Here is a 72089-nt window from a genome sequence, read left to right on the forward strand (position 1 = left end):
ACTTTCACACTTTGTTGCTGCCGTACACACAAAAATATCCGTTTCACTTTTCAGTCATTCACGTGATCGTTATTTTTCCTATCAGAAACATTTTTCAGTAAATCAGCCTAATTATATAAGAAAGCTAATATGTGAGAAGAAATTTTTTGTTATATTAGAATAATTATCAGTTAAAAACAAATATGAATAGCCAGCTGAAAGCAGCACGCCTTCATGTTAATTTTCATGAAAAATTTGGAAATGAATTTTAAAGTAAAATATTGTGAGATGAACAAATTAAGTAATTTATATATTGCAATCGGCACTTACAATCCATGGAAATTACCAAAGAGTGGTCAACATATGCAAAAACAGCCCTTACTGCGTTAGTAACGCAATAGAAATAGGGTGATAAAATACTGAAAAATATTTCTAAAACCGCACATACATTCTTAATATAACTTGGATCTTCAGTTTGTACATTGCAAGAAATTACGTCACCAGGCAGTATTAATTGTGTTATCGGAATATTAGAGCTCAGGTTTTTGGTGTGTTAGTTTTATTAATGCATGTTTATTATTAAAAAATAGACAATTAAAAAAACTCGAATTTTGTCCGGAAACTGGTTCATGCCCAGTAAATTAGAAAAATATAATAAAGTTAATGTTATATGAAAAATGATTAACGAATTTTAATTGCTTAATTTCATACTTTTGTATAATGAAGAAAGAAGTTAAATACACAAGTTTGTGTGTTAAGTTTGCTGTCAGAGATAATTGAGGTGTTTATTAATTCAGTACTCAAGAATCAAGGTGTTGATTAGATTTAAATTGCTATGGAAAGGTGTTGGTTTATGAATAAGTATTTTGTTTAGTTATTTGGTATTGCATGATGTGTATATTGGTTCATGTTAATGATACATGTTCTTGAACCAATTTTGTATAAAACTAAACATGAAATGTGATTGCATGCCATTGATACCAGTTGTTGCTTATTTATTTTCTAGAACATACTTTATGTATACTATTTACCAAATGAATGAATATCACTAGACCTTAACATAATTTCAGGTGTATATCAATTAATGTCCAAAAATCTTTAACTAAGTCTTTCACAATGACACTTTTCAGATAAACATAAAACATAAAAAGCACTTAATATCAAACACATTCATTGAATAATCTTTAATTAAGAAATATCTTTAGTTTAAGTCAAGCCTAAAATAATAACTTATAAATAATGGGGGAGAACTGTCTGCATATTTCAAATTTGGGAGAGAACCGTCGGGGGTTGAAACAATTTGGGAGAGAACCATCAGGGGCAGGAACTGGTAAGGAAGAGAATAGTCTGTCATTCGTCGCATTGATTTGACACAAAATATTTTTAATCTTGTTATTCAAGAAGACTAATAATATAATATCAATTTATTAAAAAAAAAAAAAAAAAAAAAAAAAACAGAATTTTTTTGTGCCCCCACTTTATGGGCGGGCATTTAGATTTACCCTTGTCCGTCTGTCCTTCCGTCCGTCCTTCCGTCTGTCCGTCCGTCCGTTCACTTTTGTGTCGCACGTAACTCAAAATGTATTTGACCTAGAGTCATGAAAGTTTACAGGAATGTTGATCAGCATCTGTAGTTGTGCACCTGGGTATTTTCGTCTGGATATTTTTAGTATTTTCAGAGTTATTGCCCTTCACTTAGTAAACATTTGCAATTTTCAACTTGTGTCGCATGTAACTCAAAAAGTATTTGACCTTGAGTCATGAAACTTTACAAGAATGTTGATCAGCATGTGTAGTTGTGTACCCGGGTATTTTCATGTGGATATTTTTAGTTTTTTTCAGAGTTATTGCCCTTGACTTAGCAAAATTTTGCAATTTTCAACTTGTGTCGCACGTAACTCAAAAAGTATTTGACCTTGAGTCATGAAACTTTACAGGAATATTAATCAGCATGTGTAGTTGTGCACCTGGGTATTTTCGTCTGGATATTATTAGTATTTTCAGAGTTATTGCCCTTGACTTAGTAAAATTTGCCAATTTTCAACATGTGTCGCACGTAACTCAAAAAGTATTTGACATAGTCATTAAACCTTATGGGCAGGTTACTCAGCATATTTAGATTTGCACCTGGGGTTTCGCTTGTGGATTTATCCAGTATTTGTAGAGTTATTTCCCTTGACTTAAAAAGATTGACCGAACAGTGGCGCGGTGGGGGCACCCGTGTCCTATGGACACATTTCTAGTTTTATATTAGACTGTTTACATATATCAAATTAGATTTGTATATTGCATAACCTTTTTCTACTTACATTTATATTCTTTCCTGGGTAATTTATATATTTAGTGCTTTGTATGTATTTATATATACGCAAAAAAATACCGTTCTACGGTCACCACAGTTTATGTATGGAAAATTCCGATGGTAGGTGAAATGTGGAAAAATTCCGTTGATCTCCATAACAGAGTTCTCGCCCCTTAACAGTTCACAATCGCTAGATATTGTTTAAATTGTTTATACATATTGAAAGATGATCAAACATAATCCACAAAGCATCAGACACCAAGCTTTATTTAGGTTAAACACTGAATAATGGAAATAAGCGAAAGCTAAAAGTAATCACGCCATTCGAGCGATAAATCATATTAAAGTATCAATCGTGTAATTTTAGGTGTACAAAGGAAGAAGGGAATAAAAATAGTCGATTTTAAATGACTTCTACATCAAAGTAATACAAAAAAAAAACTAAACCGTAAATAGTTTGTATTCATGAAGATCATGAAGAAAGGTAGCTTATACACAAAGGTATATGACGTTAACATTTTTTATATTCCAAAACAGTATGGTAAATGGCTTGTGCAAGTTTAATAGTTATAGATAAATACAGAATCCCTAAAGAAAGCCCAACACGGCAAAATTGAAAATGTTGCAGGCTCGGTTTGATTGAGCCTGTTCATGGACAGTACTGGAAAGTGCAAGTAACTGTCCACGCCCCCTAGCACCGGCTTAAGCAGAATTCAACATTTAAACATGAAATAGTAAAATTTTGAATTTAGAAACATCCGCAGATGTGTTCATACGGCGGTTATCATGGAATCTTCAATGTGACACTTCTGTGCCATTCCATGAAAAGCGGCGTATGGTCCCCAAGTAATAAAAAGCATGTGCCCTAAACGAGAAAACAATGGGCGGAACTAAATAAAATGGAATTTTGAAAGGGGATCAGAGGTTCAATGAAAGAATGAGTCACTACGAAAGTTTGAATGAAATAATGAATGGAATGCAGCTTAATGCAAAGTTTAAATATCATAAAGCAAGATGGAATCGAGCATAATGCAAGTTCAAATGTTATCAAGCAAGATGGAATCAAGCATAATGCAAGTTCAAATGTCATCAAGCAAGTTAGAATAAATGCATTAATTCTGTTCCATATTTTCGTCACCGCAAAATTAACTTTTCGTCCACTCTTGGTTTTTGACAAATTTTATTGATATGCATGTTTTTTTATAAATATTTTCAAATCAAACGCTAACTAATCGACGGTCTCCCGTCTTGGAAGGTGCCTGGTCTTCAAAGACCAGCGAAGTAAAATCAATTATATGTTGATTTGTTTAATAACCTACTCGTGTCGATGGTTTTAACATAATGGCAGAGACTGTTATTGTGCAGAGACCGTCAATACTTAGGTCCCAGTTCAGTGTTTCTTTCCTCTGCTTTGGGAAGGACAGATTGGGGAAAAAATCCATTTTTACATAATTTTACATAAGATGCAAGATATTCATTTGGAATTTCTTTTATCCAGGGAGACATGAAAGTTATGCATAATATACACTTTGAAACCATGTATCATTAACTTTACGTAATGAACCTAAAAATATGATAAACAAGTATTGTGGTACTTATTGCACTTAAATATTGTAATAAATATCAAAACTAATTTCTTTCTGCAATATGTATGAGCATTGCTCATAGTTACATTATATCTTATGTGTATTCTGTCTTTTGCTATTTACCTTAGAAATGTTTGTGTTATTTCAAGTCACAATGTAAATAAAGATTGTGTAGCACAAATTCAAATACCCCACCTACAGTTAAGATAACACCAAACTGTTAAAAAGGATGCACAGAAATCACCTAAAGGAATGTGAATAATCCTTAGCTTTCTTTCTAAAAATAGCATAAAATCTTAGAATTAGATATTACATTTAAATCTTCGAAATACCATATTATAATATATAAGTATTTCTGTTAAAATATTAAGACTCCGGCAAATCTTCACTAGCTTATTTCTAGAAATTTTCATCGAGGTTTTCATTTTGAATATGCACAAATTTCAATACTTTTAAAATGTGCAATTAAATTTGAAATTTAAAAAAAGATTATACAGTCAAACATATTTAAAACATGCAAAGTTTACTTTATGTTTTATAATGTGCATGTAAATGCAAAATGTTGCATTCTTGAAAAATCCTCTATTTAGCAATTTTGTGGATTCAAAGAGAAGTTCGCTTAATTACGAACATTATACAAAGTGATATCTTGTCGACCTGGGTGATTTTTAACTTTCACTCTATATCAAGGCAACTTGTGCGAAAATCTCGAGCTGTTAATTGTCAGCAGTGATAGAATACTATATATTTTGATTTGATTTAATGCAATAATTGGTTGTTAGCATTGATATAATACTATATATTTTGATTTGATTTCATGCAATAATCGGTTGTTAGCATTGATATAATACTATATATTTTGATTTGATTTCATGCAATAATCGGTTGTTAGCATTGATAGAATACTATATATTTTGATTTGATTTCATGCAATAATCAGTTGTTAGCATTGATAGAATACTATATATTTTGATTTGATTTCATGTAATAATCGGTTGTTAGCATTGATAGAATATTATATATTTTGATTTGATTTCATGCAATAATCGGTTGTTAGCATTGATAGAATACTATATATTTTGATTTGATTTCATGCAATAATCGGTTGTTAGCATTGATGGAATACTATATATTTTGATTTGATTTCATGCAATAATCAGTTGTTAGCATTGATAGAATACTATATATTTTGATTTGATTTCATGCAATAATTGGTTGTTATAACTTGCCAAGGGAAATTTTTGACGCTTAAAAGAATGTACCCTTAATTTTCCTACTCTGATGTTGCAGACCTTGTCTTTAACAATGTATCAAAAAATCAAAAAAAAAAAAAAGATTAGTTTTTCTTTATTCTATAAATATTTTATTACATTATTAAACATATATAAGGCTGTTTTTTTCACATTGATGGCCTTCATTTTGCAGAAACATAAACATTGTTGATATTATCACTGCTAATTTTTACTCTATGGATGTAACCATGAGTATGATAGTTCAGTCTCCTTTGTATCAGACATGTGTGATCTAGTAATATTTAATTTAATTTAATTTAATTTAGATTTAATACCTTAAGTATTATATTTCAGTAACATTCGATAAAGAATCATATATATATTCAATCTTGTTTTCATTTATACCGCCATTTTTAGACAAAAGCTTGGGATGATTAGTAACAGTAACTAAGTAGGGGGAGCTTGTACATTTACCACTGATCAGTGACGAAGCTCTTGTTTTATAATTGTTAAACAGTAATTAAACATACATTGAGAATATATTTCGAATTTTAAACTGCAAGTGGATAAATGATAAATATTTTTTAGGACAATGAAGCCAAGACGACGAAAACCTAAGGTAGATATGAAGTCTGCAGAAGAAAGGGAAATTTATAAGAATAGGTTTATTGATATATTAATTTGTAATTATTTGTCTCACAAATAATATATCCTTATAAGGAACACCATGTAGGATTAACGTGAAAAATGCCTGACGGTAAACAATTTTGCTATGTGGTCGTTTTAAATAATTTATATTGATGTAATGAAATATTTTAAATTTGAGGAATTTGAAGCATTTTCATTGGCTATAATAGATGACTAAGATAAAATCAATGTAGAAATCAGGTAGTGATGTGAAGTTACATACTTAATTCTCACAAAACTGCAAATGGAGCATATCTAGCTACTGGAATTATTATGATAAAAGCTAAGCAAATTTTCTTGTAGGTCATGGTGTCATTGCTGATGACATAATAGAACATAACCAACTTCTTTGCTATTATAATGGAGAGTTGATATCGAATAAGGAGGGGGAGAAGAGGATGAATGACAACAGTGATAAAGGCAGTTTCCTGTTTTTTTTTCAACCATAATAAAGAAAAACTTTGGTAAGATATATTTAAAATCATCACCAAAGTCTTTAAAAAAAACATATATTTTCCCTATTTTAGTAATGATACAATTGTATCCATACAATATTTATTTTATGATAATAACCATGTTTTAAGTGTGAGTTATACTGGGTTCATTGTAGTGCTAGCACTGCTGGGTGTATATAATCTTAAGTCAGCACAGTGTGCCTAATATTATACTTGTACTTTCAGTTTGATATGTTTAAGACCTTTGATCTTTTTCCACTTGAAAGTATTACTGCATTAATTATTGAAGTGTTCTTCTTTAGATTTAATTCAAAATCATATTAATGAATGAATTTACAGACTGCCACCATTGTCTAGTGTTAGAGTGTCTGACTTCTGGGTTTAAATCCCAGGAAAAGCATTTGATAGTTTGGCACAGAGGAAAGGTGTTCAGTACTGGTGTAACTCTCCAGGAACGATGGTTAGGAAACTACCCGTCTTTATAACTGAAATACTGCTGAAAAGGGGTAAAAAAAAGAAAAAAGAAAATGGATGGTTCAAGAATTGGTAATTGTTGAAATTTTGAAATAAAGCAATATAACTTTTTTTTTTTTGATCTTATGAGGCTTTTTTGCTAAAATGCAATTTTCCTTTACAGAAAAGCATCTTAAACCGAGGAAACATGTTATAATACGAATTCTTTTGAATGATTATTTTGACTTTCAAAATTCTTGCATGAGGCTTTTAAATCATGACCAGTTGAAGCCAGGATTTCCATGTTTAAAGCCATATTGCAAATACTATCCTCTTTTTGTCAGGAATATTTGTTTGAAATATTTACTGAATTCTGTATCATCTTTTAACCAACAGTATTGATGGTACTAAGTCATCAGGATGTGGTCGGATGATTAACGACGATCATCGTGAACCAAATTGTAAAGTCCAATTACAAGTGGTGGACGGAGTTCCAAAATTAGCCTTTACAGCCATCAAAAAAATTGAACCTGGAACAGAACTCCGGTTTAATTATGGAGACAAGTCTGTTCATTGGAGGAAGGTAAGCTTATAAATATATTTTATGATTTATAGTGAATTTGTTTTAAAGGGGCAGACAACCAGTTTGTTTGTGATTTATCTATTAAGATGTAAATACCCATTGCTTTGATGGAACAAAAGATAAACATACAAGATACTATATGTATGTTATATTAAGACTTAATTGATCATTGTTCCTTTACCTTGATAAATACTTATTTTTCACTCTCTGAGGGGTTGTCTTACCTACAAATAGTAAACACATCTTGGAGTGAAATAATGAAAAAATGGTGTTTACTGATTTTCCTTGCATTTTGGTCAAATGGGACAAAAAAAAGATCCTAATAAACATTATAAGCGTGTTCACTGTAAAAATGTTAAAAGGGATAAAACTGGCCAAAATATTTTGTTCTAATATAACCATTATTCACTATAAAGGTGTTAGCTATGTGTGAAGTTAACTGTAATTCTATTTATTATGATAAGGTTACAAAATAATTCAGGTATTTTTAGCATTTGCCTATTTTTTTCTTATTTTTTTTGCAACCTCACTGGCTTTTGCTAACACGCTGGTTGCCAGCCCCAGTAATGCTGTGAAAACTTAAATGTCTTGTTTCGTGTGTAGATAAATATCTGTTAAATATACACCTCATGGTCAACAGTTTTTACCTTACAATATCATGTGGCATTGTCTAACCCCTGTAAGTCAATATATTGTCCATGAAGTTATGTAGCTTACACTGACATAAATGGATTTAGATACCTAGAATTAGACTATGATACCCTAACTCTTTGCTAGTACTAGTAGACTTCCTAGCTCTTTAATATGCACCGTGTAAAGCCCTTATGTGAAGATAGTTTAGGAAAATCTGTAAAGCAAATTTGACCCTGGGTTGAACCTTGCCTGCATTTTGCCTTTAAACCATCGGTCCATACCACAACAGCACAAACAATCGTGAATGTTAACATTTAAAAGATATTACAGACTTAATGCTCCTAATGTAGACATAGAGTTAATGTTGAAAACCACAATAAGTAATACCTTTTTATCATGGTATAGAAAAATCTAGAAAGGCTGGTGCTTTATGATGAACCAGGTGAATATTTATGGGTGAAAATAGAAAATAAATGAAGCCTGAGTACAAGTGTTTGTAGTTTTAGTAAAAAAGGTAACAAACTTAAAAGTTGTGGCCATACTTTGATGTTAAATTTGTGTATTAAAACTTGTATGAACAACATTTCATCAAAGAGCCAAAGTCAAATGTAAGTTTTTATTATACTCTTTTACAGCTCTGCACAGTGATTTATTGTACCTGTTCAAAAAGATTTATCTGAGGATGTTTAATAGGATTTTAATCATGTTTATGTGATTTGATTGCTCATTTCCACAGGCTTTTTGATACCCAGAGGTTTGAACGGGTCTTATAAGCAATATCCCAAACCCTATTGAGATTTAATAATATCTGTAAATTGCAATTATAGATTTGTTTCCAGGTGATTTTTTTTTTGCTGCATAATTATTAGACCTTCACTGGGTAGAAATGGCTTGTGTCAAATTTCATATTACAATCAACAAGGGTCAAACATAACTGACTAATTGGCAACATATTGTTGATGTTTTCTATCAACTTCGTATGTATTGGTTAAGCATATTATGTATTGGTAAAGCATCTCAAAGATATTGCAAGAAACATATCATTTGAAAATTTGGATAATAAATATCGAATTGTAGTTGTTTCCTCACAAATAACAGTAAATTGGCTCATCCGAGGTCAAAATTTTTAACATATCTAACATGGAAATTATTAAAAGGCTTCATTTTATTTTTATTTTCACCCAAATAAAAAGTGAAATTGCTTCATATGATACAATATTTATTTGGTTTGACCTTTTCAGTCTTCTCTGTTAAGAATTTATCTGTTTTGTTTAGTTAAATAACAGAGGAGGAAACTTTAATATCAGTTAAGCAGTCATTTTGAAAATCAAATAGAATAAAAGCTTTATCATTGATCTCAACAATGAAAATAATGTATATCTTGTTACTGCATCTCAACACTTAACATGAAAAATATATACATATAAATGTAAAAGCAATTGATAAAGAATGAAAAAAACTCCTCTATTTTAAGTAGTTATTAGTCACAACATACTGTTTGATTGTTACAGTTGTTAATCAGTTGTTACAGTTGATTACCTATGTCTGGAATTATATGCATTTGCTACCTTGTTGGAAAACATGCATGCTAAAATGTCATTATTTTATACATTGTAATGAATTGTTGATATTCAAAATTACATAGAGAATATTTGTTTAGTGCAGTGTAAAATGGGAATATATTTCACAATGTGAGCATCAAAAGGTATATTTCAAGAGTGGCGCAGCACTAAATTAAACAAATTTTCTTATTATTATATGCAAAGAAACGTTTGAAAAAGACATTAAACCTAATACTGAATGAAAAGCCGCTAAATAATAATACAACGTGACGTCATTTTCGACATCACGTCATTAAGTTGGTTCCCAGTACTGTGCACGCTTGTATTTCAACGTAAGGGGCTTAAATTCAAAACAGTGAAATTACCAAATTGATAATTTCACTGTTTAAAACAGTGAAATTACCAGTTTTATATCACTGATATATTTCTATAAACTACTGAAAGGCATGTAATAAAATATTTCAAACATTGTTTCATTGCAATTATTTATTGAAGGAGATTTTTTTAGTGTAAGAAAATATAACTCCAGTTTTAAAAATTATACTGACGTGATTTTTCTACAGCATATTGGAACTGATGCATTTATCATTTGAGCATCTGCCATGCTTGCTGGGCTAGTTACCTAATAATCATAATTTTGATTAAAAAATTAGATTTTCTATGTACATGTGCTTTGCATTTAAATTTTAATGTATTCTAGTGAAAGCTCACTATTAATGTCATTACTATAACAATTGAGTTGTTCTTTCCAAGTGACATAGTAAAGAGTTTTTAGTGATTTTGTTTGTTGTAGAGTTTCTTCATCAAACTGCAGCAGTTCAAGTAGTATGGAGGAATGGAGAGCGCCAAAATTCCCTTTGAAAAACCACTACTGTTTAATTGGAAGGTAAGAATATTTATTTTTTTCAGTGTTTGCCCTGAAAGAAATTCACAAATGGTTCAATGAGCTTGTATTGTGTCTGTCTTAGATGTTTGAGTCAGGCTAATGAAACTTAATAGGAATGTAGAACACTATTATACATCATATCCTGCTTTGTGACAAGGGCTGGAAGTGAGAGCAATTGTGCCCTGTAAACATATTTCTAGTTTAGTTCAAATTGTTCAAACATTGTTGCACATGAGAGTTTTTCTGAGTGAAAGTATAGATATATCCTAACAAGATATACTTTAGGTATGTCAAATTATTCAAGGCATCTTGTAAGACACTGGCTTATAAATACAAGACTGACTTGAAAGTTGCCTAAAAAAAAGCATCACTTAAAAGGTATTCTAAAACCAGGTGTGGTAAAACGATTAAGAATTAATTCTTGCAAGTAAATAAAAAAAATCATAACATGGTGTTGGTAAGGAATCGAACCAGAGACCTTCAGATCGGTAGTCCAACATCTTTACCAATACACCACATCTCACTGACGATTGAAGTTAGCAAATACAAAGATATATTCGATAGATACTGGTCAGTGTTTATTCAAATGACCTTCACGAAAGATAATGAAGAGCCAGGTCAATATTGTTGAACAATACATGAATACTAACTATTTAACAAAGCAAAGCAGAATAATGGTGTGTGTTTTTAAACTAGGTGTATATGAACATGATTAATTGAATATTTGCAAATTTCTTATTGGTATAAGATTTGTAGATTATTGCTGTTTTCTTTGCACAAATGCAATAAAACATATACTTAATGCTCGTGTCTTCTGATCCTCATACCTAGATGCATCTGGCACTCCCTTGATTTCCTGTTTGAATTTATATTCGCAAACTTTGCAGTGACAATATTGTAGTGGGAGTGAGAGATGAGCTTGGTGTTTTGTGACCTAGATTTGTACTTAACCATTATTGAAAAAAATATATGTCATGGCAGGTTTAGAATGAACACACAGTTTTCATCTGTGGTTTTCTAATTCTAGTCTGTGTTCTTAGTTCCAGATCATGTGACATTATTGTCTCGAAGGCCGAAGTACTGCCAGTACAAATCCAGATAGAAGTGGCAAGAGGAGAAGTATGTAATAATTATTTTGTAATTTTATAGGCATATCTATGAATATGAGGATAAGGCCTACTGGTTTCCTAGCACTTTCCGTCCCTAGCAGTTTTCCGGCCGTTTATCATTTTTGTCCAGAACAGTCAATTTTTACCAGTAAGGCATCCACATTACTTCATCAATCAGAGAGAAATTTGTTCTCTATGCTAAACAGCATTTGAAATAGTACAACAATTTATATGTTTTGAAGTTTTGCCTCTTATTAAAAGTTACGTAAGAGAACTTGCGACTTTCAAAAGTAAGCAACACCTGGGGAATTTTAGCTTGAATATCCATGCACAATAACTCAGACCCCATTTTAGGTAAATCAATACTTCGGAAAATATTTTTGCAGACGACACGGAAAAGGTTGGGAATCTCTGTTTGTCTGATAAAACCATTTTAACATTGCTTCTTGGTACTGAATTATATTGAAAATAAAACAGGTCCAGAAAAATGTTATGAATTTTTGAAAAAGGTGAGAAAAAGGGTGTTACATTCCAGGCCTATATTCAAATTAAAAAATAAAATGAAAGTGCAACATAAACACATGGCAATGCTGGACAGGTACCTAACTTTGTCCTGTCAAAGTTTTGTATCCCTCCGTAGACTGTTTTTTATTTCATTTGTTAAAAAGTGCGATTTGTGGCCGGAAACTGCTAGGAAACCAGTATGTTACTTATTTTTCTATAAAGAAAACTTTATGAATACAAATAACTATACCTTGGACCTTTTGAGACAAAAGAAAATAGTAATGCATCCAACTCTCCATTTGGAGAAATCAAATGTATGTTGTCACCTTCAGCTGTCAACATAGAAATCACTATATAAGTATATTGTCCATTTGAATTTCTTATTGGCTGGGTTGCATAGGTGCAAACCGGAGTTAAAATATGGTGAATGTCAGGTGGCGGGCCGTGAAAAAATGTTCAAAACGGTTTTTTTTCTCAGCAGCTACTTATTACAGCTTCTCTTGTTATTTGTATACAGCATTAACACATGGTCCCATACAGTGGGATTCGATTTAAGATCTGTAACTCATCCACTTCCTGTTTACCGACTTAGTTAAATTTTTTGACATTGATGGTCAATGGTAGGAATTTTTTGTAACATTTTTCTAAGCAACTACTTATTCTTGATATTTGGTATAGAGCATTAACACATGGTCCTATACTGTTGAATTCGATTTTAGGTTTTTCGCTCATACATTTCCTGGTTACAAACTTAGTTGAATTTTTGACATTAATAAGGGTCAATGGTTGGAAATTTTCGTAACAGTTTTCTCAGTAACTACTTAACATTTGGTATACAGCATTAACACATGGTCCCATACTTAGGGATTCAATATAAGGTCTGTCGCTTATTCAGTAACTGTTTACCGACTTAGTTAAATTTTTGACATTAATGGTCAATGGTAAGAAATTTTCACAGCCTCATGATATTTGGTATACAAATGCACCCCGACAATTTCTGTCTTTGACCTTTTTTTAAAAATAAAATCTTGTAACCCACCCTGGCATGAAATTAAATGTTCTGAGGAAACAAGCACCAGTTTAGAATGTATTAACAATTCACTATTCTAGGTGTTTCTAACAAACTATCACAATTCCAACCAAGAGAAACGTCTACAATGTGGAGATGAGTTTTCCATATTTGACAGATCATTTAAGATAGTGTGTTATAACATAAATGTAAGTTGAAATTTTATTATGAGATTTTGATGAGGCAAAAACTAGTTTTAAGATTATATTTTTAACATGAGGCACATTGGCATGAACATTGATTCCTTCACAGTATGTAAATACTTATCAAACAGCAAGCATCAGAATTAAGTACCTTATAGTTTCTTGGAATTTGTCGGCATCACGGTTGCAGAGGTCTGATCAAATGTATTGTTAAACATTATCACTTGATAACCAGTTTACACTTTCTGCTCAATATCTTCAAATAACTTTATAAATCCAAACAAGCTTGGTATGTAGCAAGCCTAGACTATAGCATAGCTTTTTAATTGTATTAGCAGAATGTTGGTTTAAATCCTATATGTATATTTTCATGCTGTTTATGTATATCCAGGACTTAAAAGCTGTGCCATTTACTAATGAAGTGACTGTTGGTGGTGTTTCCTCAGAAGAAGGTACGTCCTGTATGTTCTAAATAAGCGTTATTTTGGGCTGGTAAAATGAAGCAATCGCTAATTATTTAAAGTCTTGCAATTAACAACAATTGTGATTGTTCAATGCTTTAGTGTGACATACCAGTATTTTAATCCTGATACCCCCCTTATGATGATAAATGTTAAAAAAGTAGCTACCTTTACAAATTTTGTCTCAGAAAATATATGCCTCTGCCCAGATTTGAGCTTGCTACATTCTTATCATCAGTCCTATAATCAACTGTGTCCACAACTGACATTCTTAATTCTTTGTGTGTCCTCAGTTGATAATGAGTGTGTCCTGATTTGAAGCTTTATTGTTCTCACCCTTGTGTATTTTCTATTTCAGAGGTTGATAGTGATTTTGTTCCTACCCAGAAGGAAAATTTGCAGTTTGGGGAAATAGGTGAGTAGTTCTAGAGAAGTATGTTACCTATGAAAAAAGAAGCCCTGATGTTGCCGAGTGTTAAACAATGGAGCTCCCTGTATAAATTATAAATGTATTGATATGACATGGCCAGGACTTGAACTTCAGACTGTATGCACTAACTCACAGCTGACACTATGTCACTTAGCTGTATATGCTGTCCTCCATTAGAAGTGAGTATTGCTTCAATTGTGATTCAGAACATTTTTAGGGGTCCCTGTGGTTAAGTTTTTGCGTGCAAGCTGGTATCTCCATAACTACTGAAGGGAATGGATTGAAACTTCACACCTTGTTCTCTGTGATTATCTAATATGATTTGCTTAAATCCCATAACTTTGATTTGCATTTTTGCATAATTTTGCCCCTTTTTCGACTTAGAAATTCTTGGTTAAGATTTTGCGTGCAAGCTGGTATCTCCATAACTACTGAAGGGAATGGATTGAAACTTCACACACTTGTTTTCTGTAATTATCTTATATGATTGACACAAGTCCAGTAACTCTGATTTGCTTTTTTACATAATTATGCCCCTTTTTCGACTTAGAAATTCTTGGTTAAGTTTTTGCTTGCAAGCTGGTATCTTCATAACTACTGAAGGGAATGGCTTGAAACTTCACACTCTTGTTTTCTGTGATTATCTTACATGATTGGCACAAGTCCCATAACTCTGATTTGCATTTTTGCATAATTATGCCCCTTTTCTGACTTTGAATTTTTTGATTAAGCAAACATCTCCATAACTACTGAAGGGTTTGTGCCTTTTTTTAACAATTTTATGCATTTTATAATAATAAAGCAGTGATTAACTCGATAAAGCATCTTAAATACAAGCCTTTGTACCTTTTTGGACAATTTTATGTTTTCATATAGGTAAGCATTATTATACTCAATGAAACACACTTGAGACAACTTTTCAAATAGTCAAACGTTACTGTTTTCCGACGTTCTTGTTTATTTGTTTGAATTTAGTTTCCCCCAATTTATAGTGGGTGTGTCCTCAGTTCGAGTTAACTATGCCAAGTTTTTACACATTTGGATTGATAATGCTGTTTTCCCAACTGGAAATGTGTGTTGTTTTCAATTTTAAGTTCTATTTGGGGAAGGCTATTTTCTTAAGCCATTTCCTTGGTTTTTTTAGGCTCTAAGCAGAACAAAGCTTGATCATCTACTGGCTGCTGCTTAAATACTCAACTTGATTGCCACTTTTTGGTTGAGGACAAATTTTGTCTCAGGGAATATATGCTTCTTTCCAGATTTGAACTAAGTTCATTCAAATCTTTAGTCCCATAATCAACTGTGTCCACAATAGACATTCATGATGCTGGGTGTGTCCTCAGTTGATAATGAGTGTGTCCTCATTTTGAACCTTTAATTAATGTTCTCATCCTTGTGTATTTTCTATTTCAGAGGTTGATAGTGATTTTGTTCCTACCCAGAAGGAAAATTTGCAGTTTGAGGAAATAGGTGAGTAGTTCTAGAGAATTATGTTACCTATGAAAAAAGAAGCCCTGATGTTGCTGAGTGTTAAACACAGGAGCTCCCTGTATAAATTATAAATGTATTGATATGACATGGCCAGGACTTGAACTTAAGACTGTCTGCACTAACTCACAGCTGACACTTTGTCACTTAGCTGTATAGGCTGTCCTCCATTAGAGGGGACTATTTCCTCCTCAATTGTGATTCAGTATGTTTTTGATTAGTTGAAATTAGGATGATTTAGTTTCCCCCAATTTATAGTGGGTGTGTCCTCAGTTGGAGTTGATTATGAAAAGTTTTTACACATTTGGATTTGATAAAATGCTGTTTCCCCACCTGGAAATGTGTGTTGCCTCAATTTTCAGTTGTATTTGGGGAAGGCTATTTTCTTAAGCCATTTCCTTGGGTTTTTTTTGGCTCTAAGCAGAACAAACCTTCACCATCTACTGGCTGCTGCCTAGCTACTCTACTTGATTCATTTCTTGGTGGAGGACCAATTTTGTCTCAGGGAATATATTCCTTTGCCCAGATGATTTGAGCTTGCTACATTATTGTCATCAGTTCCATAATCAACTGTGTCCACAATAGACATTCATTATGCTGAATGTGTCCTAAGTTGATAATGAGTGTGTCCTCATTTTGAACCTTTATTTCACTCACCCATGTGTTTTTTCTATTTCAGAAGTTGCTAGTGATTTTGTTCCTACCCAGAAGGAAAATTTGCAGTTTGAGGAAATAGGTGAGTAGTTCTAGAGAATTATGTTACCTATGAAAAAAGAAGCCCTGATGTTGCTGAGTGTTAAACAATGGAGCTCCCTGTATAAATTATAAATGTATTGATATGACATGGCCAGGACTTGAACTTAAGACTGTCTGCACTCACTCACAGCTGACACTTTGTCACTTAGCTGTATAGGCTGTCCTCAATTAGAAGTGAGTATTTCCTCCTCATTTGTGATTCTGTATGTTTTTGATTAGTTGAAATTAGGATGATTTAGTTTCCCCCAAATTATAGTGGGTGTGTCCTCAGTTGGAGTTGATTATGCCAAGTTTTTACACATTTGAATTGGTAAAATGTTGTTTTCCCCAACTGGAAATGTGTGTTGCCTCAATTTTCAGTTGTATTTGGGGAAGGCTATTTTCTTAAGCCATTTTCTTGGTTTATTTAGGCTCTAAGCAGAACAAAACTTGATCATCTACTGCTTGCTGCCTTGCTACTCTACTTGATTCATTTCTTGGTGGAGGACAAATTTTGTCTCAAGGAATATATTCCTCTGCCCAGATTTGAGCTTGCTACATTCTTCTCATCAGTCCTATAATCAATTGTGTCCACAATTGACATTCATTATGCTGGGTGTGTCCTCATTTTGAACCTTTAATTAATGTTTCTCACCCTTGTGTATTTTCTATTTCAGAGGTTGAAAGTGATTTTGTTCCTACCCAGAAGGAAAATGTGCAGTTTGGGGAAATAGGTGAGTAGTTCTAGAGAAGTATGTTACCTATGAAAAAAGAAGCCCTGATGTTGCTGAGTGTTAAACAATGGAGCTCCCTGTATGAATTATAAATGTATTGATATGACATGGCCAGGACTTGAACTTAAGACTGTCTGCACTCACTCACAGCTGACACTTTGTCACTTAGCTGTATAGGCTGTCCTCAATTAGAAGTGAGTATTTCCTCCTCATTTGTGATTCTGTATGTTTTTGATTAGTTTAAATAAGGATGATTTAGTTTCCCCGAATTTTATAGTGGGTGTGTCCTCAGTTGGAGTTGATTATGCCAAGTTTTTACACATTTGGATTGGTAAAATGCTGTTTCCACCCCTGGAAATGTGTGTTGCCTCAATTTTCAGTTGTATTTGGGGAAGGTTATTTTCTTAAGCCATTTTCTTGGTTGATTTAGGCTCTAAGCAGAACAAAACTTGATCATCTACTGCTTGCTGCCTTGCTACTCTACTTGATTCATTTCTTGGTGGAGGACAAATTTTGTCTCAGGGAATATATTCCTCTGCCCAGATTTGAGCTTGCTACATTCTTGTCATCAGTCCTATAATCAATTGTGTCCACAATTGACATTCATTATGCTGGGTGTGTCCTCATTTTGAACCTTTAATTAATGTTTCTCACCCTTGTGTATTTTCTATTTCAGAGGTTGATAGTGATTTTGTTCCTACCCAGAAGGAAAATTTGCAGTTTGGGGAAATAGGTGAGTAGTTCTAGAGAAGTATGTTACCTATGAAAAAAGAAGCCCTGATGTTGCTGAGTGTTAAACACAGGAGCTCCCTGTATAAATTATAAATGTATTGATATGACATGGCCAGGACTTGAACTTCAGACTGTCTGCACTCACTCACAGCTGACACTTTGTCACTTAGCTGTATAGGCTGTCCTCAATTAGAAGTGAGTATTTCCTCCTCATTTGTGATTCTGTATGTTTTTGATTAGTTTAAATTAGGATGATTTAGTTTCCCCGAATTTTATAGTGGATGTGTCCTCAGTAAGAGTTGATTATTCCAGTACTTCTACACATTTGGATTGATAATGCTTTTTCTCCAACTTGAAATGTGTGTTGTCTTCAATTTTAAGTTCTATTTGGGAAAGGCTATTTTCTTAAGCCATTTCCTTGGTTTTTTAGGCTCTAAGCAGACCAAACCTTGATCATCAACTGGCTGCTGCCTAGCTTCTCCACTTGATTGTCATTTTTTGGTTGAGGACAAATTTTGTCTCAAAGAATATATGCTTCTTTCCAGATTTGAACTTAGTTCATTCAAATCTTTAGTCCCATAATCAACTGTGTCCACAATAGACATTCATGATGCTGGGTGTGTCCTCAGTTGATAATGAGTGTGTCCTCATTTTGAACCTTTAATTAATGTTCTCATCCTTGTGTATTTTCTATTTCAGAGGTTGATAGTGATTTTGTTCCTATCCAGAAGGAAAATTTGCAGTTTGAGGAAATAGGTGAGTAGTTCTAGAGAAGTATGTTACCTATGAAAAAAGAAGCCCTGATGTTGCTGAGTGTTAAACACAGGAGCTCCCTGTATAAATTATAAATGTATTGATATGACATGGCCAGGACTTGAACTTCAGACTGTATGCACTCACTCACAGCTGACACTTTGTCACTTAGCTGTATAGGCTGTCCTCAATTAGAGGGGAGTATTTCCTCCTCAGTTGTGATTCAGTATGTTTTTGATTAGTTGAAATTAGGATGATTTAGTTTCCCCAAAATTATAGTGGGTGTGTCCTCAGTTCGAGTTGATTATGCCAAGTTTTTACACATTCGGATTGGTAAATTGCTGTTTCCCAAACTGGAAATGTGTGTTGCCTCAATTTTCAGTTGTATTTGGGGAAGGCTATTTTCTTAAGCCATTTCCTTGGTTTATTTAGGCTCTAAGCAGAACAAAACTTGATCATCTACTGGCTGCTGCCTAGCTACTCTACTTGATTGCCATTTCTTGGTGAAGGACAGATTTTGTCTCAGGGAATATATTTCTCTGCCCAAATTTGAGCTTGCTGCATTCTTGTCATCAGTCCCATAATCAATTGTGTCCACAATAGACATTCATTATGCTGAATGTGTCCTAAGTTGATAATGAGTGTGTCCTCATTTTGAACCTTTATTTCACTCACCCTTGTGTATTTTCTATTTCAGAGGTTGATAGTGATTTTGTTCCTACCCAGAAGGAAAATTTGCAGTTTGAGGAAATAGGTAAGTAGTTCTAGAGAATTATGTTACCTATGAAAAAAGAAGCCCTGATGTTGCTGAGTGTTAAACAATGGAGCTCCCTGTATAAATTATAAATGTATTGATATGACATGGCCAGGAGTTGAACTTCAGACTGTATGCACTATTCTCGTTTTTCTACACATTTGGATTGATAATGCTGTTTCCCAAACTGGAAATGTGTATTGTCTTCAATTTTCAGTTGTATTTGGGGAAGGCTATTTTCTTAAGCCATTTCCTTGGTTTTTTAGGCTCTAAGCAGAACAAACCTTGATCATCTACTGGCTGCTGCCTAGCTACTCCACTTGATTGCCACTTTTTGGTTGAGGACAAATTTTGTCTCAAAGAATACATGCTTCTTTCCAGATTTGAACTAAGTTCATTCAAATCTTTAGTCCCATAATCAACTGTGTCCACAATAGACATTCATGATGCTGGGTGTGTCCTCAGTTGATAATGAGTGTGTCCTCATTTTGAACCTTTAATTAATGTTCTCATCCTTGTGTATTTTCTATTTCAGAGGTTGATAGTGATTTTGTTCCTACCCAGAAGGAAAATTTGCAGTTTGAGGAAATAGGTGAGTAGTTCTAGAGAAGTATGTTACCTATGAAATTGGAAGCCCTGATTTTGCTGAGTGTTAAACACAGGAGCTCCCTGTATAAATTATAAATGTATTGATATGACATGGCCAGGACTTGAACTTCAGACTGTATGCACTAACTCACAGCTGACACTATGTCACTTAGCTGTATAGGCTATCCTCCATTAGAGGGGAGTATTTCCTCCTCAATTGTGATTCAGTATGTTTTTGATTAGTTGAAATTAGGATGATTTAGTTGCCCCCAATTTATAGTGGGTGTGTCCTCAGTTCGAGTTGATTATGCCAAGTTTTTACACATTTGGATTGGTAAATTGCTGTTTTCCCCAACTGGAAATGTGTGTTGACTCAATCTTCAGTGTATTTGGGGAAGGCTATTTTCTTAAGCCATTTCCTTGGTTTATTTAGGCTCTAAGCAGAACAAAACTTGATCATCTACTGGCTGCTGCCTAGCTACTCTACTTGATTCATTTCTTGGTGAAGTACAAATTTTGTCTCAGGGCATATATTTCTCCCAGATTTGAGCTTGCTACATTCTTGTCATCAGTCCCATTATCAATTGTGTCCACAATAGACATTCATTATGCTGAATTTGTCCTCAGTTGATAATTAGTGTGTCCTCATTTTGAACCTTTATTTCACTCACCCTTGTGTATTTTCTATTTCAGAGGTTGATAGTGATTTTGTTCCTACCCAGAAGGAAAATTTGCAGTTTGAGGAAATAGGTGAGTAGTTCTAGAGAAGTATGTTACCTATGAAATTGGAAGCCCTGATTTTGCTGAGTGTTAAACACAGGAGCTCTCTGTATAAATTATAAATGTATTGATATGACATGGCCAGGACTTGAACTTCAGACTGTATGCACTAACTCACAGCTGACACTATGTCACTTAGCTGTATAGGCTGTCCTCCATTAGAGGGGAGTATTTCCTCCTCAATTGTGATTCAGTATGTTTTTGATTAGTTGAAATTAGGATGATTTAGTTTCCCCCAATTTATAGTGGGTGTGTCCTCAGTTGGAGTTGATTATGCCAAGTTTTTACACATTTGGATTTGATAAAATGCTGTTTCCCCACCTGGAAATGTGTGTTGCCTCAATTTTCAGTTGTATTTGGGGAAGGCTATTTTCTTAAGCCATTTCCTTGGTTTTTTTTTTTTTGGCTCTAAGCAGAACAAACCTTGATCATCTACTGGCTGCTGTTTAGCTACTCCACTTGATTGACATTTCTTGGTGGAGGTCAAATTTTGTCTCAAAGAATATATGCCTCTGTCTAGATTTGAACTTAGTACATTGACATTCATTATGTTGAGTGTGTCCTCAGTTGATAATGAGTGTGTCCTCATTTTGAACCTTTATTTCACTCACCCTTGTGTATTTTCTATTTCAGAGGTTGATAGTGATTTTGTTCCTACCCAGAAGGAAAATTTGCAGTTTGAGGAAATAGGTAAGTAGTTCTAGAGAAATATATGTTACCTATGGAAAAAGTAGCTGCATGTCTTGTAAATCACATATAAATTGCACAAGATAGCTGAGGCGATACAAAGGATTAAGAGAAAAATTTGAAAAAGTTAATGCGAGTACTTACTTTTTAAAAGCATTTTGTTAGAACTTTGCTTTTTCTTTACGGCTTAAGTTTGCAGTTGAAGAAGAAAGCAAATCACACACAGAATGTGATCATTATGTTTGTAGGGCTAAACAAGAATACAGTCAGGATACATACATAGTGTTAAGTAATGTTCTCAGCCCAAATTTGGGATCCATCAACCTTGCCTACAATTGACATTCATTATGCTGGGTTTGTCCTCAGTTGTAAATGTGTGTGTCCTCATTATGATTAAATAATGTAACACCATTGTATATTTTCTATTTCAGAGGTTGACAGTGATTGTTTTTCTACTCAAAAGGAAAATTTGGTCTCCCAGGAAATAGGTTAGTAGGCGAAAAGCCAAACATTGATAAAAAGTGGCTGCAGTTCTTGTTATGCTATGGGTTTTTAAAGTTCTGTATGTAATTTGCTCTGGACAGCTGAGCTGGTGTGTAAGATTAAGCAACTATAATTCAAAGAAAGAAATTTCTCACAATACAAATACATGTACTTTTTTTAGCATTGTATAAGACTTTGGGTTCTTCCATATTGCATATGTGCTTAATTGCTGAGAGGGAAAACATCAGCTTGTAATTGTAATGTTTAAAGAGATAAACAAGAAAACATTGTGACAGCATGCATTGTTTTTAGTAAAGTCCTCTCCCCAGATTCAAACTCACTACCTTCCGATCATCAGTCCCATGCTTTATTATCCTGTGTGCCTCTTTTTATATGCCTGAAAGAAATGTAGGGCATATTATTTATATTATACCCCTTTGGCTTTCGTCTGTCTAATAGCAATTTGGTTTCCGCAGCATAATTTAAGTTACATTTGGCCCACAGTCTTTAAACTTCATAGGATGATTGATCTTATTGAGTAGAAGACCCCTATCGATTTTGGGGTTAAAAGGTAAGGAAACAATTACCTTAAGACTGAAAATGGTTTATGCTTAATAACATAAGTTTTAATCAACCTACAGCTTTCTAACGTCGTAGGATACTTAGCCATATTCAATATATGACCCCTATTGATTTTGAGGTCAAATGTCAGGGTCACAATGTCTCTTAGAATTTTGGTTTCCAGAGTATAACAGTACTATTTGTCCGACAGTCTTCAAAGGTCATAGGATGATTGCCTATATTGAATAAAATAGTCGTATCTATTTTGGGGTAACTTCAGTCAAATGACCTTAACAGAAAACGGTTTCCGCTCAATAACTTCAGTATTATTCAACCTACAACTGTCAAACTTCATAGGATACGTTTTCCAAATGAGTTCATAATATGGTATTCATATGAGATATTCATATGTCACACAAATGCTTAAACCTTACAAAGAAAAATTTTTTTGGGGGCATATAATGCTCCACCTAGCATTGCTCTTGTTATCATTGTGTTAGATTTCGGAGTCTTCCTTATTGTTGATGTTTTCAGTTTCAGAGATAGGCAAAACCACGCAGAATGTGAACGTTATGTTTGTAGGGATGAACAAGAATACAGTAAGTATATATAGTTTTAATAATGTCTTAAACAAATGTTACTTTGATGATGTCATGATTTTTTCCAAATTTTCTTACCACCAGACATTCTTAGGTAGTGGTCTACAAAAATGTGATTGTTAATGATTAGGAAAGGTTGACTGGTCATTGTGTGTTTTAATGGATATATTTTCTTGATAATTAACATTATTAGACTCCAAATATTTTGTTACAATTTCTGCCTTTTCTTCTGCAGGGATTTTTAAAGTTATTTCCAGACATGGTATTGACAAATGATGTGAAGGAAGCTCAAGTGATAATTGCACCATCAGGTATATATTGCATATTTGTTTTTTAAAAAGGTGACGTCAATAATTGGCGTCTTCCGGATTGCCATTTTCTAGGGGTGAAATAGATTCAATCGTTATTGTGTATCAACAATCTTTATAATTGATTTGATATTTCAATATCGATTCCATTTTTTAAACATTGGGTGTCGAATGCCAACAGTTTTCAAACAATTTTTCCAAACGGAAATCAAATCCAAATTATCTCCCAGTGTATCTAACAAATGCTGCTCAATTTAGTTGTAATCTCGTAAGTCTACTAAGGGATTATTAAGACCATTGATAAAAGGGAAAATGCCAAGAAAATTTTCCTCAGTGTTTCTTTGTAAAAATCATGATTACAAAATGATAACTTTAATAATTTAATTTGCCAATTAATTCCCTGCTTACTTGGAATGTTAAGGACGGCATATAGCCTAATTTTTTTACAAGGTATTAGCAACAAATACCAACTGGTCAGATATAAATTATATACATGTAATATGTTGCATACATAACGTATCGAAAAATTAGTATCTTGTTTTAGTAGGTTTAATGATGTTAAAACCATCACACAGAACAAAATTTGTCAACGAGTTTGTTTGTAAACTTAGACAATCTGATGTTGCATGGCCATCTTCTTCAATCGTAGAAGTGATCTGAATGAGACTATTACGTTTTTCACAAAGGGCGACTTCACTTGCTAAACCAGATCAGAACAGAGTGCTAGGAGTAACAACTCCAGTGACTTAATTTAACCTTTGACATCAAATCTTCTGCAGCCCAACATCAAGACAGGGTCACTGTACTTTTATATATGGGATTATTTTACTTACTGTGGAGTAGCTTCTCTGGTACCAAATGGAAGTCATTAATTTGTCCTAGTGGCTTGATATATGTAACAGTGATTCAGATCACTGATTGCTCATATATATATATATAATATATATATATATATATATATATATATATATATATACCAGAAAAGAAACTTTCGCAAAGTATGTGCCAGTTGTTCAAGGGTACCACTTAGATGTACACACTAATATACATGTAGTAGCTTGTAAAACTCGTTTTGTTTGCAACATCGGTCAGCTTATCCCCGTATAAAAGCCCGATATGTTTATTCAACGTAAAAATCGAGTTAAAACTGTACTAACATGTCTACATTCAAACTTGGAGAGAGTTTCTTTTTTGTTTCAGTATATATATGAGAGTATTTCTGTTCATTTTACAAGCTTCAAATTTCCATAAACTACAAATGTTTTCAGATGAACAATTGATGACATCTGTTCATCACAAGGGTGTTTATTTGGCACTTGTTGGTAGAACAAAAATGATAGTAAGCAGCAGATGGGTTCATGAATCAATTGAGAAAGGACTCTTGCAAAACAAGGTACATTTTACATACTGTAGCATTGATATATTTATGTGTGACAGTAAAACTTTATAAAGAATTATGTTTTATATTACATATTTCTTCCGTTTATATATTCATTCTATTCCTGTCTGTTCTATACCTTATGAACTTGTCACCAAGACATTACATTGGTCTGCTGTATCAGAATAAAATTCATATGGATTATTTTCAGCCTTGATCTACCACTTTTGCTCTCATTCCTTTTTTTTATATTATGACTAGTTTTAAAGATGTTTTAAAAGTTTAATTAATAAATTGGAGTTAACAAGTGTTACAAATTGCATTGTTAATGAAATTTTGTTAGATAAGTGCACTGATCTTGATGTTGAGATAAACAGTTAAATTGAACTCTTGAGAAATAATGGAAATATTATAGTGGAGGTTGTTTTACAATTTATTATGGTTCCGTTTACCTTATTGGTAATTAGAAGTGTCCAGTAAAATATATTATTTATTTATTTGTAATGCTATTTGTCATAGTTAAATGATTTATTCTATAAGGCTAACTACATCATCAGAGGCTCTAATCTTGGACAATGGAATAAGACAGAAAAATACAGACATTTTAAATATCAAATCGGTGATGGACTTTTCAAGGATATGACAATTGGTGAGTATTACTAAGTCTTATCCAGATAAATATTCTGATATTTAGTTTCAGTTTATGTCATTCCCATAGGGACATTTTTTTGATTTTGATTAATAAAAAAACATAACTTGAAAGTTTACTTTTATGTGGCCTTGCTTTGAGCAAGTCTACGTTGGTGCTTTTGAATCTTTGCAAATATATTGAAAATACTTAAGCATGTAATTAAGTACACTTAATAGCTTTGAAGTTTTCCTTTAAAATACATATTGAAACTAGACCCTGCAATAAACAAAACATCAGTGCATTTTTTCTTGAAACATTAAAACTTAAGGAGAAGTTGTTAGAGAAATTTAAAGTGCATTGGCCCTTTTTGCTTGACCTTGTATTTTCATTAAGAGGTCAGAGATAATTTCATTTGTTCTAAGAAATTATGCAAGGCTTTCAGGCAAGCAGTTAAATGCGTTTTTTCAGTGATGGCTCTAGTGATAACAGAATATTTTGAGTTTGTTTCTGTTTTTTTCTTTTTTTAGAAGAGGTTAGAGAGCTTCTAACAGCCATTGGTGGAGAGGAGAGTCTTTCAGGCTGTGATGCCATAAAAATTTGTGCTGACAATGAGGTTCTGAGTTCAGGTAAATGTTTGTTTCACTGCATCTACTATGTCTTGTCGAGTGACTCATTTTTATAGAAAAGCATATAATAATCAGGAAATGCAAGCTTAAAACAGTAATAAGTGCTGAAAACTGTTGATTCTTGAAACACGGGCTTGATCAAAGAGTGCTCAAACAATACTTCATGAAGCATGGATCCATGAAGGAATCAAGAGATGTTATCTACATTAAGATAAACTTCTCTTTGCCTTTCATGGATGGATTATTTAATATCATACTAAAAATGAAGATATGTTAGATGTAATATCCATGTCAAAAGATCAGGGTCATACTCAATGTTTCTTTGTCTCTGTTCCAGAAAACAAGCATTTGTTGTTTATAAATTCTTGATTGGGTCTTGGTTTTACAGTTTAAGTACACTATCAATTTAAACACATTTCACATTGCCTTTTTATATGCCCGAAAAATTTTCGGGCATATTATGTTCTACCCCCTGGTGTCCGTCTGTCTGTCCGTCCGTAGGCAATTTGGTTTCCGGAGCATAACTTAAGTTCCATTTGGCCCACAATATTCAAACTTCATAGGATGATTGTCCATATTGGGTAAAAGACTCCTATTGATTTTGGGGTCACAAGGTCAAAGGTCAAGGTCGCTATGACCTTAAAACTGAAAACAGTTTCCGGAGCATAACTAATGTCCCGTTTGGCCCACAGTGTTCAAACTTCATAGGATTATTGTCCATATTTGGTAGAAGATCCCTATTGATTTTGGGGTCACAAGGTCAAAGGTCAAGGTCACTATGACCTTAAAACTGAAAACAGTTTCTGGAGTATATCTTGAGTCCCATTTGGTCCACAGTGTTCAAACTTCATAGGATGATTGTCCATATTGGGTAGAAGACCCCTATTAATTTTGAGGTCAAAGGTCAAGGTCACTATTACTTTGAAATTGAAAACAGTTTCTTGAGCATAACTTAAGTTCCGTTTAGTCTACAATATTCAAACTTCATAGGATGATTGTCCATATTGGGTAGAAAACCCCTATTGATCTTGGGGTCACAAGGTCAAAGGTCCAGATCACTATAACCTAAAAACTGAAAAACAGTTTTCGGAACATAATTTAAGTTTAATTTGGCCCACTGTGTTCAAACTTCATAGGCTGAGTGTCCATAATGGTTAGAAGACCCCTATTGATTTTGGGGTCACAAGGTCAAAGGTCAAGGTCACTATTTCTTTAAAACTGAAACAGTTTCCGGGGCAAAACTTAAGTTCCATTTGGCCCACAATATTCAAACTTCATAGGATGATTGTCCATAAAAGGTAGAAGACTCCTATTGATTTTAGGGTCACAAGGTCAAAGGTTAAGGTCACTATTACCTTAAAACTGAAAACAGTTTCCGGGGCATAGCTTAAATTCCATTTGGACCACAATATCCAAAACTTCATTGCAGGATTGTTATTTGAAGGAGGTAATACTTTATTTAATTCCAATGTCTTACAAATGCTTCATCTTTACTAGAAAAAAATCACTTTCAGGCATATAATGCTCCACCTAGCGGTGCTCTTGTTTGTTACTTTTAAGTACTCTTATTATATATCACTAATAATGCTTTGTTCTTACTAGTTTAAAAAATGAACACGTCAGGTCGATTAAATTGAGCTATTGTCTCTATTCTTCTGAAAGAAAAGACTATTGACCTCTGAAATATATACTGTTAACCGTTTATCTAGTGAAATCCAAATTGTTACAGATAAGTCAATAGTCTAAACTTGCACTTTACACATATGCACTTTTATGTTATGCCCACAAGCTACATGCAAACATTTTGTCAACAAAACTTAAACAAACGCTTACATAATAAGATAACATCAATCAGTTCAAATTTTGTTCTCTGTATTTTTCTACATTTGATTTTATATAATATGACAAAACATCTATCTACTTCTTAAGAATAATAAGGATAAGAATTATTCAGCCTCGAAATATGATTATTGAACCTCTCAGTCAACTATTGATGGCGACTTTGTCGTGACAATAGTTACCTGGCTCAGGTCAGTAGTCATATTCCTTGGCTGAGCAGTTCTAACCATTGGGATCTCTAGTAGTGGGCAGTTATATAGTATTTCATATTGTATATCTTAATTTTTTTATTTTCTGATGAAGGTTTATTTCATTTACAGGTTCCTGTGTTCATAAAGAGTGGATTTTTCAGTGTATCACTGATGGTATGATTCTCCCAACAGACTTTTTCTATTTAAACAAAGAGGATAACTATGTGAGTGGAAGTGACACAGAATCATCGGTAGTCACATTTAAAGAACTAACTGATAAACCTCAAATCACCGTTCAAAGGGTTAAGTCCAAATCTGGTAAATTTGTAGCGAAAAAGCTGTGTTGTGTGTACTGTGAAAACTTGACTTCAAAACTATACCGCCATCTTGAAAACAAACATGGCAATGAAATTGATGTCGCTCGTGCTTTAAGTTATCCTTGCAAGTCCAACGAAAGAAGAAAAGCATGGGCAGCACTTGCTGCGCGAGGCATGGCTGTCCATAATGAAAAAGTGAAAATGAAAGGCTCTGGCATTATTATTCCCAAATATAGACCAAGGAAATCAAAGCAAAAGCAGGAATATTTGCCATGTGAATTCTGTAGAGCAGAATTTATATCAACGGTACTGTGGAAACATCACAAAGCCTGCCCTCTGGAACCAGACTTTATGAAAAGTGATGCTCCTGTCAAAAACTCGCGCCTGCTTCTTCCCGTGACAGTGCAATGTTCAAATGAATTTAAAAGCAACATACTTAAAAACATGAGAGATGACATAATTACATGCAAGGTCAAGGGTGATCCTCTCATCATTCAGTTTGGGGAGAGAAAATTTGAAAAAATCGGAAAACATCATCATACTCACCAATACATATCTGAAAATATGAGGTCATTTGGAAGGCTCATGATTGCAGTAGCAGAAACAGACATCCATGTTACAAAACTTCAGCAGTGTTTGATATCTAGAAACTGGGAGCTCCTGTTAAAGGCAGTAAAAAAAGTAGCTGAGTATGACATATCAACTTCAACTTTCAGAAAACCAACTCTTGCTCAAAAGCTTGGCCATTATATTAAGAAATGTGCAAAAATAGTTCTCATAAATGCCAGAAAAAATGAGGACAGTGAAATGAAAGAAAGAATACAGGACTTCTTAGAAACATACCAAGCAGACTGGACTGAAAGAATTGGCTGCAAAGCCTACGAGTCTAAATCGGAGGCGAAATATAACAAGGTGCAAATGATACCGTTAGCGGAAGATGTGAAGAAATTAACAGAATACATTTCAGAAGAAATACAAATGACGGCATTATCAAGAGAAGATGACAATTTTAAACACAACAAGTTAGCTCAACTCTGCTTAGCACAAGTGATTCTTTACAATCGAAAACGGGCAGGTGAAGTGCAAAGACTGAAGACAAACACCTACAGAGAAAGCTTCTGTTGCAGATGCTCCAGTTGATGAAGATGTAAAACGATGCATGTCAAAATTTGAACAATTTCTGTGTAGAAACCATAGTAGAATAGAAACACGAGGGAAGAAGGGTAGGAAAGTTGCCATTCTGCTTACTAAGACCATGAAAGCCAACATTGACCAGTTGATTTCTCTAAAGAATGAAGAAACAGAATACCTCTTTCAACTACCAGGAGCTAAGTTTCCATTACGTGGGGCAGATGTTCTCAGAAGATTTACCTCAGAAGCTGCTTTAAAACATCCAAAGTCAGTTACATCCACTTCTTTGAGAAAACAACTTGCCACCATGTCACAAGTTTTGAACTTAGACAACAACGATCAGGACATTCTAGCCAGGTTCACGGGTCATGATCTAAATGTTCATAGGGATTTTGATAGACTTCCTCAAAGCACCTTGGAAGTTGCTAAGGTATCCAAAGTTCTTCATGCGCTCAATATTGGGTCACTGGATTCTATTAAAGGAAAGAATTTTGATGATATTGATGCTGAAGGAGATCTGGGTAATTTGCTATTGTATTTTATATTATCTGAATTAAGAATTTATATCATTAGCTTACACCCTCATGTAATCCAAAGATTCAAATTATAGAATTATAACAATGAATGAATTATATATAAATTAAATAACATATTTATCAGTGTTTGACTAAATTTAATCAACATACCCCTATTGAAATAATGGGCTATAAGTTCTTGGTGCAAGTTTTTGTGCCCCCTCTCTAAAGAAGGGGGTATATATATTTGCCCTTGTCTGTATGTCTGTCAGTCAGCACAACTGAAATCGTATAGGGGGCCATCTAAGTGTAAACAAAACAACAGGAAAAAACAGTTCATTCCGTAACAAAAAAGTAAGGGGCCATGGCCCTCTTTTAAAAAAATAACAAAAGAAATTGTTCTGATTTTGCTGGGTGTCCGTTTTCTCCTCCATCCAAATAATCTTGTCAATCATCTTGTGTTGCATGTCTTTCAAAAATGATTTGAACCAGAGTTATGAAACTTCATATGAATGTTAATCATCTTGTGATGTATTGCACCTTGTGTTATTTTTGTCACATAATTATTGCCCTTGAGAGTGTTTATTGAGTATGTAATCTCGAAAACAATATTGAAACTTCATATGAATGTTAAGCTTGATTTGTAGAGCACCAACTTTGTTAGGATTGCATTATATGACTACTGTACTAAGCTCTTTTGACAATGGCCAGAAGAGGGGGTGCCTGTGTCCTTTGAACACATTTCTTGTCTCACTTATATTACTTGGCAAGATCAGGGCCGTCCGTGGCCGAGTGGTTAAGGTCGTTGACTTCAAACCACTTGCCCCTCATCGCTGTGGGTTTGAATCCAGACAGGGATTCTTTCATGAGAGGAAGCTATCCAGCTAGCTTACTGAACGTCAGTGGTTCTACTCAGGTGCCCGTTTGTGCCTGAAATAATGCACGGAAGGGCACCTGAGGTCTTCCTCCACCAGTAAAGCTGGAACGTCGCGATATGACATATACTGTGTTGATGTGACGTAAAACCCAAACAAACAAACAAACAAGCTTGGCCAGATCAAAGTTTTCAACAATGGCTTGCAAATATGACAATGTTATTTTAAGTAGTCAGTTTTTTAGATATATTATAGTGATTTGGACACAATTTAAACAATTTTTGATAAAGCATTCAACAATGCATTTTTTAAATCCATTTCTTTACATATTCCATTTGTAATTGATATGTGCAAGAAAAATAATCAGCCACTGGTAACGATGCAAATGTGAATGCAGAGCTTCGGGCTGGAAATTCCTGTCTGCACCAGTTACTAATGTAAAATTTTTATCTCTCAAACAAACAGGCTAAACTATCCACTAGCCTGACAGTTAATTTTAGTATGTTAAAATATTTAACCTGTCCAGTATGATTTTAGCTTGTCAGACACTCCCAGGCATTTGCTTATATCAAACAATGTTTTATTTTGCTTAGTAGTTCCCATTTTGTTTATTTAGATACATTATTGTCGCTTATTGACTGTTGGAAAACTCCTAAATATAAATAATTTGTGAATTTATTTTCATGTACTTTCAAAAAGTCTGATTCTTCATCTTCATAAGGAAGAGTAACTTGGAAAAAAGAATAGGATTGAATCTTATGATTGTTTTGCAAGACTATTTTGATAAAAGCAAAAAATGTTTTTGGTTTTAAATTGCGTTGTATTTTATTTGAATTTGGATGGAAGATATCATATTGTTTAATAACAAATATGAATACCTTAATACATGATCACAGAATTCCACTTGCAAAAAAAAAACCCCAGATGCTATACTTCAAGAAATAAATGATCATCTTGTACTTGAGATTGCAAATTTTCTTTCATGCAGAGTATGAACCAGCAAGTGATGAAGACGATGACAATATTGTGGAGCCTACTGATGGTGTGGTGGAGAATGATAACAGTGACAGGGAAGACGTTTTTTCAGAATACTCTGATGATTCGGAGGCTGATGCTTCATGCAAGAAACCTATAGGTAACAACTTATTTAACGATAAAATACTGAAAAGAAGCAACATATGACTGGACTAAGCTTGACTGCCATTATCTTAATGCCAAAAGAAGATAAAATGAAACACTTATTGTTGAGTCATTGGCATTGATTGATAAAAATATACACAAATTAAAGCTCTATGTATCTTTTTTTTAGCTATTAAAGCCTAGGAATGTGTTTGTGGTAGAAGAATTACACAAAGTAAAATATGTTAGCTAAAGATAATCAAACAAATGAAAATGAAGAAAACATTGTATTTCACCTATAAATTCGCCAAATTTTTGGGGAATACCCAGGCATTCCCATAACGGTTACTAACCAGCAGGAAGGATAATTTTGCAAAATTACATGAAGCATGGAAAAGAACCAGACAATGAACAGGGCTTGTGAGTAAAGGAAGCATTTCAAAAACTAAATATTTTGTCATTTTTGTTCGGAGGTAAAGCCCTTTCGATAGAACAATTTTTACAAATACGTTCAGAGGCTTTAAAGATATACTACTCTCAAATTTGATTTTTGAAAATACTAATAATTGCTACACAGTCTCTTTGTATTTATAAAATAAGCATGTTTCGACTTCATTTAAAGTAGATATGTTATGTTTTGAACTCTACACACTATAGGTGGTCACAATATGAATATATAATGTCATTAAAAAACTTGCAGTTTTTTTAAGAAAAGACCAACTTTACTTGACCTGTAATATGGAATGCAGTTTCCCATACATAGTTTGTTCATTATTTTATTCAAATTAAATTCAGTAAGAATTTCATGGATTTCAATACATTTTTAAGATAAAAATATTTTACTCAAAGATGAGCATAGTATATCTTTAAAGTTTCAATGAGATGGTACTTAGTATTCATTACTATTATTTATCAATATAAATTGTTTGGTTTAGACCATGCTATTTTCATATGTCAAAATTATTATATACTTCAGGAAAGAGGAGAAAAATATCACAGAAAACACCTTGGTCCAAAGAGGAGCAGGACATTGTTTTTAGTGAATTTAAGAAGTGTTTCACACTAAATGTTCTCCCAAAGAAGCTGGAATGTGAGCAGCTAATAAAAAAGCACCCAGTTCTTACAAGAAGGACTTGGACTATGGTCAAAGGATTTGTACGAACAAGGCAACTTGCTATGAAGAGACAAAAATCATGCAATTGAAATAAATAATAGTTAGGTTTCGTAATCGCAGAAACAATTGTACAATTTACTGTGCCAGTTTGTGAAAAAAGGCTGAGTTTTGAACAATCTTGTAGTATTGATTCGAAGTGATAATGGCTTTTGGATGAATAGTGTTATTATAAGTAATATGTTCTATAAAACTAGACCCTTGTGTGAGTGCTCCATGATTGGCATGCATACCACCATCAAACTTCAAGTACTTTACATTTTCATCTGAACGACTTTAAGTAGTCCATTACGAAAGTCAATGAGACTGTATTCTGGGTGATACCTTGTGACCTACCATTATGTGGATATAGTTGCATTCGATACATTATTATGTTGGTGATTTGTAAGTTCAGAATCAAGCACCTGTGTTTATTTTTGGTTATGATGTCTATTTTAAGATATATTGTCCGTCAGTGGGATTTTCCACCATAGTCGGAAAAATATTGGAAAAAAAATTATTTTGCTTGCTGTCGCAAATATCAAGTGGTTCTGTCTCCGATGAAAATGAAAAATTCATATGCTCATATATAGATATATTAGGCGCATATTTCAGATTTGTTCAAAACGATTGGGTTTTTGTTGTTGTTGTTTTTTTATTCCATTCTGCAAATCGACAAATTTAATACAACAGATTTGGTAATTTTTTACTTGAGACATGGTATACTCAATTATCATTATTTGCTTAGAATATACGACTAGTAACTGTGCTTTACATTTTCGGTGAGTTATGACCTCTTTATTCTTAAAAATTGTTTATATACTTTGATAAAATGTAAGTGTAGATACGCTAAGTCTTTGAAAAGTCATTTGAATGTTATACCGCTAAGCGATGCTTTTGTTAAAGTTTTTGGTATCACACTGCTAGGATTTGAACCCCAGACCTCAAGCATTCTAAGCTGGCTGTCACTTAACTCTATATAGGCAGTCTATTTTTGAATGTATATGTTTATGCGATTGTAAGTGTGAACAGGTCTGTTTGAATATCCTTATTTTACAGTGAGTGTGTTTGAATGGTCTTATTTTATAGTGAGTGTGTCTTCGATTGGAACCTATTATACTGAGAGTCATGAAGTGGAGTAGATTATGCCTAGTATGTACACATCTGAAATATGCCTTCAATTGGCATTCATTTTACAGTGTGTCCTCAATTGGAAGTGAAAGCTTGTTCTTTCACACATTTGAAGCTTCTTGTTCATCATATTACATGCAATATAAATTTATTGTGCTTCTTTCTGTTAGTCATTTATTATGAATGAAATTTTGGTGACTGTCAAGAATGAAATTTTGGTGACTGTCAAGATAAATATTAAATAAACTTGGTATAAATATTTATTAGCTTAACATTAGTCTGTGCTCCATCCATTTATCTGTCTTACTCATAACAGTTTGGCAATAGCTTCTAAATTGGATTTATAATTTAGGGTATTTGTTACTTTAGTGATACTCATTGGTCCTATGAAAACCTACTTAGCAGGTTATGGAAAAGTGTCAAGGACACTGATGCTGAATATGCACCTTCTGTGGCACATGTCACATTTATTTACTGTCCTGGTTTCAGACTGAATATTCTTTACCTCATTAAGTTGTTATAGTGTCCTTGTATTATGAAACTGTCTGGAAGTCAAACTTGTTGAACTAAAAATAGTAGAAATATTAAGAGTTGAGAAGGGAAATCTCAACAATGAAATCATTGAGAAATATTTCGTAGCTTCTGCACTGAATTAAAATTAAAGTTGTTTTATTTGAAGTTATTTAACTTCACAGATTCGTTTGTTAAATGATTAAAAGGAATTTTCGTAATTATTTATTGTTGCACAAGCATATAAGTTTACACAGGAATTTTTTTATGAAATATTCAACTATGACTTCATTGTTAAAATTTCCCTAATGAAATTGCCTATTCTTTGTTACCGTATCATATGTTAAATTAAAAAATGGAACAGCAGAGTCTGGTGGTAAATAAGTGAAAAAGTTTTTGAATTAAATTCATGGAGTAAGTGTTGTTTGATCAGAATTATGTGTGAGTAGAAAATGAAATGTTATATGTGAAAGGAACTGACTATGAAATTGTCAAAATAAACTGTATATATATTGAAGTTAAGTTTAGATAATACCTCCTATTATTGTTATGTCTCCCCCTACTTTGGGACGTTTTGGTTTTGCCCTGTATGTCTTGGCTCTAGAGAACTATTTGTTTTGCTGCTTTCCTATTATCCCCCACGACAAAGCGGGAGGGGGATATAGAAATGCTGTAAGTCTTAGTCTATCAGTCAGTCTTTCCGGATTTTGCTTGTCTGGACGAAAACTTTAAAACCTTACAAGGGAATTCAGAGATACTTGGCTGTCAATGAGAGAGAGTGCAGTGCACAAAAACCATAACTCTATATATACAATACTTTTGAATTATCTCCCTTTCGATACTTAAAAATTGTTTGTCAGCTCAATAACCAGGAAACTACTGAAGGGCAATTAAAGAAACTTAATTTTTCTTTTAGGTGGCAGTGAGAAGAAGTGCAGTGAACAAGAAGCATAACTCTTCATTTTTTAATTATCTCCCTTTTTATTAAAATTTGTTTATCTGCTCAATTACTTGAGTTTGGTTTGATCTACAGTCTTTCAAACTTCATATGATTGAAACACAAAAGGTCATTATCATGACTACCATTGTGAAGCTAAGTATTGCGCACATAATCCAGGTCCATTAATATTTGCAAGGTCAAGGTCACTAGAGATGATAAAATATCCAGATATTGTCCGGATATTGCCCAGAGCATATCTGCTATATGCATATCTATAATTCCCACATCTCTGACAAAAGCTTTTGTGACAAGCGTATTTTGCGACAATGTTGCCCTTGTTGTGAATTTAGTTTCTGCTCTACATCATACGGCTTTCATATTTTAATGATACATGAAAGCGTTGCTTCCATATGCAAGGAGATAGGGGGTTGGGGGGGGAGTGGAGACATGCTTTTTCTGCAACGCAATTTCTGTATTTTTAGCTCACCTGTCACAAAGATACAGGGTGAGCTTTTGTGATCGCTTTTCGTCCAGCGTCCGTCCGTCCGTAAACTTTTATTTTAAATGACATCTCCTCATAATCCACTAAGCCAATTTCATCCAAACTTCACAGGAATGTTCCTTTGGTGGTCACCTTTAAAAATTGTTCAAAGAATTTAATTCCATGCAGAACTCTGGTTGCCATGGCAAGTGAAAGAAAAAACTTTAAATATCTTCTTTTAAAAATCCAAAGAGCTAGAGCTTAGATATTTAGCATGAAGCATCTTCTAGTGAGTGTCTACCAAGTTTGTTCAAATAAAAGCCCTGGGGTCAAAATTGGCCCCACCCCAGGGGGTCATTGATTTTCCCTATATGCATATAGTAAAAACTTAAAAAATCTTCTTTTAAAGCACCCAAAGAGCTAGAGCGAAGATATTTAACATGAAACATCTTCTAATGAGTGTCTACTAAGTGTTCAAATAAAAGCCCTGGGGTCAAAATTGGCCCTGCCCCAGGGGGTCATTGATTTTCCCTATATGCATATAGTAAAAACATAAAAAACTTCTTTTAAAGAACTCAAAGAGCTAAAGCTAAGATATTTAGCATGATACATCTTCTAGTGGGATAGTAATGAGTATTCAAATATCTTGGTGACTACTTTCGTACTCCAAAGAAATACTTTCATCTTCTCCAGTTAATATGTGTGGTAACTTTAGCTTGGAACTTTAAAGGCAGTATTGCTTGACAGTTATTAGTTATGGACTGTATAAAATGCATATTGTTTGACTAAACAAGGACTGGCAAGTGCTCAAACTGTAATTTAGATACCCATTACTATCCATAGTACATGTCTGTTTTGCGTTTAAAGTGAAATATATTGATAGGCAGATGATTTATAGTTATCGTATTCATATTAAAAGGGAAAAAAGAATAGCGTTCTTTTATTATTGTATAAGTTAGCTTATCCTTTTATGTGTAATGTGTATGCCTGTAGAAAAGGGGGGGAGGGGCAATAATTTCCCAGTCGCAATAAACTAGCGCCTTTAGCTTAGGGCCGGTTCGACTGTTATTCCTTCCACCCACCTTGGGTGGGGTGGGAGAGGATAACAAACATGATGCCCAGCAAAATAAGACAAACACACAGTGATGATTAATGAAAGCATAAATTGATGTCTTGAACTATTCCTAACGCAGACCTTACTTACCGCCGTCAGATAATTATATCACATAATTACAGAATATAGACATCTAGTTATATACCGAAGATACTGTAGGACATCGTACGCCAGAATTACTGCTAGATAAAACTACACATAATGTGCCTTTTAAAAGATTTTATACGTTTTGTGAACATGAACAACAACCTTTACAGAGAAACATTTGCGTGCGTGCAGTTTACCACGAAAAAATAATAGAATTGCCATTTTGTGAATTATGTTGTTCATGAAAATATGAGCGTTTTCTAATTATTCATACATTGCATGTTGTAAAGACTACTTTGTTCCTACACTTTCAATGCATATTTCGTTGCCACTGATTTATGTAATATATGTTTATTACATCGAACAACAGAGAAATCTTCGCTGTATTTGAATCGACTTCTCATTGCCATAATTGAGTATGTTTTCAAGAAATAGAAATATAATAAACGTTGTCCCTTATCAATAGGTCTACAAGAAATTGATTTCTTTGTTTTTCCTCGTTACATTTAATGACAAGGACAAAGTTATACCAATGCATCTTACTCTTTACACGAGAGTGACGTTTCTTCGATTGCCCAAACTCAATACTAGCAACAAATAAAAAAAATGCAGTCCCGTTGAATATCCCCCATTCCAGGCAAAATTGCAATTTAAGTTGATAACCATCAAATAATAAATACTCTTAATGCACCAAATACCCATGTCCGTTTGTCACACTGGTTGAATGCATCCCACAGTTTATTGACGTTTTAAAGTAAGAACGATAATATTACGATGTAAAAACATGATCCCAAAGTGTGTTTGCGTGAGACCAGAGCCAATAAAGGACTGCCAGACAAGATGCATACACGCATTCACGAATCATTTAAGAATAATCAAACTTTAACCACAGAAATGCAATAAAGCATTGTTTAAAGTCAATATGTAAACATGTAATGGATGAACTCTCTAAAGAAAGTCATAGAAGCGAACCAACGCTTGTCACACATGATAAATCTTTATTTCTAATACATGTATCTTTAATGCCTTCTAGGAAATGTTTATCTTTTAATATTTCGGAAACATCTACGTAAAAGGCGTAAAATATGAACAATAAACATATCAATGCTTTGAACAATGTCGTTTAGCTAGCCTATTATTTCGAGTGACTCGAGCAGACAATGCTGAGTGTGTCCAAATCTAGAATATGTCCTTAATTTGCATTCATTTTGTTGAGTGTGTCCTCAGTTGGAGACTTCTGTCACACATTTAAACTATTACTCGCAATAGAAATGTATTGTTCTACTTTCTATTAAATTTAAGATGGATGAATATATTGACACCCAATTAACGGACAAATTGCATCTTTAATGATGAACCTTTGATGTAAAGTACATGTGTATTGTTAAGAGTAGGGAAATGAGTTATATGATTTTTGTATCGGTATTTGAGATTAAGAAATAATTTACTTGATTAGAATCATGTATTGCTTATTTGCTACTTTTTGTGTTTTACTTGTAGCTTAAACTTGGTTAAAGGCCTTTTTACAATACGATTGTCCATAGCAACGAATGTTGCATTTCGCGCATTCGCATTCTGCGTAGGACAAAAACGCAATAATGATGTCTACAGTTTATCATACTTTAATAGATGCCATTTCATGTTATGTCCACTTCCGACTTCCCTTCGTGGCGTGCACGTCGCTCGGAAGGCATAGGTCACACCAGATGGGTGACCTAGTTAGGTCACTTAGCTGATGTGACCTAACCAACGACGAAGGGTGTGGCCCTAAAGAGAGCTGCTGCTCCCGGAAGAGGTGCCTTTCCTCTATTGTCATTTGTTCATGAAGCGAGGAATTTGGTCCTAGAGAAGGTCTACGACGATCGACAGCTTGAAAAGACCTCCGTCGCGGCTCTACGGCATCGACGACGTTGCAGGCGAATAAGTCCTCCGTTGCAGGCTCTACGTTACCAGCAATCGTAATAGAGGCCGACTAGTCTGGGACATATGGGAAACCGGCGCCCAGTATAAATAAAACTAAAAACACAAAAAATGTTATGTCACCCAAAAAATATTAATTTTGGGATGACTTAAGGCGGTAAGTACTGAAAACGTGAGTTTATTTTTAACAGATCTACGAAAATGTGAGGGAATAATAATTCAATGGTCAAAGAGGGCACACACATTTCGTTTGTTTAAGGTATCATTGGACAACTTTTCCATCAGTAATTTAAATTGAAACAGCAGGGTATTAAAGATAAAATTTAATTAGCCCTGTATTACATAATATTACACAATTTGTATTGTACACTTCCTTTGAATAACTGGATTGGTCAGGCGGCAAGTGTCAAACAGATTGGCACGCGAACGGTTGTTCATTCAACCGGGACATTTAAATACCATGATATAGTTAATCAGTTACGCTTATTCAAATTCAAATGGTAATTTATTTAACTTTTGAATATACCGATCAATGTTTATGGATTTAAAATCTATTTATATGACTTAAATTTTTCTGTTTGCATCACAGGCAAATCGGATAAAGGATATAATCAGGTATATTGAACACTAAAAATGCATTATCACCTGCTCTGATATTTTTTTTCAGAATGATAATCTCGATTTAATGTTATAAAATTTCTTTTGTTTTTAAATGAACTATTTCAAAAGCAAATAAGTTGACTTTCCATTTGCTTATAGATTGAATTTCCACATCTTCTTTAAAGAAGTGATCTCAGTGACAGATCCGTGATCGTAAATTCTTAAACAAGTATCTTTGTCATGCCTTTTTATGGCATTATTCGCCTCAAAGCTATAAAGACATCTTTTCTATATTTGTTAAAAGCTATTTTCAATAATTTTCAACTAACTATCTTTCTATGTTGGGCGGTGCATTTTTTGCCTTACGCAGATTGCGCATGCGCGAGAAAATTCTTATTCCGGTCGATTTTTCATAGCAACGGACCGCGTCGTAAAAGGTCTTTATTCCAATTTCAAGGATTAGGAATTTAAGAGGACAACAGCTTATTAATACAAACAGGACTAACAAGACGAATCAAATAAAATGGTTGAAGGCTTTCTGAAGACATATTATGAACATGTGACTGACAAAATTAACTGCAAAGTGTATTAGTCTGAATCTGAAACAATACGTAACGAGTTACATGTTTGATGATATTTCACAGCCCAACTTTAGTGTCTAACTTTTCCTCTACACTTATGTGACAACAGGATGCAAAACAGTTTTTTCACTCAGAATATTAGTCCAGTCGAAGATACATACTTCTCCAGTTAGGGAATGATTCGTGCTTCAGTGATATTTTAGTACGTAGCGGTGTTGTTACATTCTTAGCTCGACTTCAAACGGGTAATTATCGCAGTAAGCACGTCGTCAAAGGTTTTCATTAGCGTCTTTTTCTAAAAAGCTGTTAAAGATACTACATGTACATGCTATTTGAAAACTGTAGCACATAATTTCCCTGCAATTCAATTTCAAGTTTTGCTCCTTACACTTAATAAATTAGCTTCAAGTTTTGAGCGTAAGATGCTATAATGTTTACATCTCGGCGGAAAAGAATCGATTGAAATTTTACACAAGGGTTACATGCTATTTGAGTAAAATGACTTTTTAAAGCGGATAACTTTTGTTAAATCTAGAATTTTATACACATTTTGCCATTTTGGACTTGTTTGTTAGGTTAAAGATTAGCTTGTAAGATGGTATAATGCTTATATCTCGGTAGAGGTTGTATGCATTTATTTGCAAATTCGCAAAAAGGTCCTTGGTCATGTAAGAAATTTTGTAAATATGGGCTCAAGAAAAAATAGGTTACCTTGAAATATATATCCTATAACGTCCCTTTATTTACTATCAAATATCTAGCTATGTCAAAGATGTTCACTGAAATTTGAAATTTTTCGATACTTTTGAAAGCAAACGCACTTGAGAAGGGTTTTTAATGAAATTCATATTTATTGATTTCCAAGCTCATTCCATTATATATTATCTATCGGTCAGGCACCGAATATTGTTGAGCGTGCAGCTATATACATGTCTCGACTTGTGATATTTTTTCAACAAGATAATAGAATACCTTCTTCATGTATAAAGGCCATTTTCCCCTACCGCTGATTCAAGTAGGCATTTTTCAGTTACTGGCGAGGGAATGTGCTAGTACTGGTACACATCTTGGTACAGTTAAGGATGCGTTCATGATGAGTTTATCCACGTATTTGACGTATTTAGTTGTCTGTTTTGGGGGATTTGTTTTTTGTCGTAGTCGGTATTTGTGTTGAAAGAACAGGGAGGGCCAACCGTTTGATAGACACCGGTGCGAATCCTTCCAAAAGATTGAGAGACAAGATAGCTTAACTTAAACATATCCATTATTTCTCAAGATGTACACAAGAGGAGGCGTGGAAAAAAGTATTAGCTCCATGTATTAAACAGTGCATTTCAACATCGATGTAACCTTTCATACATTCCATTAATTATTGCAAACAAGATCATCGTTCACCAAACTTCAATTTAATTTTGATTATCTGTCATCTTCAATCACAAACTTATATAGTACAACCATAAGCTGAGGATGTCGGATTGAGATTTTGTTTTCACTGAAGAAATTTGTATATAATTTTGGTTCTTCTCCTAGAATTGAACTGTAAAAAAGAAGTTGTCCAACTTTGAAAAATCATCAATTTAAATATGCGTTTATTTAATTTCAATGTTTAAATAATCGGAATTCTTTAAGATACAAGAAACTATTATTATTGATATGCGAGCACGGCTAACATTTCTTTTTGCATTGAAAACATAGAAATAGCATAATTTTGCATGCTTACGAGTTTACTTCGGCCGAGAAGCTTTCTTTAAAGATACTTCTTCCTTCTCAGATGTCCTTTTAAATAAAAAGATTTCTTGAAATTGAATATCTTGCATTAATTTGTTATTCTTGTCCTTTGACTAACTAATCTTGCACGCTTAAGGTTCGGTGTTCGATGTCAATGTATAAAGCCGGTGCAATCTTTCAAACAGGGTTTATAACGATCTGTAATAATTACCTCATGTGGGTTCACTAATACTTGTAACCTGGAAATGCCTCGCAATTGTCGACCCACGGAAAATGATACAGGAACTAATTATGCGCGCTGGCTAACGACGTAAACTCCTATGTGCAAGTTGACATTTTAGTTTTTAGCAAAAATGAGACTACGGAAAAGCGTTCGTAGCAAACAGATGATTTAAGTTGGATATTTACATGCTTAAACTGCATGTAATATATATATTTTATAAAAAATGTAACATTTAGGTAGTTTTCAGTGTAAAAATGTAAACTTCATGAGTAGGCTCTATGATTTTATGTTGTTAAACTGCATTTACATATTTACAATCTGTATGCATCAATATTTTATAGTTATAATAATTATGAGATATCAGGGAAAATGTTTGATGTAAAATTTAAGATTGTCCGCAGTTGGATGTGGTACAGTGTGTCAATGTCTTCATTTGAAGGTGCTTTAATAATTTTAACTCCCAATCAGGTTTTAATACAAAATCCGTCATAATATCATTCTGGTTTTCTTCAAATATGAATATTTTATAAAATCAATTAACATAAATATTCATTATCTTGGTATGTTTGGACAAATGTAAGCGTGGTGAAAGATGTCCTCAGTTGGATGTTATTTTTCGGAAATACTCCATTTGGGGGTGGTATGTGACAGTGTGGGAAGTCCTCATTTGGTGGTGTTTTCATTATTTTTAATTTGACTCATGTCTTGAAAATAAAATGCACAAATAGACAAATACTGTCCTTTTATATGATAATCCGTTATTTTTTCTCCAAAACATACATAAATAAAAGTGTACCCATTTGGCAGTATAAAATCAAGTTTCCTCATTTGATGGTGCTTACCCGTACGTGTGCGTGTGTGTGTGTGTGTGTGTGTGTGTGTGTGTGTGTGTGTGTGTGTGTGTGTGTGTGTGTGTGTGTGTGTGTGTGTGTGTGTGTGTGTGTGTGTGTGTGTGTGTGTGTGTGTGTGTGTGTTTCTTTAAAATTTAGCCTTTTCATATTATGAAACAATCACTGACAAGTGCGCCATAGGATATGATGTAATTTTCATCGGAAAAATATCATATTTAACGAGTACAATGCTTAAATGCAAAATTGCATGGTTGAGCAGGTTGACGACTGACAAAAATAGAAAGTCGGCAATCTTAACCATGCGTTTCATATGCAAATATACTAAACTGTTTGATTTTTCAACTGCTCAAAAATAAAAATACAAAAAATTCATTCGAAATAAAATGCAAAAAATTATGTCATATTTTTCATAAGAAATTTTATAAACGAGGAATTTTTATTAAGGATTCAATACCGAATTAACTCATGTAAACATAAAATGAAACATAAAAATGTATGTACTACTTGACTGCTACTGTTACAAAACTGATAATGCTACTGTTGCTAAAATGCTTCTGCTCCTCCTAATACGCCTGCCACTGCTACTTAACTGTTATTGCTACTAAAGTTCTACTGCTATTGGTCCTGCTACTGCTGCTACTGATACTGGTCCTAAATCTTAAATACAATATAACTTCTGCTCCTGCTAATACTACTGCTAGTCCTCCTGCTGTTTCTACTTCTTTTTTTTGGATACTGCTCCTGCTACTTAAGTGCTACTACTCCTGATACTGCTAATACTTAACTGCAACTGCTGCTACCCCTGCTGTGTGCTTCTAAATTGCTACTGCAACTGCTTCTAAACAGCTACTGTTACAAAACAAGTAATGCTACTGCTGCTTTACTGCTACTGCTCCTGGTACTGCTCCTGTGTCATTGCTCCTACTACTGCTCATGTTTGTCGATTGTTACTGCTAGTGCTCCTGCTAGTGCTGCTGTTTCTGATCCCACAACTGCTACTTTTACTGCTTATGTCACTTCTTCTACTTCTTTAACGGCTACTGCTCCTGATACTGCAACTAAATTGCTTCTGTTCTACTGCTACTCCTGCTACCATACAGCTACTGCTACAGCGACTGTTTTTGATAATTCTACTACAACTTATATTGCTGATTCTACTTTACTGCATCTTGCTTTTCAACAAACTGCTACTGCTACTGCTCGAACCACTGAAGTAGCAACAATGATGGTATAAGTAGCCGTAGTATTTTTGTTGTAGTTTGGATGTAATTTTGCTATTGCTACTGCCAATTGTAAGATTAAAGTTTAACTACTGCTACTACTGTGCTTCTGCTACTGCAAATTTCATGTTTTATAATTTTGCTACCGCTTCTGCTGTTCTACTGCCAACTTCATGCTAATGCCGTGCTATTGCTACTGCCAATTTCAGGTTTTATAATGTTGCTATTGCTACTGCCAATTGTAAGATTAAAGTTTTACTACTGCTACTTCTGCTACTGCCAATTCCATGTTTTATAATTTTACTACTGCTTCTGCTGTGCTACTGCCAACTTCATGTATTATCATTTTGCAACTACTGTGCTACTGCTACTTCCAATTTCACTTTTTTTATAATTTTGCTAATGCTGTGCTACTGCTTCTGCCAATTTCACATTTTATGATTTTGTTACAAGTACTACTGTTCTCCTGCTACTGCCAACTTCATGTTTTATAATTTTGCTTCAGCTGTGCTACTGTTACTGCCCACTTATGTTTAATAATTTTGCAACTGCTACTGTTGTGCTACTGCTACTGCCAATTTAAGGTTTAATAATTTGGCTACTGCCACTGCTGTGCTATTAATACTACCAACTACACGTTTTATAATTTTGCTACTTCTACTGCTAAGCTACTACTGCTCTCAATTTCACGTTTATAGCTTTGCTATTCCTACTGCTGTTCTATTGCTACTGTCAATTTCAAATTTTATAATTTTGCTACTATTACTGCTTTGTCACTACTAATGTCAACTTCACTGTGCTAACGCTTGTGCCAAGTTCTCGTTTTACAATTTTGCTACTGCTACTGCTTTGCTACCGCTTCTGCAAAAGTCACTTTTACAATTTTGTTACTGCTACTGCTTTGCTATTGCTATGCCAATTTCAAGTTTTATTATTTTCCTACTGCTTCTTTACAATTTCGCTTTTGTTGTAGACTGCTACTGCAAATTTCACGTTTTATATTTTCTACTGCTACTGTTGTGCTAATGCTATTGCCAACTTAGCGTTTTATAATTTTCCTACCGGTGAAAGTATAAGAAACACTGAAAATATTTTACCACAGTGATTCCCAAGTCCAGTGAGGAGATCGTAAAATAATTTCTGGTGTGCTTTAAGTGAGGCCAAAATTTGCTGGTGTTATAAATGGCGGATTCGTTACATTTTTTACAATTTTGATGAGAAATTTTGTTCAGTAAGTAATTATTTTCATTTTCTATAAACATCTCTATTCCCGGTTACTATTAGTAATTTACCAAAATGTTATTGCCATATTTTTAGGAAAATTTTAGTATCAACAGTGACATTGGCTTTGAATTTTGACAAATTTTGCAGGGTTTACCAAAAATATAATTATGGCACATAGATCATAATACAATGCAATTATATCATTTCTTTAAATTAATGTCTGGCGTACGTACTTCAAGAGAAGTTTGTGTAACGATAAAAAAAAACTACATGTACTTTTAGCACACTTTCAGTGCCTGGTGTTGACTTTAAGTAGCTGTGCTGGTGTTCGGCGATTTCTATAGCGTAAACCTTACAGAAACGTGTCTTTTCACATTTTCATTTAACTGTTTATTTCATCTAAAGAGTTCATTATTTTATTAAAGATTGTCCAAATTACTTCGAACAATTTATGATAATATTTACTGAATATTATACTTCTTCTTAAGGTAGTACGCCTCTAATGCACTGTCTCCACTTTGAAGAGTATTAAAATAGGCTAGAATCACTGTCAACAGAATTGAAACTGAAGGGCGTGGGTTCAAACCCCAAAAGAAGCAACTTTTTTTCTTTCATTTTTTTTCTTTTTAACATTTTTTATGAATCTCAAAGATCCCTAATGGAAGAAAAAAGTGGTTCATTTTAATTATTATATAAATACTGTGAGTATTTATTTGCTAAATAATGGTAAATTTAATAGCAAATATGATACCAGATATGTTTAATTAAATAAAAAGTACACGGTAAAAGTATATTTTGCAAGACCAACCAATATACATTAACGAAAATTTAGCCAACCTTTGAAAACAGCCCTTCATTGTGGAAAATTTTAGGGATATTTCAAATAAGGCTTTTTACATAGGGAAATGGTCAAATATGTATTTAAAGTGGGTGGGATAGGGTTACATTTTATACATATTTAAAGCATGTCATATAGAAATAAATTGTTGTGTAATTTGTTACTTGAATGTTATCATTTGTTTCTTAACAATAAGCAATAGATAAACATTTTTCATAATGATGCTATTATAGATTATTTGGAGTTTCCTCATTTCTGAAAAAAAAACTGTTTTAGTTCAGAAAAATGTCGAAAACTCATAATCCACACGGTAAATTTTGTTTAGAGTTTCCATACAGGTGACATTTAAGGCATTTAACTGTCCCCTATGTGGTTTATTTTAAGTTCCTCAAAGTGTCCATTAGGGATGTTCTACCTTTAGTATTTCAGTGACAAGTTATCTACATTTACTTTTCGTAAATAGACAACCTCAAATGAATGAAAATTTGATACTGAATTTATTGAACAGGTTAGATGAAAGTATTTGTTCAATGTTAACCACTGTTTTTTATCAGTGAAATGAAAGCCATATCATCTACAGTATAATACTTACACAGTGACGGATTATAGCTTTGGTGAACTGTACCCGAGAAATGGATATTCCATTCCGAGCCCCAAACACATGTCAGATAGCCTTTCCTGCATATTCGTCCATGTTTTCAATGTTTTCTAGACCTCAATGAATCAGTTTTTCATACAAATATTTGTTATCTCACCCTTTATCATTCGTTGTTGTATCGATTAATCACGTACTATTTTGATGATGTCATTTTGGAGCACTTGGCTCATCTGGTAACCACCATAACCTTTCATGCCAGATGACTTCTTTTAGAATGCTCAAAATTTACGGAAACACCAGTCTCATATGCATGATATATAATCTCAAGTGTTGCACTTCATTTATTTCATGGCCATAGCATTGTATTCCTTCAACATATATCGTGGAAAAAACGGTTCTCAAACCTCATAGCATTCAAGAAGGCTTTTCTAACCAATGAGATTATTTTTATCAAACTTTTTGAATTATGTATATTTTAATCTTTATTGTATGTCGTACTAAAATAAATAATGAATAAGTGACATTTTTAAGATACACAAAGGAGAAAAAAGGGGAATAAATAGGCGATGTTAAAGTTCTTGTAGTATGAAAATAGATATTTCGCGACGTGTGAAATATCAGCATTGTCATGCCACAATTGGAAAATCAATTTCTGTATTTATAGAAAATAGACTTGAATTTTCTGTTGATCATTTAAATTTTCTTTTGTTCGACATTAAAATTTGAAAGACTTTCCCTTTAATTTTGTAATTTGACTAAGTTTAGAAGAATATAGTCCGAATAGACGCCAGTGAAAAAACAGAAATATGTTTCACTGCAGTCTTTAAATAAAAAAAGAAAAATAAACTCAATATTTCTCAATAAAGGGGAGCGGTGGCCTAGTGGTTAAGGTGTCTGCCTCTCAACCCAGAGATCATGGGTTCGAGCCCTACTCGAGTCACGACCATGTTTCATCATATGACACCAGTACTGGTTGGTTCCAGGAAGCGGACTCGAAAGTGATTAATATAAGATGCAAGAACTTGTTTTGCAATCGAGCATAAATAAATATGTTTAAACTAAATATTTCTCAATATCTCAGAAGTTTTAGGAATATAATGAAAAGGGATACCGGTACCAAGATTTTTTTTGTCTTTTTTAATGTAATTACGTGATTTATTTCAACGAGTGACATGAAAATAAATATTTCACCAGCTCTCTTTTTAATTATCTTTGATATGCATATTGCCGACAGTAGTTACGACACCAGTGAAATACGAAACATACACTGCAGTCTTTAAATAAAAAAAAGGAAAATAAACTCAATATTTCTCAATAAAGGGGAGCGGTGGCCTAGTGGTTAAGGTGTCTGCCTCTCAACCCAGAGATCATGGGTTCGAGCCCTACTCGGGTCACGACCATGTTTCTTCATATGACACCAGTACTGGTTGGTTCCAGGAAGCGGACTCGAAAGTGATTAATATAAGTTGCAAGAACTTGTTTTGCAATCGAGCATAAATAAATATGTTTAAACTAAATATTTCTCAATATTTCAGAATTTTTAGGAATATAATGAAAAGGGATACCGGTATCAAGATTTTTTTGTCTTTTTTAATGTAATTACGTGATTTATTACATCGAGTGACATGAAAATAAATATTTCACCAGCTCTCTTTTTATTTATCTTTGATATGCATATTGCCGACAGTAGATACGACACCAGTGAAATACGAAACATACACTGCAGTAAAAGAAAACTTATACGGATACAAATTTATTTATAAGTGTACAATGAATAAAACAGTTTTCTATTTAACTTAAAGAATCAAACGTGTATGCTTATTTGATAAACATATTTATGTTCTTATGAATACGATGAAAATATTAATAGATAAATATCATCAGTTTTATATAGCCAATATTATATTATTTATACGTACGATAATTAATATTTGATGTATTTTTGCACGTCTATATATTCTCGAACAAAAGTATGAAAACATGTGACGGAAAAAATTCAGATGTTTGCGTTAATTTTTAACCCTTCTATTTCATACTTAAAAGATATTGACAGACTGCTATTCATTTAAAAGGCTTTTTTAATCCGCATAAATGACAGTAATATTGACCCATTAAAAGTTAAAAAGTAAGAGAAATATTCTTCTATGTATATTCATCAAATTACTCCGAACAACAATTCCTAGCATTGTCCTTAGAAAATAAACTCATATAAAAAGACATTGGAACATTATCCGCAGAACGGACAGGTACAATGCGTTTTGTCTCAGGTTTAAAAGATAGGGGAATTATTCCCCTATCTCTCTAGTCTCACTATGTCTTTCTCTCTCTCTCTCTGCATGTAAACTTGTTACTGAAAAAGTGCCTTTAGGTCGACCCCCGGAAAAAGGACATCTGGAATTTCCTTTTTTATTCTGGAACGCATTACAGGTAGTGATTCCGCCGCATCAATAACATATGTACCGCGTATTGGCCTACTTCACGAATGAGTAAAATACCGATTGTGACGTCGTTAACGTCACTTTTAAAGTTATATCGTGCTCCGCTTTGCTTTACTAGTACATGTCAATAACAGCATAACTTTTTTCTTTGTAAATATATCTTATATTGCTGTCTTTTGTATCATTCAGGGGATAGGTTCCAATTTATTTGTGTTTTTTTTTATGTAAATTCATTCAACAGGTAAAGAAACATTTACAAAGTCCAGGTAATTTTTGATCATCCCTTGTATATTTAATATCGTTGTTTTTTTTAAATGTCTTTATTACACTCCTGTTCCGCGGTTTATGTGATCAATTAAATCATATTACGTCACACTGTCACTTTGCGTACGTTAATAAAACACACATTTCTAACGTCGTTTCGACGTTTTGAGTTGATGTTATCATCGTTGACGGTAGTAACGTTATCATACGTTACCTTAAAGCGTTTTCGTGCAAATGTGAGTCGTTTAAATATAGAAAAGTATACATTACAAGAAAATTAAAAAATGCATTAAAGCATGATGGAAAAAGCTGAAAATATCCAAAATATATGATACCGGCTGTTTTATGCTTGCGCGGCTCAAATATTGTTGTTTAACCACTTTGCTGTAGTATTCTGCTGTAATGAACAGATACAAGACATTTACATACAACATCTATGATCTGATCAAAGGGATCAAACGCTAGCTGAATATTCAATTAATGATAATCGTTCCAGTTTACATACTGCTCTTCAATATGTACAGGTGCCTGTTTTGTTATGTGTGCCATCAATTACACCTTCAACTTTGGCAATGCCTGTTGATTTTAATCAGTTCCTCTCTGGTGCATAGGAATTTAATGAATTGTCAAACATTGTCTGGCCAGCTTAAAGCCATGGACAGCTTAAATCCGAGACTACTTCAGTCACAACTCTGCTAACTGTAGGCTGACTCACACCGTGAATGTCAGCATCATTCAGCTGAATGTACCTCAGTGTTACCAGAATCTTGTCTCATACTATTATTTTCCTGGCCAGCGCGGTAATCTTGTTATACATTAACTGCCTTAAATAGCTAATTCCTCTTTTATCAAGCCTGTACCTATTTATAACCTCTAAGTTAGGCATCGTGTCTATCAAAGTTAGGCGGTTTGTCATTTCTGTTCAAGGTTAAAAAATAAATGTAATTTTAAGTTCAGTAAGCACAGTGTTTGATTAAAATGTAACAGTTACATCAACTATTAAATTCTAATAAGAGATCTAGGGTTGGGTTTAGGGTCGGGTTAGGGTAAGGGGTAAATGCAAATTGCAACAACGTTTTATGAAACACTTTTTTCTGATTGATCGGAATAGTCACGTGTTTATTTCAATATGTATGCGCGCTTCTGAATACAAACTGAATTTGACAAGGTCTTTTTTGAAGTTGCTTTGTTTGAGGGAGGCTAAACAGATTTTGTGTGTGTGTTATTTAAATGGTAGATTAAATTATTTATAAAACGTGCAAAATGTGAATTGAAATTTTTATTTTTATTTGGATACTAATAAATGATAAATGTGCATTAAGGCAATTTATATATGGTATTCATAAAAAGGTATATAATGTGGATAGGAACTATTTGCTTGTGTAAGATTTGTGTTATTCAGTGCAGTTGCTGGTTGGTGTTCGATGACAGCGATGGATGATGATGATGATTGATTTGTGGTTGACTGATTCATTGAAAAAGACATTTGACTATGTGTAATGAAATATGAACCATTGGTACTGCCTTTAATATTGCCTTGGTTTATGACTACGTACGGTCTTTAGCAAAATGGATATCTTCCTTCAACTCCCGCTATCTGTCAAACTTGACATTTCATGGTAATATCGGCAAAACACTTACTACTGTTGAACTTTTGACGATTAAATTGATAATTCGTCATTTTGCCATTCGAACATGACGGCTGCCCAATGTCGTTCGCTAGTAATATACAATCAATTGCAGAAATATTAGCGTTCCGAAAATCTTAAGATGTATATTGAAGGATGTAACATATACTTTGTGATACCGTCGGAGAGTTCCAACAATAACTATGCGAATAACTAATTATGACGGTCGAAATGTGTTTTGTTATTCATTTAAAGACCACTGTTGCAGGATACCAAACATTTGTTTCTAGCATTAAACGTATATGAAATATTATAGAATCTTTAAAAGCATTTTAAACAAAACAATTGTTCTTTTTCTATTGTGTCAGAAAACAACGAATTGAAAAAAAGGTTTACGTAAAAGATGCAGCATCTATTTAATCTTGTCCACTAACTCATATTATTAATTTTTCTTTAACATAAGGTATTGTGTCAAATGACCTAAAAGATGTACGTGTTGACCTTTAGTATAAGACAAAATGATAAAACAAAAGTAAGAAAATAAAGACCTTCTTAATTTCATGTACAGATTCAAAAATAGTTGCAATAATTGTAAAAGACCAACTTAAAAATTATTAAAGAAAGAAGGGAAAAAACAACATGTTTTTATGATTTTCAATCTTGTTTTATTCATTAATCTGATTATATAAGGTTTAATTATGTTTGTATTGTTCTGTTACATTTGCTGATTGCTATTGTTACTGTTGACAGTTTTAGACAAATGAAAAATGTTGTGTTTGGGTCAAAATGCTTTCTGAAGGTTATAATCACATTTATCAGGTCCTCTGTTTGTTTATGTATTAGTTGTATTGATAAGCACTTAATTATTGAGCTTGAGTTATTGTTTATTTAACCTAATCTGCTGATGGAAAGCCATCGGTTATTGAAAATGCAGACTTGCGACACTCTTGCTTTAGCTGATAAACCATAAATCCATAATTGATCAACACCATAGCAAAAAGCGCCTGAAAATAGATGAAAGCCAAGTGTAAAATTTTTCGTATACTTATTCTGAGAAATTTTAAAATATTCATGTTTTGTTTTCTGGTATAACGGTGACAAAAATTGTGTCCGATTATTTACGCAAAATTAAGTTTACCTTGTAAATTTTGCAGCTATGTTTTCACCTTGATAACTGATCGTAAAAGAAATTTTCTGGAAACTTCAAACTGTGTTGGTGTATGGACTTTGATGATATCTTGATCAAATCTCATTTTCACATCTATTTCTATCGCTATTTTATAAGTAATTAAGGGATGTTTTATAAAAAAAAAACAGAAAAAACTCCCAGAAAAAGTCACTTTATCTTTGAATGTTACCCTGTCATACTCCTTTTGGGTTACAATGAAATTTTAAATGTTTAAAAATTATTTTCTGTTTATGTTATGACTTCATATTTTTTTAAATGTTAAATATTGATGCATTGCATCCCTTATTTTCCTTTTAAAAGTAATACTTTGACTTTAAAAACTTATTTATTTAAGAAAGAATGAAAATGAATCAGTTATGTTTTGAATTTTGATTGAAATGAAGTCATGATAATAATTTCTTGTCATGAGTCCGCCAAGTATAAATGAAATATTGGAATATTGTCATTGAAATGAAATTAACTCCATTTTCAACACTTAAAATGCTGGAATTATAATTATCCCGAAGGACCAGCAAATAATACAACAATGACGTGAAGTATAGGGCAACCATTTACGGTTGTCACGAGACACTATAAATTTGCATGCATAAATATCTGGAAATATGATCCCTCGGAAGTACCAACATCAGCAAAAGTACATTAAGTTTGATTACAACTGTACGTAATAAATTACCCTAACATGATTATCCGATTAAAGTTAAATAAAATTATTTCAAACCATGTCTTTGTAGCAAATCTTTAAAAGAAACCAGACAATTTAGAGGATCTAATTGCATAATCACATGTCTTCCACTAAACTCAATATGTAGCCTAAATAGTGATGGCAATTTGATTACTTCTATGTGTAACATCTACTTAACAATGATAAGGGATGTCACGGTGATCCAAAACCTTGTCCATTTAAACAGTAACATTATACCTCTGTTAACATTGAACAGACTATACTAATAAAATTCTTAGAATAATATTAGTATAATGTATCACAATGTTTTCGTATTTCCTTGTAGTCTTAATGATCTTAATACATATAAATTATGGAATAAATATTTTTAGTTTGTTCCGTACCATGCATGGTCAGGCAGTATGCTCCAGGCAAAAATACGTTATTAAGAACAACTTAAATACTTATAAAATGTCCCACTTTGTTTAAAAAATAAGGTAAAGAATCAACTCAAAACTTGTTTCGGACCTTTGTCTTATATAAACCTTGGTAACTTGATAATGAATATGCCACTCAATTAAATTAAGAAAAAGCAGTATCCATTTTAACACCAACACATGACCCTTACCCGAACCCTTACCGTAATATTTATTATGTGTTATATTGTTATTTGTCTTACCAAAGTTAATATCCTCATTTTGTAATTCATTTTTAAACTTTAAAGTCAATGACGTTGTGCCAGTTAGTATAACATCCGTTAACAGATCGCAATATGGGAAATTTATTTATAATTTTCAATTTTAATCACTGTTTGGTCATGGTTTACTTAGCGTTTCGTTTATGATATTATACACATCGGGTAAACGTAATTAAAGCAAATTTTCGTTTGTAAGAGCCATCCCTAAGAAAAGTCATTATATTATACATCGTAAAAATCACTTAAAAATATGCCAAAAAAAGAAAGAAATAATTTAATAATGTAAAAGAAGATCTTAAACTTCAATTGGTAAAATAATATAAATAAAAGCAATATTTTTGACACAACAAAACCTAGTGTTGACACTTTGTTGCCGAATCGTTCCGATTAATATAGACAACAAATTAATGACACATTATATTCCTTTGTTTGGAAAAGTGAAGAAGAATAGAAATTTTTATTTAAGAATTAGACATTATTATCAAAAATGAATGGATATTGGATAAGAATAATAACACAACGTATTGATGTAACGTTTGACAAACATAATGTCATGAAAATGTCAAGATCTATCATTAATGAATTTTGGATACATACTTTAAATTTCTTTTCTTCGTTTTTTAGCATTAGCAATTCGATAAAGAATATACTTGTAACTAACCTTTTTTTACAATTATAACATAAATACACGTAAAAAGTTGTTATCTTTTTCTTACAAGATTTACAATATAAAAACTAACCATCCTTTCTGTAAACGCATTTTTAAAAAGCATTTTGTTTTAACCCCTTATATTTTGAGAGAGAATGATTCCCAAATTTTTGCAATATTGTCCAGCCAATTCGTAACAAAATTTGCCAAACTATTTCAGAAAATGGGACAATCATCAAACTTGGAACAGTATATAAACCTTGACCTTATATATACACAAAACAACGCACTTTCGACTCCACCCCCCTCTTTTAGGCCTCAAATGATTTCGTTTGAGAAATGTTGATAAAATGTGAGCATTTTGTCGGCACCGCTCCATGCAAAAGGTACATAAGGGGGTTGCCAAAAGGGGGATGTGCCCCCTCTGTTTGGGGGGGGGGGTTAACGGGGACGGCAGTCACCTTCATCACTAAGAAAAAATTGGACTTTTGATAGGCTAAAATGACCCCATGTCGATCATAAGGTAACGTGTAACCAACGCTGAAACGCCTTTGACTCTATCTGTATCCATTGAGAAGTTCCAGCACTTTGAAATCAATTTTGATGGAAAAAATCAATGTAAAATAGTGATTTTTGGCAGTTTGAGATGTCCCCTAGTTGCCATGGTAACAGGAAATTTAAGACTGAGCATGTTGTTACAAAGGCAAATTTCCAGAAAGCATTCATGCCAAATTTGATTAGTATTGACGAAGTTTTTATAGTTTATATAGCAATTTGAACTTGTAACGGGATACTTCTCAATGAAAACAGCCATTTTTTACAAAATGCTCATTCAGTAATGGGTTAATATATAAAAATATACTTGACAATGATAAGGGATGTCACGGTGATCCAAAACCTTGTCCATTTAAACAGTAACGTTATACCTCTGTTAACATTGAACAGACTATACTAATAAAATTCTTAGAATAATATTAGTATAATGTTTCTCAATGTTTTCGTATTTTCTTGTAGTCTTAAATGATCTTAATACATATAAATTATGGAATAAATATTTTTAGTTTGTTCCGTACCATGCATGGTCAGGCAGCATGCTCCAGGCAAAAATACGTTATCAAGAACAACTTAAATACTTATAAAATGTCCTACTTTGTTTAAAAAATAAGGTAAAGAATCATCTCAAAACTTGTTTCGGACCTTTGTCTTATATAAACCTTGGTAACTTGATAATGAATATGCCACTCAATTAAATTAAGAAAAAGCAGTACCCGTTTTAACACCAACACATGACCCTTACCCGAACCCCTACCGTAATATTTATTATGTGTTATATTGTTATTTGTCTTACCAAAGTTAATATCCTCATTGTGTAATTCATTTTTAAACTTTAAAGTCAATGACGTTGTGCCAGTTAGTATAACATCCGTTAACAGATCGCAATATGGGAAATTTATTTATAATTTTCAATTTTAATCACTGTTTGGTCATGGTTTACTTAGCGTTTCGTTTATGATATTATACACATCGGGTGAACGTAATTAAAGCAAATTTTCGTCTGTAAGAGCCATCCATAAGAAAAGTCATTATATTATACATCGTAAAAATCACTCAAAAATATGCCAAAAAAAGAAAGAAATAATTTAATAATGTAAAAGAAGATCTTAAACTTCAATTGGTAAAATAATATAAATAAAAGCAATACTTATGACACAACAAAACTTAGTGTTGACACTTTGTTGCCGAATCGTTCCGATTAATATAGACAACAAATTAATGACACATTATATTCCTTTGTTTGGAAAAGTGAAGAAGAATAGAAATTTTTATTTAAGAATTAGACATTATTATCAAAAATGAATGGATATTGGATAAGAATAATAACACAACGTATTGATGTAACGTTTGACAAACATAATGTCATGAAAATGTCAAGATCTATCATTAATGAATTTTGGATACATACTTTAAATTTCTTTTCTTCGTTTTTTAGCATAAGCAATTCGATAAAGAATATACTTGTAACTAACCTTTTTTTACAATTATAACATAAATACACGTAAAAAGTTGTTATCTTTTTTTTACAAGATTTACAATATAAAAACTAACCATCTTTTCTGTAAACGCATTTTTAAAAGCATTTTGTTTTAACCCCTTATATTTTGAGAGAGAATGATTCCCAAATTTTTGCAATATTGTCCAGCCAATTCGTAACAAAATTTGCCAAACTATTTCAGAAAATGGGACAATCATCAAACTTGGAACAGTCTATAAACCTTGACCTTATATATACACAAAACAACGCACTTTCGACTCCACCCCCCCCCCCTCTCTTAGGCCTCAAATGTTTTCGTTTGAGAAATGTTGATAAAATGTGAGCATTTTGTCGGCGCCGCCCTATGCAAAAGGTCGTTAGGGGGTAGCCAAAAGGGGGATGTGCCCCTTCTGTTTGGGAGGGGGGGTTAAGGGGGACGGCAGTCACCTTCATCGCTAAGAAAAATTTGGACTTTTGATAGGCTAAAATGACCCCATGTCGATCATAAGGTAACGTGTTACCAACGCTGAAACGCCTTTGACTCTATCTGTATCCATTGAGAAGTTGCAGCACTTTGAAATCAAATTTGATGGGAAAAAATCAATGTAAAATAGTGATTTTTGGCAGTTTGAGATGTCCCCTAGTTGCCATGGTAACAGGAAATTTAGGACTGAGCATGTTGTTACAAAGGCAAATTTCCAATAAGCATTCATGCCAAATTTGATTAATATTGACGAAGTTTGTATAGTTTATATAGCAATTTGAACTTGTAACGGGATACCTTTCAATGAAAACAGCCATTTTTTACAAAATGCTCATTCAGTAATGGGTTAATATATAAAAATCTACAGAACAGCAAACTGTCAACAGTAACAATAGCAATCAGCAAATGTAACAGAACAATACAAACAAAATTAAACCTTATATAATCAGATTAATGAATCAAACAAGATTGAAAATCATAAAAACATGTTGTTTTTCCCTTCTTTCTTTAATAATTTTTAAGTTGGTCTTTTACAATTATTGCAACTATTTTTGAATCTGTACATGAAATTAAGAAGGTCTTTATTTTCTTACTTTTGTTTTATCATTTTGTCTTATACTAAAGGTCAACACGTACATCTTTTAGGTCATTTGACACAATACCTTATGTTAAAGAAAAATTAATAATATGAGTTAGTGGACAAGATTAAATAGATGCTGCATCTTTTACTAAAACCTCTTTTTCAATTCGTTGTTTTCTGACACAATAGAAAAAGAACAATTGTTTTGTTTAAAATGCTTTTAAAGATTCTATAATATTTCATATACGTTTAATGCTAGAAACAAATGTTTGGTATCCTGCAACAATGGTCTTTAAATGAATAACAAAACACATTTCGACCATCATAATTAGTTATTCGCATAGTTATTGTTGGAACTCTCCGACGGTATCACAAAGTGTATGTTAAATCCTTCAATATACATCTTAAGATTTTCGGAACGCTAATATTTCTGCAATTGATTGTATATTACTAGCGAACGACATTGGGCAGCCGTCATGTTCGAATGACAAAATGACGAATTATCAATTTAATCGTCAAAAGTTCAACAGTAGTAAGTGTTTTGCCGATATTACCATGAAATGTCAAGTTTGACAGATAGCGGGAGTTGAAGGAAGATATCCATTTTGCTAAAGACCGTACGTAGTCATAAACCAAGGCAATATTAAACGCAGTGTCAATGGTTCATATTTCATTACACATAGTCAAATGTCTTTTTCAATGAATCAGTCAACCACAAATCAATCATCATCATCATCCATCGCTGTCATCGAACACCAACCAGCAACTGCACCGAATAACACATATCTTACACAAGCAAATAGTTCCTATCCACATTATATACCTTTTTTATGAATACCATATATAAATTGCCTTAATGCACATTTATCATTTATTAGTATCCAAATAAAAATAAAAATTTCAATTCACATTTTGCACGTTTTATAAATAATTTAATCTACCATTTAAATAACACACACACAAAATCTGTTTAGCCTCCCTCAAACAAAGCAACTTCAAAAAAGACCTTGTCAAATTCAGTTTGTATTCAGAAGCGCGCATACATATTGAAATAAACACGTGACTATTCCGATCAATCAGAAAAAAGTGTTTCATAAATCGTTGTTGCAATTTGCATTTACCCCTTACCCTAACCCGAACCCTAAACCTAACCCTAGATCTCTTATTAGAATTAAATAGTTTATGTAACTGTTACATTTTAATCAAACACTGTGCTTACTGAACTTAAAATTACATTTATTTTTTAACCTTGAACAGAAATGACAAACCGCCTAAATTTGATAGACACGATGCCTAACTTAGAGGTTATAAATAGGTTCAGGCTTGATAAAAGAGGAATTAGCTATTTAAGGCAGTTAATGTATAACAAGATTACCGTGCTGGCCAGGAAAATAATAGTATGAGACAAGATTCTGGTAACACTGAGGTACATTCAGCTGAATGATGCTGACATTCACGGTGTGAGTCAGCCTACAGTTAGCAGAGTTGTGACTGAAGTAGTCTCGGATTTAAGCTGTCCATGGCTTTAAGCTGGCCAGACAATGTTTGACAATTCATTAAATTCCTATGCACCAGAGAGGAACTGATTAAAATCAACAGGCATTGCCAAAGTTGAAGGTGTAATTGATGGCACACATAACAAAACAGGCACCTGTAGATATTGAAGAGCAGTATGTAAACTGGAACGATTATCATTAATTGAATATTCAGCTAGCGTTTGATCCCTTTGATCAGATCATAGATGTTGTATGTAAATGTCTTGTATCTGTTCATTACAGCAGAATACTACAGCAAAGTGGTTAAACAACAATATTTGAGCCGCGCAAGCATAAACAGCCGGTATCATATATTTTGGATATTTTCAGCTTTTTCCATCATGCTTTAATGCATTTTTTAATTTTCTTGTAATGTATACTTTTCTATACTTTAAACGACTCACATTTGCACGAAAACGCTTTAAGGTAACGTATAGTAACGTCACTACCGTCAACGATGATAACATCAACTCAAAACGTCGAAACGACGTTAGAAATGTGTGTTTTATTAACGTACGCAAAGTGACAGTGTGACGTAATATGATTTAATTGATCACATAAACCGCGGAACAGGAGTGTAATAAAGACATTTAAAAAAAAACAACGATATTAAATATACGAGGGATGATCAAAAATTACCTGGACTTTGTAAATGTTTCTTTACCTGTTGAATGAATTTACATAAAAAAACACGGAAAATAAATTGGAACCTATCCCCTGAATGATACAAAAGACAGCAATAAGATATATTAACAAAGAAAAAAGTTATGCTGTTATTGACATGTACTAGTAAAGCAATGCGGAGCACGATATAACTTTAAAAGTGACGTTAACGACGTCACAATCGGTATTTTACTCATTCGTGAAGTAGGCCAATACGCGGTACATATGTTATTGATGCGGCGGAATCACTACCTGTAATGCGTTCCAGAATAAAAAAGGAAATTCCAGATGTCCTTTTTCCGGGGGTCGACCTAAAAGCACTTTTTCAGCAACAAATTTACATGCAGTGAGACTAGAGAGATAGGGGAATAATTCCCCTATCTTTTAAACCTCAGACGAAACGCATTGTACCTGTCCGTTCTGCGGATAATGTACCACTGTCTTTTTATATGAGTTTATTTTCTAAGGACAATGCTAGAAATTGTTGTTCGGAGTAATTTGATGAATACACAAATACACATAGAAGAATATTTCTCTTACTTTTTAACTTTTAATGGGTCAATATTACTGTCATTTATGCGGATTAAAAAAGCCTTTTAAATGAATAGCAGTCGGTCAATATCTTTTAAGTATGAAATAGAAGGGTTAAAAATTAACGCAAACATTTGAATTTTTTTCGTTACATGTTTTCATACTTTTGTTCGAGAATATATAGAAGTGCAAAAATACATTAAATATTAATTATCGTACGTATAAAAAATAATATAATAATGGCTATATAAAACTGATGATATTTATCTATTAATATTTTCATCGTATTCATAAGAACATAAATATGTTTATCAAATAAGCATACACGGTTGATTCTTCAAGTTAAATAGAAAACTGTTTTATTCATTGTACATTTATAAATAAATTTTTATCCGTTTAAGTTTTCTTTTACTGCAGTGTAACATATGTTTCGTATTTCACTGGTGTCGCAACTACTGTCGTCAATATGCATATCAAAGATAAATAAAAAGAGAGCTGGTGAAATATTTATTTTCATGTCACTCGATGAAATAAATCACGTAATTACATTAAAAAAGACAAAAAAATCTTGGTACCGGTATCCCTTTTCATTATATTCCTAAATATCCTTGATATAAATTCTGAAATATTGAGAAATATGTAGTTTAAACATATTTATTTATGCTCGATTGCAAAACAAGTTCTTGCAACTTATATTAATCACTTTCGAGTCCGCTTCCTGGATCCAACCAGTACTGGTGTCATATGAAGAAACATGGTCGTGACCTGAGTAGGGCTCGAACCCATGATCTCTGGGTTGAGAGGCAGACACCTTAACCACTAGGCCACCGCTCCCCTTTATTGAGAAATATTGAGTTTATTTTCCTTTTTTTTATTTAAAGACTGCAGTGTATGTTTCGTATTTCACTGGTGTCGTAACTACTGTCGGCAATATGCATATCAAAGATAATTAAAAAGAGAGCTGGTGAAATATTTATTTTCATGTCACTCGTTGAAATAAATCACGTAATTACATTAAAAAAGACAAAAAAAAATCTTGGTACCGGTATCCCTTTTCATTTTATTCCTAAAAATTCTGAGATATTGAGAAATATTTAGTTTAAACATATTTATGTATGCTCGATTGCAAAACAAGTTCTTGCATCTTATATTAATCACTTTCGAGTCCGCTTCCTGGAACCAACCAGTACTGGTGTCATATGAAGAAACATGGTCGTGACACGAGTAGGGCTCGAACCCATGATCTCTGGGTTGAGAGGCAGACACTTTAACAACAAGGCCACCGCTCCCCTTTATTGAGAAATATTGAGTTTATTTTCCTTTTTTTATTTAAAGACTACAGTGAAACATATTTCTGTTTTTTCACTGGCGTCTATTCGGACTACATTCTTCTAAACTTAGTCAAATTACAAAATTAAAGGGAAAGTATTTCAAATTTTAATGTCGAACAAAAGAAAATTTTAATGATCAACAGAAAATTCAAGTCTATTTTCTATAAATACAGAAATTGATTTTCAAATTGTGGCATGAAAATGCTGATATTTCACACGTCGCGAAATATCTATTCTCATACTACAAGAACTTTAACATCGCCTATTAATTCCCCTTTTTTCTCCTTTGTGTATCTTAAAAATGTCACTAATTCATTATTTATTTTAGTACGATACATGTGTAATCTATTGTTCAATATATGTAGGTTAATTGCTACAAATAAAACAACAAAAAATAAATAAGCAAAACACGATGACATGAAGTGTGTCAGGCAATCAATAGCATTATCGTTCACATCAAATAATCTAGGTATAGTGTGATATCTTGTTGATTTCTTCTATAAGTCTCTTTCTTCACATTAAAGATCCTTTATCTGAAAAAACATATTGAAACAACATTAAAATTGTTTTATAATAACTTGGTATTACCTTCATCATTTTCATTTGTTTTAGTTGTCACAAGTATTAAAATGAAATAAAAGAAGCGTGAAATTTGATCAATAAGAAAATAACTCTCATAAGATGATTTCAAAGCTCATATCTTTCATTCATATTATATATAAGGATTGTATAATACAGTAGAACTTCGGTAAGTCGAAGTTGAAGGGACTTGCGTAAAAACTTCGACACATCGGGACTTCGACTCATGAATCGCTCTCATATCCATGACAAAATTTCTACCCGTGACTAGTCCTAATTATAAGCTCTATAACGAAACATATTTCATGTTTTTCCATCATTAATCTTATCTTTAAATTTTACAATGATAAATATAGCATGTCAAATTACGTTTTTCACGACTACCCAAAGAGTTACAAAAGGCGTATGATTACGAAAGGGCGATAACTAAACCAGCTTATAGTAAATATTTCGCGTGTTATTCTCACGCGACAGCGGGTCAAGGATGTTTTCAAATGAAAGTAGTGAAGTAGTTCTTACTGTTTACTTTCAAATACCACTACGGCAATTAAAAAAGTTACGATTAAAGCATTTTATCACATATTTTATCGCAAACAAAGGCTGTTTGAACACACGGCTTTGTTATTAACACCTATCACACAAGTTGATTGGAAATCGTCTTCGCAGCCAGATAAGGTGTCAAAAATGTCTCGAGGTCAAAGGTGTCAAAACAATCCAACGACTTCAACTTATTTGTGGTAAATTGCTCTAGATTTACTTTATACGGACCACGAAAAAACCTCGACACATCGAAAAATTCGACACATAAAATTTCGACTCATAAATAGGTTTTTATAAGGAATATATAGGGGGGAGAGTAGTCTACTTACTAGTCGTAAGCTTTTTGATAGAGAAGTTCAAAAAGCTAAACGTTTTTATTGGTATTCACTCCAGAATGACCTGTTGAATGATTGTAAGGTAGATAGCACTTCATTTTGGAAAACTATTGGTAAAATCGGTGTAGGTTTTTCAAAAACCAAACCAATTCCAATGGAAGTTATTCTACCAAATGGAGAACTATCTACTAATGTTGACGATGTGTTGTTTAAATGGAAACACGACTTTAGTTCATTGTTCCAAAATGTGAATTTATCAAATATCCCATTTAACGTTCACAATATTGATAGTGTACATGAAGACAATCTTATATTTAATGATAACATCTCTATACTTGAAGTTAAAAAAGCTATTGAAAGTGCGAATCTCGGTAAAGCATGTGGATCCGATAATATTCCTGTAGAGGTTTTAAAAAATGACACATCAGTGTATTTTCTTCATGTTTTGTTTAATGCGTGTTTTAATACAGGGGTTATTCCTACCTCATGGGGTAAAACTGTTATAAACCCTATCCCAAAATCGTCCACAGCTGACCCGAGAGACCCACTTTCATATAGAGGTATTGCCTTATCATCAGCCATGTACAAACTTTACTGTTCTATTCTTAACAGTCGTCTTAGTTCGTGGGCTGAAGATAACAATAAATTACATGACGAACAAAATGGCTTTAGAAGAAAACGTAGTACACTTGATCACATTTCATCTCTTTCTAGTATTGTTGAAACAAGAATCAAACATAAATTGTCAACATTTACAGCCTTTATAGATTTCAAAAAAGCTTACGATTTTATCAATAGAGACATGCTCTGGATGCGTCTTCAAGAGTCGGGCATCTCTGGTAAAATGCACCGAGCTATAAGCTCTCTATATTCATTTGTTTCGTCATCAGTACGAGTAAACTCACTGAACACTGACTGGTTCGAGGTTCGAACCGGTCTCCGTCAGGGTTGTATTCTTTCGCCTCTGCTTTTTAACTTATACATCAATGATTTGATTACATATTTGAAATCATTCAATGTAGGAATTGATATTGAAGGTGAAAAAATTTGTATTTTATTATATGCTGATGACATTGTTTTGCTTGCTGAGAACTCAAATGATTTACAGTGTCTGTTAAATGCTCTTAATGACTGGTGCTCTGTAAATGATATGACTATTAATTGTGAAAAAAGCAAAGTTGTACATTTTAGACATGTCGCAATTACTAGATGTAATACAATTTTTACTTGTGGCAACGATATATTTGAAATTGTGGATAGATATAAATATTTAGGTCTAATTTTAACTGAACACTTGGACTTTAATATAACTGCTAAACATGTAGCTCAAAGTGCAGGTAGAGCCCTAGGTCTTGTTATCGCGAAATGCAAAAGTATAGGAGGCGTTCCATACGCTGTCTACACCAAACTTTATGATTCCATTGTGTGGCCCGTGATAAACTACGGTGCAGCGGTTTGGGGTGACCGGTCTTTCTCATGTGTTAATGCCGTCCATAATAAAGCCTTGAGGTTCTTTTTGGGTGTTGGTAAATATACACCTAACGCGGCACTTGCAGGTGAGATGGCCTGGCAACCACCAGTTGTTCGCCAATGGAAATCTATATTTACGTTTTGGGCTCGTTTAAGTAATACAAACTCGTCCAGGCTGAATAAGAGAATTGCTCTTTGGGCTCATGGTAAAGCAAACAATAATTGTAAAACTTGGTATTTTCGTGTTAAGTCGAAATTGTTTGAATGTAGACTCAGCCATTTTTATGACATTTCTAACTATGTATCAAAACATGCTATTGTTGATAGTGCTATATGTTTTTTGATGGATAAATATGTATGTGGAAACAGCTTATCAATAGATCTGTAGATCTGTAGGTAGTTCAGGTAGAGGAAGAAATAAACTAAGAACATATTGTACTTTTAAGAAAGATTATAGTGTTGAGAATTATTGCACCATGATTATGCCACCCTTACACAGATCTGCCTTCTGTAAATTTCGCTGTGGGGTTGCTCCCATTAGATTAGAAACTGGAAGATATGAAAACTTAAGTGAACAAAATCGTACTTGTCCATTTTGTGTTAATAACGTTGAATCAGAATCGCATGTTATCTTACAGTGCTCACTTTATGATGATTACAGACGAAACTTATTTCATAAGGCGGCAGCCGTCGATCCAGAATTTTATAACAAGTCAGATAATGATAAACTTGTGTTTCTTTTTACAAATACCTCCTTAATTAGAATATGTGCCAAAACCTGTTTCGATATTCTTAATAGACGTAAATCTTATCTTTGTAAATAATATTATGGTAGATTATTATTATAATTTTTATTTTTTTTTATTTTTTTTTTTAATGACATAAGTGCTCCTCTTTTAACTACAAAGTCGTACTGTTTTATTCTTAACTATTCTAACATAGTCTTTACATAGAGCATAGTTTTATCATGTAAATAGTCATAATTATAAAATGCTATATATATATTTATGTGTTTTATACATTTGTAGTCTCCTGTAATTCTTTATAGAATGGTTATATACATGTTCTTAAGATATATTTAATGTTGTATTATATTGTACCATGTATATAGATGAGACTTTAATAAATAAATAAATCTAGGTTTTTATAAGGAATATATAGGGGGGAGAGTCGGGACTTTCATTTTTATTCGACACATCGAGAAAATCGACTAATCGAAGTTCGACTCATAGAAGTTCTACTGTACATATTTTTTTTCAAATTTTCCCTGTCTTAAAATAGTTTTTATAATTGAGCCGTGTCATGACAAAACCAACATAGTGCGTTTGCGACCAGCATGGATCCAGACGAGCCTGCGCATCCGCGCAGTCTGATCAGGATCCATGCTGTTCGCTATCAGTTTCTCTATTTGTAATAGGGTTGTAAAGCGAACAGCATGGATCCTGATCAGACTGCGCGGAGTATAGTAGGGGTATAATATCGATTTTTAACAATGTGCACATATAAAGAAAATGTTTCTTAATCATGTTCAATTTTTAAACAAATAATACCGCTTTTGCCCTTTTTTATTTTTTTCCTCCAAACGAAAGTACAATTCTTTTTCTCTTTTTTTTGGTCTCAATATAATCAATAATCGACAGAAAAGTGATGTACAAATGTACATGTATATGGAACAATATATTGTATAAACAGTAAACTTATTAACCGCCGACGCTTTAAGATGTTCACATTATATTCTTAATCTTATTACAAATACTAATACAAATATAACATCACTACACAGTAAAGATGAATATTCTTTCACCTTAACTGAAAAATTGAAATAAATACCTTGGATTTGCATCTGATGATCACATAACCTTTCGCTCAATTAAAGTGCAATCCTTTTGATTATAAGACTCTACCACATTCTAACAATATATTGAACACCAATTTTTCAATACCGGGAGATAGCGTTAAAGCCCGTTAAATTCGTTCCAGATAGTAAATAACCCGTCAGGAATGTTTCATTAGCTCATTATAGAAGTTACACCGAAGCGATAATACGATACGATTACTGCGCTAAACGCGCTAAAGGTAGCTATTCTATCTGTCCAATAACATAAGAATATATCAATGACAGAAATGGAAATTTAACAAGAACTTATTGCAAAGATTATGTTTTTATGTGTATATGTCTAGATAAAATTTTATGGAACTCAAATTCTGTTATTTAAAAATGTTATTATTTAGTAAACATACAATACAAGACGCTATGAGATAAATAGTTGCTTATACAAACGTTTTCTAACATCATTTTTTTTATAGATTCCTACAAAATGAAAGTTTCTTATACACAATCTTATTAGATTAGTAAGACCAGTGTTTGTTAAGAACTGCCTAGATTGTAATCAACCGGAAACATTTAAGCACGCGTTTTCATTGCAACATGCAGTTCCCCGCAGTGATATGGAGGCACGCATCTTTAAATTAATCGTTACGGCTATAGACAGAAAGATGCAAATTGACCCTTCGCGAGAAATAGCTGACGAAAATATGTATGTACCGCCGTTTTTACATTCATAACATTAATCAACTATACAAATATACTTGTAACCGTAACCATGAAACAGAGCAACCCGTTTAACTGTCCGCATGTATAATTGTTTGACATAAACGTTTCGTCGGCCACGCAGCAGAATATAAAGGGTACCCCAAAGTTTTATTACGAGGCTTATGGTCTTTACAATATGAATCCTGTCAGCAAGAAATCACATATACCGGTACAGGTTAATATGTATAAAGGTGGTATCAGGCTACCCGAGATAAATCTAATACACAACTCGTAATAAATACATATTTGTATTTTGATATATACTCATATTAGTTGTATAATATGTTTTAACATGTATTAAATGCAATAAAATAATTATTTTTAAACTAAATACATATTTTTAACTATGCAACATATGCAAATTATCTAAAGAAATACATAAAAATATCTCTATCCCCCTCGAATGTACTATGCCTGCCATGCAGCGGAATATCATGAATACCCCGGAGTATTATAGCGAGGCTCATGGTCTCTACAAAATGAACAGTTTTTAGAAAGAAATCACATACATGTATATGGGTGCAAATGTATTAGGATGGCACCAGGCTACTCGACATTAAACTTATACCTGTGGAAATTATCATATAAAGATCACTCTCTGTCATTATCGTGTGTTACATGAAAGAACTAAATGTTCCAATATCACAAAAGTAATTTAGATACTAAATATTCTGACAGTTGAAAAAGATATTTTGTCACTTGTAAAGTTTGTCTTTTTCTAAAAAAATGATTTGCCTAAAATATTTAATGCAAATTATTTAAAAGTAAAAATTGATTTTTAACTCGACTGAAGTAATGAGATATAAAGTGTAAAGCGTAGGTCAGCTTTGAATCATTTATGTAAAAAATATATGTTGATATAGTATTAATTTTAAAGGGTGATTGCATGAACTAAACATAGCCAAAAGTTACCAATTCTGTGTTCTTAAAGAACAAGAACGTCATTTAATCTTAAATCGGAGTAAGTATATTTCTATAGTATAAAAATCAAAACAACACATTCTACTAATTTCGACTCTGACACGAAATGAACAGCATACTAAATTACCATCGTTCAAGTGGCTTTAAGCGTACATAAATATAAAAAATCAGCAAACCTACAGGTAGAATGAAAAATGCTTTCAATACGGAAAAGTTATATAAAATCAAATATATATGCGTGTACGATAATAGGAAAAAGACAAGTTATAAAACTAAAAGAAAAATACGCCTTGATGGTGTATCACTATTGAACTCGTTTAGTATCCTTAATTTACTCATTGGGAAATTAACTGAAAAACAACTTTTTTATTGTAATGTACAATATCAATATGACGAAAACGGATCTCCAGTAGAAAGACCTTTACTATCAAAACGAACAACCACATTACTAGAATACTTTGGACATCACATGTCAATGTATTGTATTAAGCGTTTTTGTCGTATCTAATTCAAAACAGAAATAAACAATTCAAAGATAAATTTATCAAAAGCCATTTTAAGAATACGTGACCCAATATGCAAATATCATGTTATAATTACCCCTTTCTGAAATATATTTAACCTATTGAAACAAAGTAACATTAATCAGCATGTTTGATGGCTATGTATTTCTATTAATGATGTCCAGAGATAAAAAGTGTGCTGCAGATCTATTTTTATTTACTTTCCAAATCTGTATTCATCATCAACAGAATATGTGACAGAGAAATTCATTTATTTTATATATTCTTCACAATTATTATCATGTGTTAACCTATAAGATAGCACGTTATCAATGTAAGATCAATATGCACGTGCCAAATTGCGCACTGGTGACTTCTGACAGACATATTGCAAAAAAAGTCTGTGTATTATATGTGCCAATAATTTAACTCTTCTAACATATGTAGGGGTCGAATTATATCAATGAGATTATTATGTGGCCCTTTAAATTAGAGATTTATTAATATAACGTTTATATTTAATGACTGATTAACATTATATGAACATCACTGATAAGCTATTCTTATGTTAATAATTATATAATTGAATCTTAATAGATTTAATCTAATTTGAGAATGATAACTGATTTTTTCTGTAAGTATACATACATGTAGTTGTCATGTGCGAGTTTTTTTGCACCATTTTTTTGTTTAATAAATGTACACATGTTTATTACTTTTTACATACCTTCATGTATGTCTGCGACATTTTGGTTGTAAATGCATATTCCACAACCATCACATATCACGTTCCGTTGACTTCTGACAGGTTATTGGATAGCATTATACAAGTTAAAATACACAGCCCTAAAAATAATGATGATTGGACATATTTATAACGTTTATTGCCATATACTTATTTATAGTATCACCAGCAGTAAGCCCTGCCTATGATAATTAGAAGTAGTGCTGTTTTGTAAAGCACCTCCTGTAAGTTAATTGATATAATATTGAAAGGTCTGTAATACAATTAATTGTGTCGGTGTTATTTGTATCAGACATAAAAACATATATATTTGTCATTATATATTTAATTTCTATTTACTTTACTTACACTTTTATAAAATTCAAAGGTGATATGTAGCAAATAATAAATTTTAATATCTTAAACTTTAATTTTGGTGAGAGGAACCGTACTATTAAGCCGATATACTAGAGGGATTACTTTACGATAAATCGTGCATTATTATATTTTTATTATATGATCTTAATATAGCTGCAGTCTCATTGGTCCAAAAAAGTAGTCGACAAAACCTTTTTATAGAATCATAATCACTGGGTGTAGTGTAAAATTCACTGCTGAAAATTGGAATTTTCCCAGCTTAAAAATAGATTGAGAATGATCAATGACCATATATCGTAGACTGTTTAATTAAACGTGCTTTAAAAAAGAAAATGTTGCGTTTTGTTCTTTATGGTACTTTTTCTCGATTAGAATATCACTACTTTACTACTAAACATGTAGTTAAAAGATTCACCGCAATGATGAGTATAAACTTGAATTACTTTTGTATGCTCAACATTCGCATAGTTATTACACGCCTTACACGTGCGTCTTTTTTCCCACGCTTCAACGAAACAGGTAAAAGTTGTACATGTATATAAGGTTTACTTAATTCTTATATTCTTATATTCACATAATAAAACAATTATTGACCATCTGCCGGTGAATATCACATCATATTCAATGGCACACTAGTCACTTATTGTATAATGTCACAAAACCTATCTATTTCTATTTATCATTCTAATAAGAAGATAAGTGATACAAATATGTTTACATAACAATGACATTGGATACTGATGAAAAGTTCCTCGCTTAATATATTGTTATTATATTTCTACAAAATATCATGATCTTTAAAATGTTAAATTGAACTTATGACATATTTTCACGGTCGTTGAAAGTCAAGCCATATTATTTCTTAAATCTTCAATGTTTCCTCCGTTAGTAAGTAGATATTTTTCTTGATAAAAAATATAACTTATAGCTTTCCGTCATGTTTGTGATATTTATTATTACTAAGTACAATACTGAATTATGAAATATGAGTACAACGCTGTCACGTCTATAATAGGCGAGTTGCTACTTTTACACTTGGCACTAAATAAGAGTTTTCCAACTTTATGAAAATGTTAAGGCGTAGCATTACCGCTCGCCTTTTAATGATTACACACACAACATAAAGACAAATATAATGTTTCTATTATGCCTTACTTTGATTCTCTTATTTACCTTGAATATTTAACAGTTAAAAAAGAAAAATACTTTGGCAGAAATGCCTGCTTTTGAACATGATGGGCGTGGAGCTCATGTCTCCAATTTTGTCGTACGCGCATGGAAACATCTTTTAATTAAGGGACAAGTTATCCTTTACCTTGACGAAGTGACATCCTGAATTGTGACATGTACTCGTGTATGTATCAATGTTGGGACAGCATCATAATTTGGGAAAGTTTTACGGGCTCTTCGGGCCAAAACATGTACCGATTGTGCAGTGAAACTTTTTGTCCAACAAAATTAGTTGATTTGTTATATAATTATAACAAAAACAAATCACATGACATATGTTTTCCTCTCCGCATTTTATGCACTCATTTTCGGTACTTGATTATTTCGTTACAAAGGTTATCATTCATCGCGCTTATCTTGATTTCCTTAAAGACTTTTAAAATATTTAAACCTAAGGGATGTTTTAAAGTTTAGTTTAAATTAACTTTAAGTGTTACATGTTATTAACTTTAAGTGTTACATGTTATAATACATTTTCAAAATAATTATAATGTTAAATGTATAGAATTTTGCCGTCTAAAACTACTCAATTTAACGAAACGCGTCAATAAGTGTTGAAGAGAAAAAATACTTTGTTGTTGAACGTTTTGTTATTAAATAAAGTATGAATAAAATTGCACAACTATTTTGTAACTTTGAAATAAAAAATGACATTAATATATAAAAATATTCATATCTTTATGGTCAAAAAGCTATTGTTTTTTAATGTGACTTTTCATTTATATTAAAACAAATACGTTTTTGAAAATAATCTAGGTATAAGGATAGACTGTAGGGTATAAACTAGGGTAAAAGAGGGTCAAAATGGCTAAGTGATAGCAAAGCGAGATATTGCCACAATTAACGCTGTTTAAGTAAATCATCAGAGGGTCATTTGCGAAAAAGAAATCACAAGCCTTTGAGATCTTGTATACATATTATAAAATACGTTTTTATAAGATATAGCTATATACACATACGATAAATCAGTCATCAATCTTAAAGCTTGAGGAATGTTCAAATCAAGGTTCACAAAAGATAAAATATGTTTCTTTCTTCAC

The 72089-nt window shown here is 32.9% G+C and overlaps 1 protein-coding gene across 1 annotated transcript; it reads left to right on the top strand.

Annotated features, from left to right (window-relative positions):
* Positions 1 to 29397: 29397 nt before the first annotated feature.
* On the top strand, positions 29398 to 33101 carry LOC132749488 (uncharacterized). The gene is made up of 3 exons (XM_060739243.1): positions 29398 to 29910; positions 31768 to 31914; positions 32875 to 33101. The coding sequence occupies exons 1-3, from the start codon at positions 29418 to 29420 to the stop codon at positions 33099 to 33101; spliced, it is 867 nt and encodes a 288-aa protein (XP_060595226.1). The 5' UTR covers positions 29398 to 29417.
* Positions 33102 to 72089: the final 38988 nt, after the last annotated feature.

This window comes from Ruditapes philippinarum, unplaced genomic scaffold (genome assembly GCF_026571515.1).
Source record: "Ruditapes philippinarum isolate M1 unplaced genomic scaffold, ASM2657151v2 ctg6678_1_1_1_1, whole genome shotgun sequence".
Lineage (NCBI taxonomy): Eukaryota > Metazoa > Mollusca > Bivalvia > Venerida > Veneridae > Ruditapes > Ruditapes philippinarum.

Coding starts and splice junctions, on each gene's coding strand:
- LOC132749488 (XM_060739243.1), top strand. CDS start 29,418: ATGTCAAAATTTGAACAATTTCTGTGTAGAAACCATAGTAGAATAGAA. Junction 29,911..31,767: donor TGATGCTGAAGGAGATCTGG/GTAATTTGCTAT, acceptor TCTTTCATGCAG/AGTATGAACCAGCAAGTGAT. Junction 31,915..32,874: donor TTCATGCAAGAAACCTATAG/GTAACAACTTAT, acceptor TATATACTTCAG/GAAAGAGGAGAAAAATATCA.